The 60,855-nt window shown below is 40.2% G+C and overlaps 4 protein-coding genes across 5 annotated transcripts; 2 read left to right on the top strand and 2 right to left on the bottom strand.

Annotated features, from left to right (window-relative positions):
- Positions 1 to 7,998: 7,998 nt before the first annotated feature.
- Positions 7,999 to 8,841, bottom strand: LOC122646762 (glutathione transferase GST 23-like). The gene is made up of 2 exons (XM_043840361.1): positions 8,497 to 8,841; positions 7,999 to 8,378 (listed from the first exon to the last, which is right to left on the bottom strand). The coding sequence occupies exons 1-2, from the start codon at positions 8,803 to 8,805 to the stop codon at positions 8,013 to 8,015; spliced, it is 675 nt and encodes a 224-aa protein (XP_043696296.1). The 5' UTR covers positions 8,806 to 8,841; the 3' UTR covers positions 7,999 to 8,012.
- Positions 8,842 to 16,213: 7,372 nt separating this feature from the next.
- LOC122646162 (glutathione S-transferase U24-like) lies at positions 16,214 to 27,509 on the bottom strand. Its single transcript, XM_043839655.1, has 4 exons — positions 27,432 to 27,509; positions 27,115 to 27,264; positions 24,227 to 24,442; positions 16,214 to 16,387 (listed from the first exon to the last, which is right to left on the bottom strand). The coding sequence occupies exons 1-4, from the start codon at positions 27,507 to 27,509 to the stop codon at positions 16,214 to 16,216; spliced, it is 618 nt and encodes a 205-aa protein (XP_043695590.1).
- A 6,758-nt stretch (positions 27,510 to 34,267) lies between these two features.
- LOC122646161 (exocyst complex component EXO84B-like) lies at positions 34,268 to 39,272 on the top strand. The gene is made up of 7 exons (XM_043839653.1): positions 34,268 to 34,504; positions 35,445 to 35,542; positions 36,164 to 37,217; positions 37,552 to 38,067; positions 38,190 to 38,378; positions 38,474 to 38,610; positions 38,776 to 39,272. Exons 1-7 carry the CDS (start codon positions 34,268 to 34,270, stop codon positions 38,933 to 38,935), a joined length of 2,391 nt encoding a protein of 796 aa, XP_043695588.1. The 3' UTR covers positions 38,936 to 39,272.
- A 2,549-nt stretch (positions 39,273 to 41,821) lies between these two features.
- Positions 41,822 to 60,046, top strand: LOC122645760 (RNA polymerase sigma factor sigA). 2 transcript variants are annotated; one of them, XM_043839120.1, is made up of 10 exons: positions 41,822 to 41,833; positions 54,710 to 55,455; positions 56,164 to 56,362; positions 56,448 to 56,540; positions 57,500 to 57,628; positions 57,871 to 57,924; positions 58,020 to 58,097; positions 58,186 to 58,248; positions 58,834 to 58,946; positions 59,780 to 60,046. In XM_043839120.1, exons 2-10 carry the CDS (start codon positions 54,764 to 54,766, stop codon positions 59,886 to 59,888), a joined length of 1,530 nt encoding a protein of 509 aa, XP_043695055.1. In that variant the 5' UTR covers positions 41,822 to 41,833; positions 54,710 to 54,763; the 3' UTR covers positions 59,889 to 60,046. The 2 variants fall into 2 exon arrangements, with proteins under 2 accessions (XP_043695055.1, XP_043695054.1); XM_043839119.1 differs by lacking the exon at positions 41,822 to 41,833 and adding an exon at positions 52,675 to 52,730 and having other exon boundaries at positions 54,608 to 55,455.
- Positions 60,047 to 60,855: the final 809 nt, after the last annotated feature.

The following is a 60,855-nucleotide window of genomic DNA, read 5'->3' as shown; positions in this document are numbered from 1 at the left end:
TTCCTCAATACGCCAAAGGCTTCTTCCAGGTCGGCCAAGTGGTGCTCGGCCTTCAAGCTCTTCACTAACATGTCATCCCCGTAGTCTTCTATGTTTCTTCCAATTTGCTTGCGGAATATATAGTTCATGAGCCGCTGGTATGTCGCTCTGGTGTTTTTCAATCCGAACGGCATGACCTTGTAGCAAAAATTTTCTTGGTCAGTTCGGAATGCCGTGTATGGCTCATCCTCCTTGTGCATCATGATTTGGTTGTAGCCGAAATATGCGTCCATCAAGCTCAGCATCTCGTGGCCTGCTGTGGCGTCAATCAAGAGGTCGATCCGAGGTAGCGGGTACTCATCTTTTGGACATGCCTTGTTGAGGTCGGTGTAGTCGACACACATTCTCCACTTCCTGTTCGACTTGGGGACCATGACGATGTTAGCCAACCAGGTCGAAAATTTTTCTTCTCTGATGAACCCTGATTGGCGGAGCTTCTCCACCTCTTCCTTGATCGCGGCATGCCGATCAAGGGCGTAGTTCCTTCTCTTCTGCTGGATTGGCTTTTGGCTCGGATCCACGTGGAGTCGGTGGTCAGCTATATGCCTTGGTATGCCCGACATGTCGGCAGTCGACCAGGTAAAGACATCGGCGTTCGCCTTTAGGAAATTTCTGAGCTGATTCCTTTGATCCTCGCTCAGCAATGATCCAAGGTGGACCACCTTTGTTGGGTCTTCCTCGCTAAGGGGGAATGGGGTCAGGTCTTCCATGGGTCGTCCTCTTCTTTCGATGAGCTCATCCTGCTGATCCTCAGGGAGGTGCTCAACGCACATTGCCATTCCTCGGACATTGCCTTTGTTTTGCTTGACAAAAGTAGCATAGCACTCCCGTGCCTTCTTCTGGTCACCTCGAACTTTGCCGATACCATTCTCGATAGGGAACTTCATCTTCAAGTGCGTCGGTGAGATGATGGCTTGGAGAGCAATCAATGATGGGTGGTCGAGTATGGCGTTGAAAGCTACTACCGACTGTACAACCATAAATTTGACCTGGATCCTCGCCTGGCATGGAGCTTGTCTGATCGTGACCAGCAGGTCGATTGACCCCTTGATGGTCGCAGCATCTCCTGAGAACCAGTGGAGTGAGGTGGCCTCCGGCTTGAGCTCTTCGTCACCGAAGCCAAATTGTCGGTATGCGTCTAGCGACATAAGGTCCACGGATGCACCGGTATCAACCAATAGTCGATGGACGGGTCTCTTCGTAATTTCTACCTGTACCACTAAAGCATCGTCATGAGGTAAACTTATACCTTCGAGGTCGGCCTCGGTGAAGGAGATCGTCGCCGCTGGCTTGAGTTTCTTGGTGGGCATCTTGGCGACTCCGACGAACCACACGTTTGCCTTGGCCTTTCGAGTAGACTCTTGTCCGGGCCCTTCGAGGATAGTGTATATGGGACCTCCCTTATCACTGCTCGGCCCGGATCCGTCCTCTTTCTTCTCAGCTTGGGCTTTATCTTCGTCTCATTCGGCTCGCCTATTTTTGGGCCTTGGCTCAGCTCTCCTTTGATCGCGATCTTCAGGTCGCCAACCCCCACGCTCTTCACGTCCTCCCTTGACATATCACTTCAGGTGGCCCACTTTTATCAGCTCTTCGATTTCTCTTTTCAACTGATAGCAATCCTCGATGTCGTGACCGGTGTCCTTGTGGAATTGACAATACTTGTTGGGATTTTGAGATGACTCAGCTTGCATCGGTCAGGGCCGACGGATGTACCCGTCGTCCTGTATTTGCATCAGAATCTCCTTGTGCAAGGTATTCAGTGGGGTGTAATTGGGGCTCCGAGCTCGGTCTGATCTCTCGGCTTGGTGATCCGTCCTGAGTCACTTGTCCTCCTTATGGTCATCGATCATCGACCTTTTCTTATCAGCTCAGCCTTAGTTTCCCTTCCGGGTTTGGAGCACCTCGGCCATATTTGCAAATTCATTACACCTCTCCAAGAGCTCGACCAAGTTTCTGGTTGGCTTTCTGGCTAAGTCCTTGATGAGGTCCATGTCGGCGAGTCCGTTGCTCATCGTAGTATGGGTCGTGGCCTCATCCAAATCCTTGATGTCTAAGGATTCCTTGTTGGAGAAGGAGACGAATGCTCGAATTGACTCGTTAGACCTTTGCTTCACGCTAAGGAGGTTGACCGTCGTCTTCTTATCTTTCATACTACTCTGGAAGCGCATGACGAAAGCTCGACAGAGCTGAGCGAAGCTTGTTATGGAGTTTGGCGACAACCAGGAGAACCATGAGGTCATTGTACCCTTGAGGGAGGCAGGGAAAGCCTGACAAGAAACAATCTTGGTTCCCCCATACATGGTCATCATCGCATTAAAGTAGTTGATATGATCCGTCAGATCGATCGTCCCGTCATACCTGTCAAAGGGAGGAGGTTTGAACCCGATCGGCATTGGCGCAGTCATGATCTCAGGAGGATAAGGGTGTCGCCCGACTAGTGAATAGGCGTCCGGGGTCGCCTGCTTTTTCAATCCCTCCACCTGCTCGGCCAAGTCTCGTAGCTGGCTTTCTAGCTCGGTTTCAGGTGCTTGACCGTTTGGCTCATCCACCCGGTACAAATTGTCTTGTTCGCTCGGCCTAGGTCGGCCATTTTGTTCTTCAGCTTGAGATCTGTATGCTCGATCGTCCCGCTGTGGTCGGCCGTTCTGGTTGGCTCGGTCAGCACCATCCCTCCTTATTCTTCTTTCCACCTAGAAATTGGACCCACGGGGGCTCCTCTGTTGTTCTTCTCGGAGAGGCGGGCTTTGACGCCAGGGACTTTGGTGAGATCCTTCTCCTTGTCTCACAACACGTCTCCCATTTAACTCGTTCCCCTATTCTCGGATTCCCCTCGGCTGCCCGTCTTCTCCGAGCGGACCAAAAAATACCGACCTCCTCGCTACCGAGCCTGCTAGTTCGATTTCTTGCCCTGCCCTCGGGCTTTGGTGATGCTCTTATTCGTCCCATCAAGCTCCTCTGCTAGGGCGAGGAGGAGGAGTCTTCTGACGAGACGGTGTGATGACGCAGCTCGGCTAGGCTCGGCTCGACGCCGACCACCATTCTGCTGCAAGTTTCTCTCTACGCTCTCCGGGGCTAGAGGGGGCGCGACCAGTGGTTGGCCCATCAACCCACCCCGGGCCATCTAGTTCAAGAAAGTACGCAGCATCTCGTTGGTGTGGAGCATCTGCAGCTGCAAGCCCATAACTTGTCGGTTATTTACTGGGGCTTTGGGGTCTAAATTCTCCGATAAGGGCAGCGGCGCTAGTAGGCCCAGCTCGTTCAAGTTTGGCTCTACCTGTGCCCGGTCAGCCGCTGCTATGTCTAGCACACTACAGCCATTCCCATCCTCTGGCGGGGGAATGGGATTGACCGTGGCGCCCATACTGCGCCCCCCTGCCCGAGGGGGTCTTCCGATCGCACCCTGCCGCAAGGCTTCAGGGGGTAATGATCACCTCGCCTGTACAGCGGGCTGTAGCTCATCCCCACGGGAAGTCGAGCCTTGCTGCCCTGATCTTTTGTGCACTATTATTGTTGCTCTTGAAGTTGGTAGAAACGACGATGGCTTGTTGACGTCGTTCCCACAGACGGCGCCAAATCTGTTACGTGTGGAAACCTCCGATGCTTGGTTCGCCCACGGATGAGCCTGTAAAGACCAAGTGATGAGCACAAGAGAGCCCGTGTGGCTCCGGCCTAGGACTCTCCAATGTTAAAGTTAGATCACCAGTGCAACAGCGTAACAGCTAGTAAAAGTGAGATGAGCAATAGAGCTCCATACCTTAGTATTTATAAAGGGAGATGAGGCGGTTAAAGGAGTCCTAGTATGGTAAGAGTCCTTGTTTGGTAAGGCTCTTCCCCGCGGAGCGGAGTGGAGTAGAGTGGAGAGTTTCTTTTGGGGTCGGACTCTTGTTAAGGTAAGAGTCCTAATGGGAGTGTGATTCGGTATCGTGATGAGATTGTGACTCGATTCTTATCCTGTGATTCTTGGGTGGTGCTGATGTGGCGCCATGATCTCTGGTGGGGCGTTATGGTAGCCTTCGTGAAGAGCTCGGCCTCAGAGCTCGGCTTAGGAGCTCGGCCTCGGCTTGTATGACCTGAGGGTTATCATTAGTTATGTGAGCTTGGCCGCGCTCTGGTGCTCCAATCGAGGCCGACCTGCATAGGCTCGGACCATGGGGTTGGCGGGTGTGCAGCTCAGCCGTGATGGGGATCTTTAGGTAAGTACTGATCTGTCGTGACGTGCGGCTAGAGATCGGCCGAAGAGCTCGGCCTCATCGAACCCGTACGAGTTCGGCTCAGCATTCGGTTGACTTGGATGTGTCTGACGAGCTCGGCCAAGCAGTAAGGTTTGTTGAAGATTGGGTCGGCCTGGTCTTTCGCTGAGCTCGGTTCGGTTCTTGGAATGACCTCGGCTTGGCCATGTGGCAGCTTCTGATTGGTGGGGTGTTTTATGCCTTATTACCAACCCTTTGTTGACATCGATGCAGAAGACTTCAAACAAACCTGATTGGCCCGGACAATCCTATAATTACCAATTCCACAACACACATGCACGTCCACCTCGTAATCACTGTGTGGCCAGGTCTACTAGACAGTGCACCCCACTTTGTAGATCAAATACACTCCAATATATGCAATGAAAGTAAAGTACACAAGACACCAAATTTATGTGGTTCGGCCAAATTGTCTACGTCCACGGAGCAATACCCTACCCAGGGTTTCATATATTGCTCAATACGCTACTCAAATTTTTGATTGCAACAACAGCCCAGGAACTACAATCCCTGCTTCTGTTTGTGTAACAATACAAATGAGTACAACTCCTCCAATCTCTGTACAAGCCCCCACTTGACAGAGTTATAATAATTAATTGCAAATAACATAACCAAATCCCCCAATACAATGGCTACTATTGGCTTATAATCAAACTAGGTTTTTTTTTCAACTAAACATGCAACCTAGAAACTCACAATGGGGATTTACAATCAAGGATTACCTTTTGTAGAATAATCCAACAATCATGAAGCCTCTGACGTATAGAAATCGTGTCTATGTACGCTCCACTGCTCAAACCATCTTCAATATGAAGTCATCGAGCATAAAATAGTAATATCATCGGCTTTATGTACTCAAACGATGCTGCAACTCCTTCCAATGGCTTCCTCTCGATAAAATACCCAATTTCCAAAATTTTTTTGTCCCATTTGGACATCGGATGGCCAAGATATGACCTTCTAAAGTTGGATGCTCCAAAATTGATAACCAGTGGCAAAATCGAAAATAACTAGATTCTTCGTGACAAAACCATGTGTAACAAGGACACATGTCAAAGAAATTCACACTACCATATTCGTTAGAAATAGGATATGATGTCATGCTGATGTCTCACTCCACTACCAAATCCCTTATTTCCTTTCTCTCTTCCTTCTTTTTTAAAAAGGGTCTTGCATCAATCCACGATGTCCAAGAGGAATCTTACACTAGATGCCGATCCAACACCCGTAGTGATTCTGGAACTTTAACAAAACAATAGGAAACCTCTGTCTCCAGTAGCACTTAAAAAAAAAGACTAAAAAATTGGCTAAGTATAAAACTTTTTGTCTATTCCAGATTTGCTCTATTTTTGCACATCAACACAGAAACAGCTGTAACTTTCTCGTCCGACATTGAAATGATGCGAGACCAGTTGCGTTGGAACCATGACTCAACGAAATTCATTTCTCATGAAGACCACTTCACCCAAAAATGCCATTAAACCTTTAAAAAATGACCTTAAAGTCACTGCCATTGCATGAACCTATGAAATCACAACTTTATCAGTATGAAACTTTCACCTGCTGCTTCGCCCCTTTGCCAAACACTATATAAGGACTTAATATGCTGTTAAATAGTGTTCTTCAAGTGCGAGTACCCTTGTAACCCTGCCAAATGACCAAAATACCCTTATAGCTGTGTAGGTGACTGTTTGACCATTTCAGCTCTTCCAAACCACCAATAGCTACTACCAGAACACCACTATGACCAAATACATTGCCAACAATGACAACAACATCCACACACTCCAATGGACTAACAATTTGTCCAATTGATGCATCATTAGTTTGGGCAAAAATTTTTAAGTATAGACACCTTGTTAGAGACATCATTCATTTAAGCATTGATGATGAATGTGATACCTACTTCTGGCTTGACGATTGACATCCAAATGGTGTTCTCTGATAGGTTGGCCAAATATTTATCATCTAGATCTGAAGCTGTAATTGTTTTGGATGTTTTGAAAATTTTCTACCATTTCTTTGGGATTATTTCTGTAGGCTTTGAGATCTGCCCTATTTGGTCTTGCTGAAATCTTTTCTTTTGCCCCCTTCTTTGTTGTTTTTACTTATACATAACACCCCTTTGCGGTTCCGCTTACCTTTCTCTGCAAATCACTCAAATGGTGGCCTCCATTACGACTCATGAGATAATCCTCGTCTCTCTTCTCTTTATAATTGTGTTTTTCCTAGCTTTGGCTCAGAGAGAGAGAGAGAGAGAGAGTATCATCCCCACCCACCCTCGATCCCCACCCTATTTTATCTCATCTTCCCTATTATCCCTCTTGGTTTTTTTTTGTTTTATTTATTTATTTATTTATGTTATCCTTTGAAAAAATAGGATGGGAATTAATGATTTACCTTCACTATTTCAAGAGTGCAATCATACTATCAAATCAACTTGGATGAAGAGATTCTCTCTTCACGCGGTATAGTGTGGGAAAAAACTTTCTACTTTATAATACATGTTCATTTCTTATTATATGGGCACAAATGTAGGGAAAAGACTCCTTCGTGGATTTTGTTTCTCCCGTGTGAATGTCTAAATGAAAAATTATCCTCTCCAATTCCTTTATGCTCGGCAGTGCGGCAGTGCTAGGTGGATACATGGCAGTGCTTGGATGTCCGAGCTGCCATGTGTCGGCATCTCCACCTAGCACTGCCGCACTATTGAGTTTTAGGAATTGGAGTGGTTAATAATCCATGTCTAAATTGGAGAATGGATCATTACCACATACAAGCAGGGAAGATACATGTGAGAGGTAAACACTTGTCCTTTTTGTTTCCATTAATACCCCTCCTCATCTTGTAAATTGCAAAAATGGGGTAGATGGTTACTTCTCACTAGGGCTGCAAGTTTAGCCCCGACAACCCAAGCCCGCCCGAGCCTAGACAGGGCTTGGGTTGAGATACCCGACCTTGAGGGCGGGTCGGGGTTGGGAATTTCAGTTTGCGCTCTAAGTCGGGCCGAGCAGGGTTAGGGTTGAGGCTTCGGTGCAGAGCCCAACCTAACCCAACCATGTCTTCTTCTTCTTCCCAGCCTAGCCAACCCATGCATCTCCCCCCCCCATGGTTAGGGACAATCAGGGTCAGCCAGTTTGACCCTTTGGGCGGGTCAAGGTTGGATTTTTCTGGCCCCAACTTAGGGTCAGGCCGGGCCTAGGCCCAACTAAGGGGACTCAGGGTCGGGTTGGATTTTTAAAAGGTCCGGCCCAATTTGACCCTTACAGCCCTACCTCTCACTCGTACGTGCAGATGAACTGGACTCACTAAATTGACCATTCCAAACATTGGATTTGCCATGGAAAGCAAGACTTGAGATCAAGTCTTGGCAATAATAGGACTTAGCTAGACATTTTCTTTTGATGAATACGACTTAAGACATTACCAACTGAACTAGTTGACTCCAACTTTTCGGAATTAGACCATAACTTTTAACAATTTTGAATTGTAAATTTTGAGAATTAGAATCTGAATCTTTACAGAACCTAAAGTTAGCAAAAACTTTTTTTATTTATCAAGATCTGCCACTCTTTACTCTTGGAAATTAAATTAAACAAGCACTCGAAGTCGATCTGCTTCACATTACAAAAGTCCATTTTATTATACTTCAAAGTTATAAACAAACATAGTTAAAGGATGAAATGATAGTCAAAGCACACACAGGGGGAGAGAGAAAGAGTTCTAATGTGATGGTGGTGATGCCAAAAGCATCTCCCTGCGACTCTTGAAAAAGGGGAACATCTGATCACGATCAGGAAGGTTATCTCTAATAAGAGGGACTTGCTTGAAATTCTGTATCCAAGCATGCAAGCGAGGTAAGGTATGTGGTTCAATCAACTTAACCCCTACTACATCTTCCATCACTCCCAACCAGTGACCCAACCCTCCAAAGGCCAAGTCCACATATCCGATTGTTTCTCCACCAAAAAATTTCTTGTCTCCAAGCCCCCCATGCTCTTCAATAGTTCTCAGCATTTCCAAGCACTCTTTAGTGGCTACAGCTTGTTCTTCACCTGAAGTACTAAAGAACTTCCACAAAGTACTACCCTGTAAGTGAAATTAAGAAAAGAAAAAAAAAGGGATCATTTTAGTATCACTAATTAGTTTTTAAGATAAATAAATTTGGAATTGAAGAAGATGCATATATGCTTGCTTGGTTACTTACCTTATCTTCGGCGAATTTCGCCCAAAATCGAGCAATGGCTTTCTCATAAGGATCAGTTGGAAGCAGGGGGTTTTCCGGCCACGTCTCGTCGATGTATTCAAGGATGATCAAAGACTCTGCTATTGGTTTTCCATCATGAACAAGCACAGGGATCTTCTTGTGAATTGGGTTGTACTGCAAAAGCAACTCACTCTTGTTTGAGAGATCTTCTTCTATGTATTCATATTCTATTCCCTTCAGTTTGAGGCCCAATATGACTCTGTAGCTATATGGGCTTGGCCAAGTTCCAAACAACTTAACTTCACCCATGTTAAGAACTAATTAAGATGTGTATGGATGATTTCCTATACCCCAAAAGAAATGTTTTATAGTGATCGATGAAAAGTTATCTTCTTGGAAAAGCTTGAAACATGTCATTAATTATATAGATTAATGGACTAGTCTTGCTTGGGGAATAAGCTTCCACTTTGAATGATTTAAATTTAGTCTATTATGATACACTAATCTTTCTAGGTTGTCCTCCACTTTCTTTTTTAATATTAATTTAATTAGTTGACCAAATAAGCTTCTCGGAATCATCTATGATTAATAGATAGGTAGTGTTTTGCCTGAAAACATTGCAAGGTGGGGTCCACTCCCCCCTATTAGAGGAATTGGAGGTGCCCACAAATTGGAGGTGATAATTATTCATAGGTACTGTTTGGGTTTCAAGAAATTCATATTAGTTGGGTTAAGGTTTGTCTTCCGAAAAATGAAAGTGGATTGGTGCTCCATACAGTAAGGAAGTCAACAGTGAAGAAATCATAAAATAAATCTGAAAATTTGTGTCTAAGACAACAATGTATTCAAACTGAATGGGTATATTCAAGATATTTGAAATCAGATTCAATTTCAACTGTCACTTGTCCAAGTGATGCATCTTTAGTTTGGAGGAAAATTTTCAAGTATGGACACCTTGTTAGAGATATCGTTCGTTCAAGCATTGATGATGAATGTGATACCTACTTGTGGTTTGACAATTGGTATCCAAATGATGTTCTTATTTTTAGATATAGGGATTGAATCAAATATGATGCTGAATCTCATAGGTTGGCCGAATATTTAGCATTTAGATCTGAAGCTGTAATTATTTTGGATCTTTTGAAAATTTTCTAGAATATCTTTGGGATTATTTCTATAGTCTTTGAGATCTGCCTATTTGGTCTTGCTGAAATCTTTTCTTTTCTCCCCTTCTTTGTTGTTTTGGTCTTGCTGAAATCTTTTCTTTTGCCCCCTTCTCCGTTGTTTTTACTTATGTAGGCCAAAACTACAAACCATGGGATCAGGGTGGTTCACCTAGGTAAACCGATTATAAACCAATTAGGGTTTTACACCCCTGAAAAATCAATACACTGAAAATTAGGGTTTTGCACCCTAGGGCTAATCCATGGGAAGCCATGGGTGCCCCTATTTAAATTTTTAGGGTTTTACATGGTTGCCCATGAAACCCTGGTGCACCCTAAATTCATTATTTCATGTTCCCCATAATTATGGGATCCGAACAGAAAACAAACATCTCCGTTCCATCACATGGAGGGAGGGATCTATCCCATGCCTGAATGCGCAGAAAAAATAAATCGATTCGGGTTTCTTTTGCATCCCATGAATATTAAAAATTAATAACAATCAAAAGAAATTAACAGAATGTTGCTAACTTGGTGAGCCTCAAGTGTTGCTCCTCCAATAGACAGTGGTTCTTCTTCCAAGAAGCACTCCAAGCAAACAGATCTGAACCTCCAATGGTGCTACCAAGGTTCTCCAAGCCAATCCGAATGTATCTCCAACCAGACCTGGGTTTCTAGAACCCTAGCTCTTAAAACTAGAGAGCAAGAAGAAGAGATCACAAGAGATAGAGAGGGAGAGCCAAAACTGTGGGAGGGGATGGCAGTGAAAAAACGTGGAAGCCTTGCTCTCCTCCTGCGTTTTGGCTTCTATTTATAGATGGGTTTCCAAAACCCTGATGGGAAGAATCCCTGTGAAAGTCTAACTCTCTCTCTCCTGATTGGCTTTATCTGTTTATCTCAGAGTCCTTTACTTGGTGAAGAAGCAGAATCTAATAGGGATAATATTAATTAGGTACTTTATTTAATATTTATGGATAATTATAATTAACACCATATCCAATAATTAAATAAAGAACCAATTAAAATTGCAAATTCCAAATAACTCCCTATATGATAACAATTTATCATATACAATCCCCCCACTAGTCAACACCATCATTATGGAATCTAGGGCATGTATACATGTACTGCCAAACCCCAATCCATAGTACATGTCCATATAAGAGCGTTTGTGCATCTGATCGGGTCCCGCAAAACTCGATAAAACACTTTGTTCAAATAATTATAAATAATCTATTATTTTATGTAAAATAGATTTTTGCAAAACCATTTCCAAAACGGCACTAGATCCAAATTCCGATCCGACCATACACAGACAATCTCTATCTTGGTGTTCCCCAATTGGGCAGTGGTAACCATGTTGAGTAACTCCTTCATTCACAAAACGTTCACGCATTCCCAGAACACAGGCTTTGACTCGCTTGAGTCTCAGTCGTAGATGAACCAAAGAATGCGGTCACACTTTGCAGTGACAGGGTTCCCTCAGGCAAAAGGGTGTCAGTGACACATGTCTATCCCTTCCTACATCTGGCAGTAATACATCAGGGAATCGACAAAATAGATTTTTCGCCAATACACACATCAACATGTGAGTACTCACATTCGTACCCTGATATCACATGTCTAGGCATACCCAATGCGACGACCATATGATAAGGGTACCCAACCCAAACCCTAGTCGTGACTACCATTTTAAGTATAACTTACCGACACATAATGCTCAAGAAGTTTATATCGCATGTGATAATATTAAACTAAAATGTATAAAAGTTCAATACAAAGGTAAACCGGGTTGAACCGAACCGAACCGGGTTTGATGGACACACATATCCAACAACTTATATATAGCACCCTCTGAGGTTCCGCTTGCCTTTCTCTGCTGATCACTCAAATGGTGGCCTCCATTACGACTCAAAAGATAATCCTCTTGTCTCTCTTCTCTTTGTAATTGTGTTTTTCCTAGCTTTGGCAGTTGCAAATGAGTTCAAGACTGATGCAAGCGCGCGTGCGAGAGAGTGAGAGAGAGACACTCAAATAAACTTGGACCGAGTCTAGTCATTTAACATACTGGGCGAGTCTATATGACTCTTGACTATGTTTTGCTTTTTCTTTTATTCTGCTCGAGCAATTCACCCAAGTCAAAACTTGAATCAACTATAGCCCAAGGAAAGAAATGTACAAGAAAAGAGGGCGGATGAAGCCAGCAAAACATGAGAAGAAGAAAACCCAGAGGCATCATTTACCAAAAGTAAAAAAATGATATAAAAGTAAAAAAACTAGGCTGTGAAACTACATCATCAAAAATAGACCTCGTAGCCCTATCAAGAGAGTATTAAGAGTCATGATCATAGGTAGGCAAGCAGAAGATATAACATAGGGTTTTGATCCGAAAACTCCAAGCCAAGAGCACCACATCTCGAATTGCTTCAGCTTCCACAGAAGACGCATAAAATCCAAAACTGACCTTTATATTGGTAGCAATGAACGATCCAGTGCCATCCTTAAAGAGAACAACCATCCCACCTTTGTGTGTGGCACCAGTCCATGCACCATCAGTATAAGCAAAGATACAATTTGGGGGAAACGCACTCGAGGCGGAGAAAACTCTGGATGATAAGCTGCCTGAAGCTGAAGACATGCAATACCAATATAACTCTCTTCAACAAATACATAGAAAGAAGAAACAGTAGATGAGGGGGTGTGTTTAGGCAATTTGGTCCTAAAAAAATGGTTGGGTGAGTATTAATGTTTAAAACTAACGGCAATTATTTTGATGGACTAATTTACTTACTTTCAATAGATGAGGGGAGGGGGGTGTTTGAAAGATTTTAAAGTTGAGAGGGGTATACATAAAAACAGGTCATAGTTGAGGGGGTGTCCCTATATTTTCTCCTTTTTTAATGAAAAAAAAGATGCATTAAAACTAAAAAGAGAGGGAAACGTCACCATCGATGTCTACATTCTTTTTACTACACCTATCAGTAATGGCCAACTAATGAGCTGATTGGATATAGGATCTATCTTTTATGTCAATATGTAAAGATTACACAAAGACAATGGTTTGTGAATACGTTTACCTTCTCAAAGAAAAACTCCCAACTCCAAACGAATGCTGTGAGATCTTCAACAGGACGAATCAAACACTCGAATCCATCGCTAATGACCAAACCGATGTTTTCTGACGATTTCCTTCGCGTCTCTGCTCTCAAATCACATCGGAATGGTAGAAGACGACTTCTCCTCGATTTCCTTCTTCACTAGGGCTCCAGAGATGCATTTTCGATCCTTTAACGAGAATATATATACAATTCCAAAAGATACCCTTCGGACCAATGAGAAAGAAGCAAGAAAACGTAAATCTTTGTTGCCAAGAGCACCAACATTCTCCATTCAGTAATTTCCAAATAAAAGTTTAGAAAATTTGGATGAAGTTCGGATTTCTATAAAACTGCGCCAAACAACACTACTATTAGTATTAGGAGGTGTAACAGTACCCGGGGTTGATCACAAAATTTGTGCCGCTACATTAGTGGTAAGCTCTCCTTTGTGAGAATAACATATCAAAAAATCATCATGCGCGGTATTAGACAGTGGAATTTTAGAGATGATCTCAACTATATTGTTAGGAAATATAGAATGAAGCAGTGACATATTCCAAGTCCTATTAACAATAAGATTAGAGATTGAATGAAAAGGAGGGATTGAGTTTAATATTGTTCCCAAATAAATAAGACTCCAATGGGGGATCTATGGTTCCTCCCATAAATTTATAGACGCCCCCGTTCCAATTTTCCATCAAACCATGCTTCTGAGTGATGGAATGGTACGAGCAATACTATTCCAAGCCCAAGAATCTCTTATAGGTTTGAAATGAAGATTGAGAAGACTAGTTGTAGGAAAGTATTTTGCTTTAATCATTTTCCCCCCAAAGAGATTGATTCTTTGTCAAGAATCTCCACCCAAGTCTTATTAAAAGGAAATTGTTGTGGATGAAACTTAGTCGGAAATTCAATCCTTCTTTATGCTTAGGTTTGCACACTTGGGACCAGGGAACGAGGGAAATCTTTTTGCACTCTAAATCTCACCTCTCTAGAAGCAAGCATTGATAGAATCCAACTTTGAACAGATTGTCTGAGGAATTTGGAAGCATGACACTAGGAATGTTGGTATAGAACCAAGGACAGATTTGATGAGAGTTGGTCGTCCTTCTTGAGAGAGAAGAGACGCCTTCCATCCAATTAGTTTATTTTGAATTCTGTGGACAATATGTAAGAAAGAAGTTCGTCTTGGTCTACTAATAAACAAAGTGGCACCTAGATAGGTAGAAGTTGAAGATATTTCTTTCATACCTAGAATATGACATATTTGTTGTTTCAAAATTGATGGGGTATTTCGAATAAAGTAGAACTCATTTTTATTTGTGTTTATACACAAACCTGTAAGATCCTCAAAGAGTTGGAGGATTGCTTGGATGGTATTGATGTCTTCTAAATTAGCATGACAGAAGATGAATGTGCCATCTGCAAAGAGAAGGTGAGTAATTTCAAGAGCGGATCTCGCAATTTTGACTCCTCGGAGAGATTTAACTCATTATATTCCACTAGAAGACATGATAGTCTTCCATGGCCGATATAAATAAATATGGGCTGAGGGGGCAGCCTTGGCATATCCCCCTGGAGGGTTCAAAAAAATTGAAGTCTCCATCTCTAAGTTTAATAGATTAGTTGTCAGAAAAGATTAAGTAACTAATCATATTTTCTATATTTTTTATCAATTCGGATCTGATATGGTTCGATATGTCTCAGTATTGGCGGCAATTGATACTAATACCGATACTGTGCATTAAAACCCTATCCCCAGCTACATTATCCATGTTTACCAAAAAAAAAACCACATAATCCCTACATTAGGCACAATAACTTGAGGATCTGGCTCCTGTGCATCTGGGCATCCGGGCTGCATGTGCAGTGCTAGACTCAAGGCAGCACGCTTTGACCACCTTACCCCTGCCCAAGCGCCTTCCCGGGCAGGGGTAAGGTGGTCAAAGCGCTCCGCCTTGAGCCTAGCGCTGCACATGCAGCCCGGCTGCCCGGATGCACAGGATCTTTGTCGATAACCTGACAGCCTTTTTTTTTCTAGAAATTATTATCTAATATCAAAATTTATTCACAAATATGTAAAGGGATTTTTTTTTTGTTGACACCCTTTACGGTGTCAATAATTTTCTATCTTACTTTTTTGCCCTTTTATTATGATACATTTTTTTTCCCAATAAGGTTAAGTCTTGTCATTTCACTTGTGTATTCTAAAATGAGTAAAGAAAATGATAGTTTTTGATGATGACATAATGAAAAATCACTTTCAAATTATTTTAGAAATCATCTTTTACCCTTTTACCCCAATTGAGAATAAAACAAGAGGCAATCAAAAGAAGATTACAAGTTCTAAATACATTTATAGAGGTGTAATTTAGATTGTACCAAATTCTCGTGGTCAGCTGTTGATGATTTCAATCAAGATCAGTGATCAACTGTACAATCTCAAATTTTTAAGCCATGAAATAGAGTGACTATGATCGGAATGGTTATGTACAAGAAAATTAATAATTAAAAAAAAAGATTCTCTCTTAGGAAAGAGTATTTTAGACATTTGAAAATGGGGGCGGCAGTTATTGATTTACCTTCAATAATGTAAGAGTGTAAACATAACGTCAAATCAATTTGGATGAAGAGATTCTCTCTACAGCCGGTGCAGTGTGGCAGAAAACTTTCTTATTTGTAATATTTACTGCATTTTTTATGATATGGGCACATATGCAGGGAAAAGAGATTTTTTTTCCCTTGTGGATGACTCAATTGACCATTCTAAACATTGGATTTTTGCCATAGGAGGCAAGACTTGATCTCTAGTCTTCGCAACAATAGGAGGACTTGGATCCTCTCTGGCATGGCCGCACATACGTACGTTGTTGACTGGACAGCTTGCAGCCTAACACACGGGCAGTGTATGGCTGTGTGCCCGGGTGCTGAAGAAGTCTGATCTGCACCTAACATTCTGCCGCACCACAGAGGAGCCCTATTCACAATAAGACTTATACATTACCAACTGAACTAGTTGGCACCTTTTCAGGATTAGAATCATACTTGGGTGGGGTGGTCATAAGTTAGGTAATTCCAAATTAAAAAGTTTTTATATTATTTATCAAGATTTGCTAGTCTTTACACTTGGGAATTAAATTAAACAAGTCCCACCACCAAAGTCCATTTTATTATACTTCAAAGTTGTAAACAAGCATTTTACCAAAAAAAAAACAAAAAAGTTTTAAACAAGCATAGGTAAAGATGAAATGATACTCTGAGAGAGAGAGAGAGAGAGAGAGAGAGAGAGAGAGAGAGAGAGAGAGAGAGAGAGAGAGAGAGAGAGAGAGAGAGAGAGAGAGAGAGAGAGAGAGAGAGAGAGACTTGCTTGAAATTATGTATCCAAGCATGCAAGCGAGGTAAGGTATGTGGTTCAACCAACTTAACCTCTACTACATCTTCCATCACTCCCAACCACTAAGCCAACACTGCAAAGGCCAAGTCCGCATATCCAATCCTTTCTCCAGCAAAATATTTCTCATCTCCAATAAGGCCCTGCTCTTCAATAGTTCTCAACATTTCCAAGCTCTCTTTAGTGGCTACAACATGTTCTTCACCTGAAGTACTAAAGAAATTCCTCAAAGTACTAGCCTGTAAGTGAAATTAAGAAAAGAAAAAAGCACCAATATTAGCAATTTGGATTCTTTACTGCCGAGCTACCCGGCAGTACCATATTGCCAAGACACGATGAGGCGTGCTATGACCGCCTTACCCCCACCAGGGTAAGCTGCTCTTGCAAGGTAAGGTAGTCATTGCGTGCCTCGCCGAGCAGCTCAGCAGTCGAAGATCTGGAACTGCATCAATGATAGGATCCTCAATCGCATCCTGAATAAGAGGAATCTCATCAGGTGCTACATGAATGTCGGGGACGGTATCAATATCAGGCTCCTGAACTCCAGCAGGTGTAACCAATGGCACAGTATGCCCCACATCAGTTTGAATAGGTAGAAGAATAGGTACCGATGTACCAACCATGTGACTATCTTGAACAGTCTGAGAACAGTCATTCTTTTTTGCCACATCAAATTCCAGAAACTTCGCTGTCTGTGACTCCACAATCCTAGTGCCTCCGCAGGGATTATAAAATTTATATCCCTTCGAATGATCTGGGTAGCTGACAAAGTAGCAACGAGTAGTCTTGGGATCCAACTTGTTTAAAGTCGGATTATACAACTTCACTTCTGCAGGGTACCCCCAAACTCTAAGATGGTTTAAACTGGGTTTACGGCTAGTCCACAACTCAAAAGGTGTAAGAGGAGTGGCTTTAGTAGGTACACGGTTAAGGATATAAAGAGCAGTTTTCAAGGCTTCACCCCATAAGAACTTATGTAAATTTGTCCTACTAACCATACTCCTCACCATGTCCATAAGGGTACGGTTACGCCTTTCGGCGACCCCATTTTGTTCAGGACTTCCTGGCATAGTAAACTGACTAACTATTCCAGAGTCTTCAAGGTATTTGGCAAACGAGCCCTTAAGCTGTCCAGCATCGCCATGTCTGCCATAATACTAGAGAAGGTTGGTGGTTCTATCCCACGCCCTATGGAGATCCTGGTTTTTGGGATTTTGTCCCTATTGGGATCGATTTATTCTAACATGTGGTATCAAAGCCTCCATAGATCCGTTCTTGAACCTATATGGATTCAAAAGAATAGAACATAATAAGAGAATCGAAAATTTTTCGATTCGAATCAAGGTTTTTAGGGTTTTTTCTAATTTTCCAAAAGCCCGTACGGGCATTCTGCCGATTTTTTTAGCCGGCGAAAATAGAATCTGATCACATGGGGGCGTAGAGCTCGAAAAATCAGAATTTTCGGTGGGTGGATCACCGCCGGCGGTTGTCGGACGCGCTCTCACGCGCCGGCGGCAGCCGTGGGTGATCTTCACTCGCCGGCAGAAGTTTAAAAAAAAAAAAAGAAAGGGAATCTGGGTTTTGCTATCGTGCGCCTGATAGTATTTCTGGGCAATGCTAACGTGGGCTACCCGGGGTCGGGTCGACCCGGTTTCTAACCCGAAAACCTGACCGGTGACCCATTTTTGGGTTGATTCGAACCCGATTGGACCGGGTCTGAATCGGTTCACTCGAACCGGGGTTGAGCCAAATTGGTTTGGTTTGACTTTTCGGTCCGGTTTGACCAGTACAGTCAACCAGATTTGGACTTGAACTTTGACCGGGCTTTCTGGGGGCTACGAGACTCCGTTTGGGGTCCCTTTTTTTGCGTTGGCTCTGTTTTTCTGTGCTCTACACAGTGGTGCCCTCTGTTTTGATTAGATATGAATATTTTTGGTATTCTTTTGATGCATGCTCTTTATGTAATTTATCAGTTCGTTCTATTGGGAACCGAACCAATTTTTGAATTGCTGGAATACCTACCTTGATGAACAGAATTATTATTATTTTTGTGTTAATTTTAAGACATTTAAAGCCCCTTGTCATAAATTATAAAATAACACATTGTTTAAGAATGTAAGTAATTTTGGAAAATCCTGAAAGAGGGTTTCATGTTTTCGACAGGATGCAGCCGCCAAAGCGAACTTCCTTGTTGGATTTGTGAAACACCGGTCTTATACAGTTGTGGGATGTCCTTCAACTCTGATGTGTGGTCATACACCCAAAGGTGGTGGTCATGTATTGGTACTTGAAGGGGTACATATACAGTATGCATGTGAATAGGTTGACCCTAGAATTCTGCACACCCAAAGGTGGTGGATTTTGAAAGTTGAGCTGTATTCCCATGGCCACTGGTATGTAGGGATTTGTATAATTGCATATTGAGAATTCAACCCAAAGGTGTTTTCACAATGATGTGTGTAAAATTCTCATTAGCTTATAAAGTTTTCAAGCTATACTTGCATCATTTTAATTATTATATTGTTCATTGTTTAAATTTTCAATCACCTTCTCTGTCAATAATAACATGGTTACTATTGAGCTCCTCACTGGGTCAAACTTTAAGAAGTGGAAAGAGGACATTATGTTTGCTATGAAAATGGCAGATGTGCACACGTCCCTTATTATGGATGCACCAATGGAACTAACTGCTGATAGTACTGAGGATGAAAAGTCTGTGCATGCTGCATGGCAAAAGAGTAATCGACTCAGTATACTGTCCATAAAGAGGTCGATACCGGAACACCTAAAAAGTGGTCTGCCTGAGAAATGTACTGCCAGGGAATTGCTAGATGCAATTTCCAAGAGATACAAAGTTTCATCGAATGTTGAGATTGGGACACTTCTGCAAGGGTTATTTAATATGGACTATGATGGTTCTGGGGGTGTTAGGGATTACATTATTAGGATGGTTGATTACCAAACTAAACTCAAGGCCTTAGACATTCCTCTTCCAGATGCCCAAATTGTCCATCAAGCCTTAAATACCCTACCTTCTGAATTTAGCATCATAAAAACCAACTACATTTCCCAAGATGGAGTCTGGAGCATTAATGACCTAATTTCTAAGGTTGTGTCTGAGGAAGAGAAACTGAAGAAAGAGAAAAAGCCTACTGCCCTGTTTACTTCCAAAGCCCGTAAGAGTAAAAAATCTAAAAACCATACTCATAAGTCTGCCAATAAATAGTCCGATCAGACTAACAATTTGGGACCCAAGAAAGACTCTTTGAAGAAAGAGAGTGATCGTTGCTTCTTTTGCAAGAAGAAGGGTCACATGAAGAAGGACTACGACAAATACAAGGCTTGGTTACTCAAGCCCAAGCAGCCATCAGGTAATGACTCTTTGGCTTTTGTTTGTGAATCCAATCTATTAGAAGCCCCATCCAGTTCTTGGTGGCTAGATAGCGGTGCAACTAACCATGTTGCTTTTACCATACAGGGGTTCATAAATCGGAGGAGGCCAAACAAGGATGAATCAAGGCTGGTCGTAGGAAATGATGGACATTCTGACGTAGAGTTCGTGGGAGATGTCATTTTATTATTAGATTTTGATTTTAAATTGACTTTAAAGAACACTTTTTATGTACCATCCTTTAGGCGGAATTTAATTTCGGTTTCAGTTTTGGACATTAGTGGTTTCTATTTTGAAATAAAGAATACTATGGTTAATTTATTTTTTAATTCAACTAAAGTTGGTTCCTGCTTTATGTCCAACAGATTGTACAGATTGTGTTTGTCTCCCACTGATATCTACATCTCCTGTAATGTTGAAAGCGTTGTTTCTAAAAGACCCTTACCTAAAGAACAGTCTTTCACATTGTGGCATAAGAGGCTAGGTCATATTTCTAAGGTAAGAGTGGAAAGGCTGATAAAGTCTGACATCCTGCCTACTCTCGAAAGTGATCTAGAAACTTGTGTAGACTGTTGTAAGGGAAAGATGATCAAAATAAAGAAAAAAACTGCAGTCCGTAGTTCTGACCTGTTAGAGGTCATTCACACTGACATCAGTGGTCCCTATTCAGCCACATTGTGTACAAATTTTTATTTCATCACGTTTACAGACTACTATTCCCGATATGGATACCTGTACTTAATTAAAGAAAAGTCTGAATCTCTTGACAAGTTCAAGATTTTTAGGACTGAATTTGAGAAACAGTTAGGGAAAGTTATTATAATTGTTAGATCTGATCGTGGGGGTGAGTATTATGGTAGACATGGCGATGCTGGACAGCTTAAGGGCTCGTTTTCCAAATACCTTAAGGACTCTGGAATAGTTAGTCAGTTTACTATGCCAAGAAGTTCTGAACAAAATGGGGTTGTCGAAAGGCGTAACCATACCCTTATGGACATGGTGAGGAGTATGGTTAGTAGGACAAATTTACATAAGTTCTTATGGGGTGAAGCCTTGAAAACTGCTCTTTATATCCTTAACCGTGTACCTACTAAAGCCGCTCCTCTTACTCCTTTTGAGTTGTGGACCGGCCGTAAACCCAGTTTAAATCATCTTAGAGTTTGGGGGTGCCCTGCAGAAGTGAAGTTGTATAATCCGACTTTAAACAAGTTGGATCCCAAGACTACTCGTTGCTACTTTGTCAGCTACCCAGATCATTCGAAGGGATATAAATTTTATAATCCCTGCGGAGGCACTAGGATTGTGGAGTCACAGACAGCGAAGTTTTTGGAATTTGATGTGGTCGAAAAGAATGACTGTTCTCAGACTGTTCAAGATAGTCACATGGTTGGTACATCGGTACCTATTCTTCTATCTATTCAGACTGATGTGGGGCATACTGTGCCATTGGTTACACATGCTGGAGTTCAGGAGCCTGATATTGATACCGTCCCCGACATTCATGTAGCACCTGATGAGATTCCTCTTATTCAGGATGCGATTGAGGATCCTATCATTGATGCAGTTCCAGCTGAGATTCCTCAGATTCAGGTTGAGGCAGTAGTGGCACCATTACGGAGATCCACCAGGGAGAGAAGGTCGGCTATATCACCTATGTATGAGGTCTATCTGGGAGAACATGACTATGACATTGGTTGTGTGGTCGATCCAGTTACTTATTCAGGCGTTGCTTCTATTCCTCAGTCAGATTTGTGGATAGATGCGATGAGAGATGAAATGCAATCGATGAAACATAATGATGTTTGGGAACTTGTTGATTTACCTAAAGGTTGCAAGCTCATTGGTTGCAAATGGGTGTATAAAACCAAAAGAGATTCCAAAGGAAAAGTTGAGAGGTTTAAAGCCAGACTGGTAGCCAAGAGATTCACTCCGAGAGAGGGAGTAAACTACAATGGGACCTTTTCTCCAGTCTCCTCGAAGGATTCTTTCAGAGTGATCATGGCATTGGTAGCTCATTTTGATATGGAGCTGCATCAGATGGATGTTAAAACAGCTTTTCTCAATGGCAATCTTGATGAGGAAGTCTATATGGTTCAGCCTGAGGGTTTTACAGTGGATGATTCAGATCATCTTGTGTGTAGACTCAAGAAGTCTATCTACGGTCTCAAACAAGCTTCTAGGCAGTGGTATCTGAAATTTGACAGTGTTGTGACTTCGTTTGGTTTTATGGAAAATAAAGTGGATCAGTGTATATATCACAAGGTCAGTGGGAGCAAATTCTGTTTTCTCATTCTGTATGTGGATGACATCCTGCTTGCAAGCAATGACCTAGGGATGTTGCATAATACAAAGCAACTTTTATCTAGGGAATTTGACATGAAGGACCTTGGTGAGGCCTCTTTTATTCTTGGGATTGAGATCCATAGGGATCGTTCTCGCCGTTTATTAAGTCTTTCTCAGAGGGCTTATGTTGATCGTGTTCTGGAGAGGTTCAGTATGCTGGATTGTAAACCTGGGAATGTTCCTATTCTCAAGGGTAACAAACTGAGTTCAACACAATAGCCGAAAAATGAAGCTGAGAGGGATGAAATGAAGAAGGTACCTTATGCTAGCGCACTTGGTAGTATCATGTATGCTCAGGTCTGTACCAGACCGGATATTGCTTTTGTGACGGGACTTCTTGGCGGTATCGATCGGATCCTGGTCTTAGCCACGGGTTGCTACCAAGAAAGTATTGAGGTACTTGAAGGGGACAAGAGATTATATGCTGACTTACGACACGTTCCGAACTCTAGCTAGTGGGGTATACTGACTCGACTTTGTTGGGCGTGAGGATGACAGAAATCCACATCGAGTTATGTTTTCTTGATGGCGAAGAGCGATATCATGGAAGAGTAAAAAGCAGACATTGGTGACCACTTCGACTATGCAGGCAGAGTTTGTAGCATGCTATGGGGCTGCTACTCAGGCTATTTGGTTCAGAAATCTCATAAATGAGTTGACTATTGTAGATTTTGTGGATAGACCCATCCAGATATACTATGATAACAGCTCTGCTGTGTTGGTTATAAACAACAATAAAGGACTTAGAGGGTCTAAACACATTGAGGTCAAGTATTTGACCATAAAGGAGAGAGTAAAGGAAGGTGACATTATAGTGGAGCATATTAGTACAGATGATATGGTTGCAGATCCCCTAACCAAAGGTCTTCGCCCTTGTGTTTTTGAGAGACATGTCATGAGCATGGGCTTAGTTGCATCATGGGATGTGGCTAGTTAGTGGGAGTTTGTTTTATTTTGCTTCATTGTAATTTAAAGTTTCTTTTCATCTGTATTTTTACCTTATGGTAAACTTTGATTTATATATATATCAGGTGTCATTGCATGCAGTTTCTTTTAAACACATGAGTGTTTTATTTATTGACATGATGTATATATTTCTGATTTTAAAGTCTTAAGGAATGTGTTAACCTTAAGCAAGGCTGGGGCATTAAGTTGTTAGCCTAAATGTATGTCTTGTAACACATAAAGTATAACTTGAGTTATTTCTGATGAGACATACAGATTCATTAGAATCACAAAGTTTATTTCTCTAGTGAGCCTGTGCCACTTAAAGAAGAGAAATTTTGGACTGATAAACGGATAATACATAAGGAATCACTACGTGAGTATTATCTTGTTGCCATACTACCACATTGCATCCATGTTAGTAGAGTTGAGGGCTCTCGTGACCATGGAAGGCTCTGTGTCGCTTGATCATAGATGCAGTTACCGCCATGATTCGGTGTCTAAAACTCTATGGGATAGAATTGACTTTCTAATATGACCTCTAGACCAATTTATTTTAAAAATTATGCACATAAAGTTTTCTTAAAGAGTTGTAGCCTATGATTTGTTTTGGTCAAAACTGTTTTTAAATCCTTTTAAAAATAAAGAATTTAATGTAAGTCTAAGTGGGAGAATGTTAGAATTTTAGTTCTAATATAATTCTATATGGACATAATTAAATCCCTAAACCAGGCTAATTAGGGTTTTGGTCTAATAAAGTGGGGTCATTAAGTTATATTAGAAGTCTAATGTGGACTGGCTTAGTGTGGGCCAGATAGATTTCTATTGGGACTGTGATGAGTCAGACCCTATATGGATTACTATATAAGGAGAGCTAGGTCCCCCCTCTACCCATCACAACTTATTATTCTCAATTGCTATTGAGGAGTGCATTCTTGAAAGAGAGGGAGATATTCAGTGTTCGTCGTCCCTGCGCATTCGGTATTCTCATCAGGCCAGTTACTTTGGGAATAGAGGGGAAGCACCTAGATCTTTGTTCTTTATTTTCCGCTGCAATCATCATCACTATGGATGCGATACAAGGTTGGTGCTTCTATCCCTATTTTCTATTATTTATTTGATTGTATTCTTGAACGCCCTATGGAGATCCTGGCTTTTGGGATTTTGTCTCTATTGGGATCGATTTATTCTAACACGCCTTACCCCCACCAGGGTAAGGCGCTCTTGCAGGGTAAGGTAGTCATTGTGTGCCTCGCCGAACAGCTCAGCAGTACAAGATCTGGATCTCATCCCACTTGCAAACCAAATCATTAATTATTAGTATCATTAATTAGTTTTTAATTAAGATAAATAAATTTGAAATTGAAGAAGATGCATGGATGCATGCTTGGTTACTTACCCTATCATCGGCGAATTTTGCCCAAAATTGAGCCATGGCTTTCTCATAAGGATCAGTTGGAAGAATGGGGTTCTCCGGGGCTTTCTCATAAGGATCAGTTGGAAGAATGGGGTCCTCCGGCCAAGTCTCTTCGATGTATTCAAGGATGACCAAAGACTCTGCTATTGGTTTTCCATCATGAATAAGCACAGGGATTTTCTTGTGAATTGGGTTGTACTGCAAAAAACTCACTCTTGTTGGGGAGATTTTCTTCTATGTATTCATATTCTATTCCCTTCTGTTTGAGAGCCCATATGACTGTAGGTATATGGGCTTAGCCAAGTTCCAAACAGCTTAACTTCTGCCATGTTCCCATACACCCCCCCCTCCATGGCTCCAAGCAATGTTTTATAGTGATGGATGAAGAGTTATATTCTCGGACATGTACAAGCTTGAAACATGCATGTAATTAATTACATGGATTAATGGAGTAGTCCCAAACGCTTGGGCAATAAACTTCCATTTTGAAAGATTTAAATTTAATAGTATATTAATTTTTTTTTATGTATCAATAGTCTATTAATATGATACACTAATCTTATAGGTTGTCCTCCACTTTCTTTTTAATTAATTTAATTGTTGACCAACTTAGCATCTCAGAATCATAGACAATTAATAAATAGGTAGTGTTTGGGTCGCAAGAAATTAAACGTGACAATTATTTCAAATGAGATGCATGACACAACACAATTAATGAAGGGTAATATAGAGTTGGGAAATTTACGTCTACCATTCTTGTGTTTTTGAACAATTACGTCTATCACCTCTAAGATTTCATCTATTTCATAAACCTCCCCTGTATTTTGAAAGATTCTTACAAACGTACACTTATCGTTAGATGAGAATAGTTAAGTGATGATGTCATTGCCAAAATATTAACTAAATGCCCATAATACCCGTAATGAATGTACTTTTCCATATTCCCCTCCATTGTCGAACATGTTTCTCTCTCTCTTTCTCTCTCTCTCTCTCTCTCTCTCTCTCTCTCTCTCTCTCTCTCTCTCTCTCTTCATCATCCAACTCCACTACCTTAGTATAATGCTGAATTGCCGTCTCAAAATCTTTCTTCTTGTATGCCGCCTTGCAAGCCTCCTTCTCCTTCTATGCATGTTGTTGCATCGAGAAATCACTCAGCAATCCTTCGAGTGTCATAACCTGCAAAAGACCCTGGGTGGCAAAGAAGAACCAGTGTGGTTTCAGCCTAGGGCTCTCCGATGCTTAAGTTAGATCTTTCTGAGCAAACAGATGAGTGAATAGTAGAATTCAAGATGGGTTGATGGGGTAGAATACCTTCCCTTTTATAGTAGCGCGTGGCGGTGTGGAGAGTCCCAGTTGATGTAGTGTGGCCTTCGTGGTGGATAGAGTCCCTGGGCATCAGGGCTCATCCTTGATTGGTTGTCTTCCCACGAGACATGGTGTCCTTGATAGAGTTGGTATCCTTGATGGATAGACTGTAGATAGGTTATGGGTGTTTGAGTTCGTTGTGGGTACGTTGACTGATAGGCGGTGGCCTAGAGTCCTGGAGATAGTGTACGTCCTGTAGTTGGAGGCGGGGTGCTCTGATCTTGTTCAAGGTGTTTCAGCATGCGTCTGTCCACGTGCACAAGTTTTGCGCCAAAAAGGGGAGCTTGCTCAGGGGAGTTCGCCCAAAGGGGAGCTCGCCCAAGGGGAGTTCGCCCAAGTGGGAGTTCGCCCAGGTGGGGGTGTTCACCCTGCCTTTCCTGGTCCCGCCACGTGGCGGTCTCTAATTGGTCAGCTTTATTTGGGGTTCATCACATGTGCCTTCCTTTCCCTTGCCTCCTGCAGCAAGCACCAGTGGCTCAAGCTCCAGCTATTTCGATGGCTCAGGCTCTGGTTGCTTCTCTGTCTCCGTCTCAGGCAGCTCCATTTCTCCAGGCGATGGAGACCTCATTTTAATGTTAAGTAAAACCCCCCAAAAATAGCATCATCCTCTGATCCGCAAAATACATGCTCATATTATTAGGATTCCTTTGTAAATCTTGAATCATCTTCACAAAATCGGGTTGTTAAAGATATCCCCTGGTCGTCCTCACACCTATGACCGATCCAGCATCCAGCAATGGCTCAACTGTGGCAACAACACCTACCCATCTCCCTGCCCCCACTCATGCTCCATTCTACCTAAAACGATTGAGCACACCTCCTCTAGATTTTCCCTAATTACAAATTGGAAGAATAAAATAAGATGGGCAGAAAGTATAAGACTAGAAATATAAAAAACAAACACTAAATACAAGACTTATCTGATTGGTATGGCAGACAGTATGGCGCCGCGTACACCAATACACGTCCTCTTGTATAACCCAAACAGTAAATGGTAGAATTGAGTTGCATCAAACGATGCTCTCCTTAAGGTTTTTAGATGCTCCAATTCTGCAATCCGGGTTGAACATGCATCTATACCTCCAAGATAAAACAACTCTCTAACCACATAGGTTGCAGTTCCAAATGTGATTACAAAGGGCGTCCCAAAGGCTATATTCACTAACTCATCAACGTTGACCAACTACGGTGGGAAAGAAAACATAAACTAAAATTGTTTCTAAAGATGTTTTCAAAAATAATTATTAGAGAATGAGCAAGACCTCCTCTCTTTATATAGGAGAGGAAGAGACCACTAAGGGATGTCTCTAAAAGATGTCTTTTCCCACAAGGCATGTTTGTTAGCCACTCAAACAAGTCTTCCAATAGGCACCCATTGGCTATTTAAGTGTCTATTAGGAAAAGACTCAACCCTCTAACACACCCAGCAAAAACGTATTTTGAATCTTTAATTTAAAAAAAAAAACTAAAAGTCCAATACATTTGGATTTTCCCTAATTAATTGCTCTGCTCGACCCATTTTTCATGGTTGCAGAGAACAAAGTCTCGATATCCGATTCAACGGTGGGCACTTCTTCCTGGGCTTGACCAATGAAACTCGCAAATTGGGGAGAACCTATGGCTTTTGCAGCTGCAATCGCCGATGCAGTCTCGTCCTGTAAGTTTTCAGTGCTCCTGTTAGGAGGTAGTTTTCTTTTCCTCCCAATGTTGCCACTTCTAAGCTCTCACTGCTTGTTTAGAATAATAATTTGTTGCACAAAAGCTGGGTTCTTGAGAGCCATTCACAGGAAAGCCATCATATGTTGGTGCTTCCTCTCTGTACCTTGCAACTGTTCCTCAATGGTAACGATTTGATCCCTGGAGGACTGTTGTTGTTGTCTAGCTTCACAATTTCCAGCATGAGTAGGTTATGGTCCCTCTTTAATCTGTCTCTTTCTGCTTCGAGACCATACTTGCCCAATTCAACACAAGCTCCTAGTGGGGCGGGGAGATGGGTTGCGCCAGTAGCAGGGTGGAGGTGGAGAGATGGGTTGCCAACGATTACTCATATTCCCTCTCCAAGATCCTTGATTTTGCCATTGAATGCGACGAAAACCGCAAGTTCCTCGTCAACACCGATGCTGAAGGCCCCTGTTTGGAGATCGTTGGAATGAACCCAAATAGTCTTCATAGAGCCATTGGCCTCTCAGCCCATACAGTCTTCCAGGCACAATCCATGGCTCCGGTGTAGGGCGGCTTTGCCCGTACCTCCACCTTCATGTTCATCACCCTCGTCTTGATCACATCCACCGGATTCGATGCCACCGCAGCCATAAATCCAACAATAAAGCTCGAAGTCACGTGGCTACCAAGCTCATCCTTCTTCATCACACCATTCCTAATTAGAAAGGGCAAAATTGTCCTTTACAAATAAAAATAACATAGTTAGTACTCAAGGGTATGAATGTAATTTTTTGAAATCCTAGGGGTGATAGACATAATTGTTTCAAAATACAGGGGTTGTAGACGTAAATTTCCCTATAGAGTTTACTTTTCTGTCAACAGTGAAAATTTTATTAGGGTATGAGATCGCTACCTGGTTGAGTGGCCCTTATACTAGCATGGAACCAATGAGAATCCACGCAAGGGTGTAGGTGCAAGGGGTAGGTCACACCTCCATCCTCTTTGGCTCAAGCCATCCAGCTGAGAGAGGGACAAAAGGGTTGTTATTTTAAGGAGTCACCACCTAAATAAGGGTTTAGGACTCGTACATATCTCTTCTTTTGGGAGAGAGAATTGACTCACGATGGATAACGCAATGGTCTTCCCAGATCTTTGGATAGGCTTATGTGCTAGAAAACTTTTACACACCTAACACCGTTCAGCCGAAGGCACCAATCTATTTCAATTTAGACCATGCATACTTCTACTTAATCTTACTAGCATGCATCATAAAGTAGTAAATCTAGTCCTAATCAAGGTTATTAGGCTAAGAATTATGTGTATATAAAAAAGGGGGAAAATGAAAGGAGATGGGGGAACCGAAACTGGGCATATATGTATAGCTGCCCAGGCTGATTATGTACCCTCACTAGGGATCAAGCCAAGCGTAGTTCGTGAACATTTAAAAAAAAAAAAAAAATTATATGTTATACTACACATGGGAAGGTACTAAAAATAAATAACATAAACGTACATTTCTCGTTAGGAGTATGAAAATGTAGGGAATACCTTGATCATGAACCCATGGCAAAAGATTCCTTCTTAGCCTTTTTTGTCGGTAAATCAAAGCTTGCTGGAGGTTGGGTATAGCTTCAGACATATCATGAGTAATTTCACTTATTTTGGTAATTGGGGGAATCCGTTGATGATGACCATGTACAAAATAGGATTCCATGAAAAATATTCCTTTTGGGGCCAAGATTAATAGTAAGGGCAAGCAATTTCATTTGGGTAGTAAAACAGCATATGCAAGATAGTTATTCAAATGTTTTTGAAAATAATTTGGGGGCAGCCTCTAGGCGTAAATAGGCATATTGTCATTTTGAAAACCCTAAATTAGCATTATATTGACATAAATAGGAGATTTTAGGAAAATTGCTATTTATGGTAATTTTAGCATTATAACGACATAAATAGGGGGCTTTGAAAAACTACTGGAAATGATATCTATACTATGATATCCAAAATAATTAAATGAGAAAGGGAAGGAAACTTACCTATTTGGCCCATTTTCTGTGCTTTATCCTAGTAGTTCTCCTTTTTCCCTTCCACCACAGGTCTTTGGTTGTGTATGTTTTGTTCAGATCTTACATCCTCATGCTGATAAATTGTTTCATCGTGCTGTTAAATGTATTTTCTTGGTTATTTGAGAACTCATAAGGGCTATAAGTGCTACGATTCTATTTCTCATAGGCAATATATTAGTGCTGATGTCACATTCTTCAAGAACAAATCTTATTATTCTTTTGTTACTTTACCACTAACTTCTTCTGCAGGTTCAACTAGTCTTCCTCCTATTCCTGCTCTTATTCCTTTGGATGTCTCTCCTAGTTCTACCTCTTCTACTAAACCATTGCAGGTCTATTAGTGGCGCAAGAAGACGGTGTCTCCTGCTAGTTCGGTCCCTGCTCCTCTTGCCATGTAATCTGATCCTGGTTCTGCGATAAGAACTGATCCTCCAATTGCTATTCTCAAAGGTACACGTGTTTGTATCTCAAAATTCTTTGACTGCTTATACTATTGAGAATTGCCTCCAATTCCTTCTCAGCTGCATAATTTTAGTTTTTCATTGTCTGCTAATTATGTTCCCCACAAATATCATGGAGGTTTATCTCACCATGGTTGAAAGGTGGCTATGGACATGAAAATGGATTGTCCAAAAGAACATAGACTTTGATCGATTTACCTCCAGGTAAGCCTATATAAAGAGAGGAGGTTTCGCCTATTTCTCTAACATTGTATTGAAACAATCTTAAATTTTTGTTTTCCTCTCTATCGTATTGTGTCTGTGTCAATGAGTGAGTGAGTATAACCTTCGGATACTGCCTAATTGTAATCACACTTGGAGTGTTGCCTTTTGTGATTAGAGTTGTTTTACCTTGGAGGTGAGAATGTAAGGCCAACTCGATCTGCACATATTTGGGGCATTCAAATACCTTAAGGACAGCACGTTAGTACGACTCATCTCAAGTACGTATTTGCTGATTCAGGTGATATAAAAGTATGATATTGGTGCTATTAGGGGTGCAAGTTTGTCTGTGTCGGCTTGAACCCTCCCTGAGCCCGAACAGGGTCGAGGCTGAAATATTTGGCCCTGAAGGCAGGTCAGGGCTGGAAATTTCTGGCCCTGAGTCAGGGTCGGGTTGGGCCAAGGTTGAGGCCTCAGTCTAAGCCTGGCCCGACCTTGTTTTAAGTTATACTATAAAATATATATTGATATTATATATATAGGGGACAGTTTTCATACACAGCTGTGTAAGCCGTGCATGTGAGAGGGTGAGAGTTTCAAGGCATTAAAATAGGAGTGGGGTTTTTTGACTTTTCTAACTCCTTGTGAGAGGGGACACGACCGTGCATGCTTGCACGACCGTGTATGAAATCTTTGGCCATATATATATATTATAAACTTTAAAAGTCACCCACATTTTGTATATAATATATTATATATGAAGATAATAAGTGATATAATATATTTTATTATAATGTTATTTTATGTAAAATAACACTAAATTTCTCCCCAGCCCATTCCAGTCCATGCATTTCCTTTCCCCTCCCCATGGTTAAGGTCAACCAGGGTCAGCCCAGCCTGACCCTGAGGGCGGGTCAGGGTTGGATTTTTCAGGCTCTGAGTCAGGGTTGGGTCGAGTCTGGGCCCAGCTAAGGAGACTTAGAGTTGGACTAGGGTACTATAAAGCCCGGCCCAACCTGACCCTGTTGCAGCCTTATGTGCTATCAATCCCTTCTCCAACTTTTATGAAGATATTTCGGTGACATAAAAACTATCATACAAAACAGATAAGTCTTATACTTCTGTCCATTTTAAATTATTTTTCTAACATCTTCTTCTTGGTTGGATTCTGTCACATCACCAAGGGTGGAGCGTTCCTTTGCCTTCATATTTATTCTGCTCTTACTATCTTTATAAGCTTTAATTCCACTGCTGCTATGCTCACCCACATCGGATTTTTATCTGCTGCTGTACTGACATGCTCCATTTTGTTGTTGTACATACTCAGATGCTTGACACGTGTACTGATATAATCCAACGGTCATAAAAGAGTTAAATAAAAATTTGCTTTTTCTTGTTTTCAAATTTGCTTTTTAATTTTCAGTTCTTTTATTTTATATTTTTACCTTTGTCTCTCTTCTCTCTCCCCTTTCACGAGACCTTTCCCTCTCATTCTCTCTCCCCTTTCATGAAACCTCCTTCGTTTCTCTATGGTCTCTGGCCACTCTGAAGAATCTCCACCGGTGATGGAGCACCTGTAATGTGAAGAGCTAAAGTCTTTGCCATGAGCGTGGCAGTCTGAAGAATCTCTGGTCTGACCTCTTCTGTCTCCAAGGCAGCTTTTGTCTATCTCTTGAGAACGGCAAATCTGGTTTGCGATTGAGATCAGATCTGCTCCAACAATGGATTTTGGTTTGATCAGATCTGCTCCAGCAGATCGGGACTGCAAGAGATGCTGCGATGAAGTAGGTGCGGCAAGGGAGAGAGCAAGGATCGAAGGAGAAGTTCCAGGAACCGTGGCATGACCAGGGAGAGATGAAATTTGGTTTGATTGAGGCCTTGAATGCTTTTAGCACGTAGATATCCAAAAAGACTGTTTGATTCCATTAAATAAACACCATGAGTCATTCCATCTATCTTGTGGGCTCTCTTGAAAGATTTCATAACCATCTACCATTCCATAAGACCATCAAGATCACAAAACACTCCAAAAACAACAAACGTAATCACAATAAACCCTCTTAGCCCCAAGAGAGAAAGAGAGAGAGATAGAGAGAGAGACATGAGGATTGATAAGGTGTTCTTGAGTATTGGATCGAGACATGAAATAGAGAGAAAGAAGACAGCTGTTAAGGAGATGGAGAGAGAGAGAGAGAGAGCCATAAGGATTGATAAAGTGTTCTTGAGTATTGGATCGAGACATGAAATAGAGAGAGAGAAGACAGATGTTAAGGAGATGGAGAAAGAGAGAGAGAGAGAGAGAGGGTCAAATGGAGGTTGATGATAGGGAGCTTCCCATGACCCTCATGGTTAGGCTATTAAATTTTGTCTTCATTCTTCACTCTCCCACTGTTCGATCCCTTTCTGTTTTGAGTTTTTCTTTGCTATTCTTGGTTTTTTCTTTATCTAAAAACCCACCCTAGAAGAGCGGCAAAGCCTCACCATAAAAAGGAAGAATGGCAGAGCAGACCATTACAAGTTCTTGCCTTTTATTCTCTCAACTTGATCAAAGCAGAAAAGCTAGGTTTGTGTTTCAAAGATGCTCCATCACCAGCGGAGATTCTTCAGAGTGGTCAGAGACCAGCAAGAAACGAAGGAAGGTTTCATGAAAGGAGGAGAGAGAATGAGAGGGAAATGTGAAAATCAAAAAATGAAAAAGCAAAATAAAAAAATGTTAAAAGCAAAAGTGAAAACAAGAAAAAGCAAATTTTTACTTAGCTGTTTTATGGCCGTTGGATTATGTCATTACACGTGTCAAGCTTCTAAGTATGTACAACAGCAAAATGGAGCATGTCAGTAAAACAATAGATAAAAATCCCACCCACATCTCACCCATTGGGTACTTAGTGTACTGTTTGCCTATCTACATGAAGTTGGGATGGTGAAGGAAGTGTAACAGTATATGTAAACCTAGTTGTGCAGTAGTGTTCTTCGATCTCTAATCGGGTAGCGAATCCATCCTCAACCAAACCAAGTTTAGTCTTGTTTGTATAGGATTGTGATAGAGAAGCCATCGATGAGCAAGCACAGTACGATATGCCAAGCTATTCTCATAGATCAGTTATAGGGTTGTGGTCTCAATCTCTTGCCCCTCTAACAATGTATTAAAATCCTCTCAAGTACCGATGGGGCAGTGGTGCACATCCGGCGGCGCAACAGAGACCATGTGTGCCATGTGTGCCACCTGGACTCTGTTGTGCCATCAGATGTGCACTGCCACCCGGTTGGTACTGCAGAGGATCCTGGTCCCTCTACAATCCCACCTCCCCTAATCTCTAGTAATATGAAGAGAGGTTGGCCAGGTAGGGGAAAGTGGGTAAAAATGTCAAACAAAGTACATGGTGAAAGGGTATACACTATATTGACCAAAAAAAGAAAGGGTATACACTATACACTGTTGTTGTTTAAATGATTTTAATTAAACATAGCTTAAATCCTTAGTCGAAATGCACATTAGTCATTAGAGAGCGCGTACTTCCACGGCGCATGCGATAAGGATATCTGTTGTTTCCCCGTGTTCCGAACGGTTAAACCACGCGCGAACCCATCCCAAACAGTTGAGTTTGGAGGATTATTCAAACCTTTCAAGTCATTGAAACCCCGCTCTTTCTGCAAATCCATAAACAGCCTTCCAATGGATCAGTTACTACTCATTCCCAATCGGATCACAATTCCCAAGAAGGAGCATAGAAGGCGAACGAGATAGATAACTAATAACTAACAGAGATGATAATGGTGACTGATTGCTGGCATCGTCAACGAAGGAAACTCCTATGGTGGTGATGGATTCGAGATTCGATGGAAGAAGGAAAAGGGTTCAGTGATCTGGGTAGTTTGCTCATTGAGAATTCGAGTTTCGATGCCCGTATTTCATGATTTCTGTTGAAGAAGGAAGATGGTTCAAGGGTCTGAGTCGTGGGATATTTGAGAGTTCGAGCTTCTTCGATGGCGAAATTTCATGTTTTCTATTGAAGAAGGGAAGATGGTTCTGTGATCTCGATAGTGGGATCTTTGAGAATTCGAGCACCGATGGAGAAATTTCATGATTTCTATTAAAGAAGGAAGAGGGTTCACTTATCTGTGTTGTGGTCTCTTTAACAATTCGAGCTTCGATGCCCACATTTCATGATTTCTGTAAAAGAAGGAACAGGGTCCAGTCATATGGGTAGTGAGCAATTTGAGAGGTCTTTTGATTGAGTATATCACAGAGCTTATCGGATTGACCCACAATGGCTTCGGTGGTTAAGTCATCTCGGTCGAAAGCCCCACTCCCGCAAACTGCAGACTCTCAGGATGCCGGTAGCTTGGGCGGAAAGCAAAGCGTTAGCATCACCGGTGGCACAGGTGGCACCGGTGGCACCGGCCACAACACCGGTTCGCTTAGTGAGAAACTGAAGGTCTTCAAGTCATCTCAGTTCGATCCCCATGCTTTCGTCACATCTAAATGCGAAACCATGAGTGAGAAGGTTTTTGCTCCCTTTCTCCTCATCTAGATTCTCTTGCATAGGATGCCGGTGTTGTTAGAAGTTTGATTTTAATCTGGGTTTTGATGGGATCTTTATTGCATTCAATAATATGATGAAACCTTAAGTTCTGAAATATTTTGATTATGATCCAGGTCTAGTTAGTCATAAATCCAAGTGTTTCACTTGCTTTCTTTTTCAGATAATAGAGAATTTTTTTCTTTTGGTTGCTGCTTTCTCTTCTGGTAAGCAGGAATCAACTTTGATGTCATTAGATGCTTCAGTTCACAAAAAGGGAGGGGTAGAAATAATAACATGATCGTCATGATACATACAGAGGTTTCAGAGGAAGCAAGTTATGATGTTGAATTTCATTTGGAAAAGGTTTCTATGCAATGAAATAGGATCTGTGGCCTGGAAATAGGAAAAACAGGGGCGAAATAGCTGCTCCCAGTCGTTGGGGGCATTAGTATATTCAAACTATATTACTATTACCCTATATTGAACTTCTAAAACAGCACAAAAATGGAAGCATCTTTCTCTCTCTGAATGTGAATTTTGATTCTCTACAATTGTATGGTTTGAAGGTTTCAGATAACTTAATATAGTTTTATTTTTATTTTTATGGGTGATGTTGTCTTTGAATGTCCAGTATCTTCACATACTTTGTAACTTATACTAAGATGGCTGTTCTTTTTCTCTATCAACATTTACCTTCCTATTTCAATTTTCTCTACTGGTACTGAGTCTTTACACCATCTTTAGAGAGACTAATATTCTTAAGATGATAAGATTTAGAAAGGAAAGTTATTTGTTTGTTATTTTGTGCATAGATAAGCTTCATTTCTCTTTCTCTGCTAGCCTAAGTTCAGTGTGTGCTTATATCAGTTTTTAGATCATATGTGCACTATGTGAGGTTAAAACTTTATACACTTAATTGCAGGAAATAAGGCGCTTGTGCTCTTACCTTTTAGATTTGAAGAAGGCTTCTGCCGAGGAAATGCGTAAAAGTGTGTATGCTAACTATGCAGCCTTTATACGGTGAGTGAACTGCATGCACAATTGCAAACTAATATTTAACTACTCTAAATGAACAGTCGTGTTTCCCTCCTTTATTTAATATTAACCTCTTGACATTAATGTGAAATGGATTTAGATAACTGCCTAAGGTGCTGTGCCCATAGGATGTTTTATGATTTCATTTGCATATGATGGTATTTAGTGCACAATATATAGCCCTAAGTATATATTCTGTGAAGTTTACATTAGACTTTTTTTTTTCCGGAAAAATCATCTAATAATCTTAATTTTTCCTTTATTTTCCTTTGATAGGCAATAGATTTTGTTGAAAATAATTTTTTTAGCTGACATCATATCGTGGTCGTTCTTTTCTCATTTCCTGTTTTAATTCTTGAAAGGAAAACTGTTTTTATTTAATAGAAGGCTGTAAACAGTCAGAGAGACACAATAGGCCCTTGATTATATTGTATTTTGCATAATCCAAGATAATAACTGCAACAGAACAATATAAATTTAATCTCATGTCATTCCATCTGATCATCTCAAATCAAGTATGAATTATTTTTCTACCTTAATATAAAAGAGAAAAGTGCATTGCTCTTTTAGTCAACAAATGGTGTTACATTTCTCTTTTGATTACAGCACATCGAAGGAGATTTCAGATCTTGAAGGTGAGCTCCTTTCAATAAGAAATCTGCTATCAACTCAGTCAGCTCTCATTCATGCTTTAGCTGAAGGAGTTCGTATTGATTCCTTATCTACTGGCCCTGAAGGTTCAACAGGAAAGGAAATTTTTACTTCTGAACATAGGGAACCTTCTAAAATAGAGAAATGGTCAGTAGAATTTCCTGATACCCTTGAAGTTTTATTAGCTGAGAAGAGGGTAGATGAAGCTTTAGCTGTCCTTGATGAAGGAGAAAGTATAGCTGAAGATGCAAGTGTCAGGAAAACATTGAGCCTGGATGCACTCTTATCATTGCAGACTGCTATCGCTGAGCATAGGCAAAAATTGGCTGATCAGCTTGCAGAGGCCGCTTGCCAACCTTCTATTCATGGTGTTGAACTCCGTTCAGTAGTATTAGCTTTGAGAAAACTTGGGGATGGCCCCCGTGCCCATACTTTGCTGCTTGATGCTCATTACCGCAAGCTTCATTATAACATGCAAAGTCTTCATCCATCAAATGCTTCATATGGAGGTGCATATACTACTGCACTCTCGCAACTTGTCTTCTCTGCCATTGCTCAAGCAGCAAGTGATTCATTGGCTGTCTTTGGTGAGGAGCCTGCATATGCATCCGAGCTTGTGACTTGGTCGATCAAACAAACTGTCTCTTTTGCCCATCTAGTGAAGAGACATGCATTAGCCTCATGTGCTGCAGCAGGAGGTCTAAGAGCTGCTGCTGAGTGTGTTCAAATAGCTTTGGGTTATTGCTCTTTGCTAGAAGCTCGTGGATTGGCCCTCTGTCCTGTCTTGTTGAAACTCTTTAGACCTAGTGTGGAGCAGGCATTGTATGCCAATCTAAAAAGAATTGAAGACAGCAGTGCCGCACTAGCTGCTGCAGATGATTGGGTACTGACACATCCTCCACTTGGTACACGTCCATTAGGTAGATCTTCCACTGCATCTCTTGGTAGTGTGATTTCCTCCCAGCCAAAGCTTTCAAGCAGTGCTCACAAATTCAATTCTATGGTTCAGGTGATTAGCTTCTTTTTTTTTGGATATCAAAGCATTTCCTTCTTTTCTTTTTCTGTCCATTTTTCAATTGATCATTTGTTTTTTCCGTGAAGCATTTGGAAAATTTTGGTTATTTGATATAATGTTTTACTGTAAGTTGTACTGGATAATTCAAGACATTTTGACCGCTCCATCAAAATTTTGCTTCAGAATTGAATCAATAGCAATAGGAAAATTTTAGTTTCAAGTATTATCTGATATCATTGTCATCAAACTTCACTTTGTATTTTACGTGCCATGGCCTTTAGTTTTTCTTTTCACTAAATTCTTAATTCTATCTGGAATGTTTTCTCAGGAATTCTTTGAGGATGTGGGACCACTCCTGAGCATGCAGTTGGGTGGTCACACATTGGAAGGTTTGTTGCAAGTATTCAACTGCTATGTAAACTTGCTGATAAATGCGTTGCCAGGTTCAATGGATGATGAGGGAAACTTTGAAGGTTCTAGGAATAAAATTGTTAGGATGGCACAGACTGAAGCCCAACAGATAGCTTTGTTAGCCAATGCATCGTTGTTAGCAGATGATTTGCTTCCACGTGCAGCCATGAAGCTTTCTCCTCTGTATCAGGCTGGTGGAAAGGATGAAACCCTTAGAAGAGCTTCAGACAAGCAAAACCGTATTCCAGAGCAAAGGGAATGGAAGAGACGGCTTCAACGTTCTGTTGATAGGTTGCGAGATAGCTTCTGTCGTCAGCATGCTCTTGAACTTATTTTTACAGAAGATGGAGATAAGCATTTGAGTGCAGAAATGTACATTAGTTTGGATGATAATGCCGATGAACCTGAATGGTTTCCATCTTCAATATTTCAGGTACATTAACATGTACAAAGCATGTGTTATGCATTTTTTGTTTTTGTCACATTCATGTATGCTCAGTTTTGGAACTACTATTTTCATTATCTTTGGCTTATTGATGAGAAATTGTTGTTCAGGAACTTTTCCTGAAACTAAACAGGATGGCAATTGCGGCAGCAGACATGTTTGTTGGAAGGGAGAGGTTTGCAAATATTTTATTTATGAGACTCGCAGAGACTGTCATCTTGTGGCTTTCGGATGACCAAGCCTTCTGGGAGGAGATTGAAGCTGGTCCAAAGGCTTTGGGTCCTTTTGGGCTTCAACAAGTATATGGTTTTGATTTAATCCATTCCTTTTTTTTTTTTGAGTGCGAAAATTGATTGTAGTACAATTGAATTATTCTTGTCTGGTTCTTTCTTAGTTGTATTTGGACATGGAGTTTGTGATTCTTTTTGCATCGCAAGGACGTTACTTGTCCCGTAATCTGCATCAAGTTATAAAAGACATCATCTCTAGAGCTATTGAAGCATTTGCTACTACGGGAATGGATCCATATAGGTGAGCTTAGTTAGCCAAAAGGTAGCAGTATCTGATTAGTAGTGCCATGCTAAAATATTCAATATCAAGGTCCTTTCATGCACATTTTTTTGCTATAATTTGATTTGATTAAGAGTTCTTCAGGTCTCTTCCCTTCCACCATAAAATTTTACTTTGTTTTTGCAGTGTATTGCCAGAGGATGAATGGTTTGCTGATTTTGCTCAAGTAGCACTGAAGACATTAACCGGTAAAACTAAGTTTAGCACTGATCGAGATGTTGCAAGCCCAACTGCTTCCATTTCTGCACAATCGATATCATCAGTTATGTCTCATGGAAGCACTTAATGCTCAGAATCTTATCTGAATAACTAGAAGAATGAAGCCAGAGCTGTTAGCATCTACCTTGCTAAATGAGTTTTCATCCTGAGAACATCGCCCACAATTTTCTGCACCAACCCATTACTGCCATGCTGATATTTGTATATAAATGGTGAGCATTCAAGAGGATTATACATATAAGTAAAACTGTTCTACTTCCAGTAATTGTGATGTGCCTACACATGCCCTGTGGGTTCAGGACCCTCCCTGAAATGTGAGCTCCCATCTAAAAATTCTTTTAGTAGTATAGTCAACATAATTGAGCATTTGAGTCTCATACTGATCCACATTAAGAACTATTTTCAAAATTTTTGTCGACCAATAATATTGTCATAGATCTATTTGTTTAGATCTTCTAATTTGTTTGATTCTAGTTTCTTTTGTTTGTTTTTCCTTCCTTTTATAGTTTTACTGTGGCACTAATCTAGTGGTGGCTAAGTCCCAATGTTAACACTATTTTCTTGGTTACTAGATTGTGTACCGCCCCCTTTTCTTCAAGTTTATGATTGTTTGAGAGCTTTAGAGAAACCTGCTGGTATGTCTCTAGTTGCCCCCCCCCCCCCCCACCCCTTTTTCTCTTTTTCACCTTTGGTGCTTGGTATGTTTGTAGTTGAGATCTATATTTTTGTAACATGTTCGTTTTATATTAGTTATAGATTTATGGAGCCCTAGTGAAAGACCAACAGAAAGACATCAAGCGAAGTTTTTAGTTGGACAATTGGCATGGTGATTCATATACTGAAGAGAATGCATATGGGTAAAGGGTAGTTCAGCCTCCTGGTGAAGAACTTTAAAGCTTCTCAAACCTAGCCACCACCTTCCCAGACACCTGTGTCAGGTTAAACATAATTGCAACACAAGAAAATCTGCTGGAATAACACTCTCTATCTCTCTCCGAATCACAGAAACTCTGTAAAGAGTACATATCCCAATTAAAGAGAAGGAAAACAACTTGTAGATGTTTAAATTTGACCATCTAATACATTTTTTGACAAAGAAAGTCCAGTAATTATCTTGTATATGAAAGAGCACTACAAAAATATCAGAATAATAAACTAGATCCTAAGATAGAACCATTCCCTAATGTTCATAAACCTTCAGAAGTAGAACAACTTGGAAAAATATTCAAATTTAAATATGATGCTTCCGTAATCAAAGGAGGGAATGAGCGATATGTTGACTCATATCAATACTATTTGGAAAAATATTCAAATTTAAATTAAAATAGAAATCACATTTTTTTTTTTTTAGTTTTTTGTATATTAATGGAAATGAATGAACAACCTAACAAACTACCTTATCTAACTTCTCTTTGGATATTCAAATTTTCAAAACAACCTATTCTTGTTGGTTAGCTACTCAGTACTTAGCTTCACAAAATCACATTTAATGATAGATATATTCAGGTCTTCGATCACTTCCAACCATCTCTCTTCTCCTTATCTAATTTTGTATCTAATTTAAAGTCTTCTTGTTGCATGTGAAAACCTCCGTCGTGCGGTTCGCCCACGGATGAGCCTGTAAAAAATCGAGTGAGTGCAAGAGAGCCGGTGTAGCTCCGGCCTAGGACTCTCCGATGCTCAAGTCAGGTCTCCAGTGCAACAGCGTAACAGCTAGTAAAAAGTCAGATGAGCGTTTGAGCTCCATACCTGGGTATTTATAGGATGAGATGAGGCGGTTGGAGGAGTCCTTGTATGGTAAGAGTCCTCTATTGGGGCTCTTCCGCGCGGAGCAGAGTGGAGAGTTATTTTCAGAGTCGGTCTCTTAATGAGGTAAGAGTCCTTATGGGAGTGTGATTCGATTCCGTGCGGGATTGCGACCCGATTCGTATCCCATGATTGTCAGGACATACTGACGTGGCTCCGTGATCCCCGGTGCACCATTATTGAGGTTTCTGGAGAGGGCTCGGCCTCGGGCGGCCGTGGCCTCGGTGCTCGGCCTCAAACAGCCGTGGCCTCAGTGCTCGGCCTCGTGCTAGGCATATGTGGTGTGGGAGTTGCCCCCAGACACGTGTGTGAGCTCGGCTCAGGGCTCGGCAGGCCTGATGCTCGGTCACGGAGCCCGACCAAGTTGGAGATGGGGGAGATCACCCTCTTTGTTGGTGCCCAATTTAGTGCCGCGCACCGGGTGCTCGGCCAAGTGGGGGATACAGGTGGTGCCCTTTCCCGGGTGACCGGTTTGGTGCGGCACTAAACAGCTCGGCTCGGAGCTCTCCTTAGGCGGTCCTTGGCCGCATGGCCGATTAAGGAGGGCTCAGCTCAAAGCTCAGTGGAGTGAGTGTTCGGCCATGGCGCTCTCCTTAGGCGATCCTTGGCCGTATGGCCGATTAGGGAGGGCTCGGCTCAGAGCTCTGTGGGCCTAGTGCTTGGCCACAGTGCTCGGCCGTGTTGGTGATCAGGGTGATGGCCTTCTCCTTCGGAAGTTGGTTTGATGCCGCACCATTTGGCTCGGCTCAGATTGGGGCTTGACTAGGCATTCGTGCTTAGCGACGATTGCCCTTTCGACCGAGCTTGGTGCGCTCGGCTCAGTGCTCGGTGACTGCGATGCTCGCCCCCGGTGCTCGGTTGTGTCTAGTGGGGCGATTGCCCCCTGGTGTTCGGTTTGGAGTCCTTTGGCTCGGTTCGGCCAGGTCGGCTCGGTCCTCGAGTTTGGCTCGGTTCCATCCATGTGTCATCCTCCGAATGGCGGGCTATTCTATGGTTTATCACTTCTAATGTCTTTAATTATTTTCTTTTGATGAACCTCGTCGATAATGGAATATGTGTCGCGATGCTCGCCTTTCAGCCGTTGATTCGAACATTTTTAAATCACCACCTTCCATTGTCTACATGCGCAATTCCAAAAGTGGTTTTCACAGAACTTGAGGTCCTCCCATGAGGAACTCTGCTCTTCACCACCATTAGGAGTTTCTTTTATAAATGAAGGGAAAAGGAAGTACAAGTTATCAGTGTTTACAATGCAATAGGAAACTTATGGTCCTTGGCCAACCCAACATCATCGATGAAAGTAATTACCTCTTTCGATGCAGATGGACATAAAATCATATTAAAACTAGTAATATTTGGAAAAGCTTTGTATCCCAGTCCCTCTAAAGTTTTGTAGCATCAGCCCCCTCCTCCCAAAGAATGTTTTCTGGGATTTGCTAATCTCACAAAATCTGTGACTAGTGCCAATCACAATTTCAATACAAACATGTTTGATAGGATTTTTTTTTTAAAAAAAATTGCGTCGAACCCATGATATAGGGAGGATAGAAAATAAAAAAATTATCTTCCTAATAATTGATTTTTTAAATGAAATTTCGTAGATGTTGTTTGAATGTGACCATTGGCAACTTTGTGAAGTTAGCATTTTCACTTTTGTGGGAAAGTATGCTAATAGCTTGGTTAAGTATTTATCAATAACATATGAAAGTGTTTCCACGGCGACGTAACCTCATCAGACTTCAGAGCATCTGGGTTAATTGTGTCAAATCAGTCCATGCTTCTATGGATTCACAACCCAATAGCAGTGTTCCTTTGATCCCTTAAGAAGTTCCTCGGGCCTCTACCTCAACTTCCTTAGAAATAGGATTAAAGTTGCCATCAGATATGATAATGGGATGATTTGTGGTAGGCAAGTCAATGTAGTTTATAATAGAGAAAGAAGTTGTAAACGATGGGGAACAAGGGGGGATAGGGGAGGCAAGAGAGATAACTGAAGATCTGAAATCCATTTGGAGATATTGTGCAGTACCATAACAAGATTATAAGTAGAATTTTGAAAGGCAACTTTAAGTTCTCAAACGTAGAACCTTCAAAGGTACAAAGATTCTTTCCCGTGCATTTCAGTTTTTATGGGGTTTCACACCTTCTCCTCAAGATCAGGCCTGAGTCGTCCTGACCCTTCAAAAAGTGTGATTGGTATGTTTTCTCCTCTCTTTATTACTTACACCAACCCTTTTACTTATTCCATAATAAATACTTAACAGTGTGCCAGGCTGGTAATAACTTAACACTGATATGTATTGGTATTTTATCAGAATCTGATACTGATGATGTTTATACCTGATATATACAGAATATAATCTCCAATAGCACGAGGACACGCGTAACAGGGTCGAACCAGAGAACGGTTCAGTAAATCAGAACCCACAACCCGGTTGGGCTCTCAGCCCTAGCCTCACATCAGAACCATGCGGAAGAAACTTTACATGTGGCCTGCCAAGAGCACAATCACTGACAAATTCGGTTAATGTTTCCCTCTCGGATCTCCTGCCTAACTTGAGGAATACACAACCCTAAGGAGAAGAAGGACATTTGAGACAACATCATATAGATGAGAAGAGAGAAGGGAAAGAAGTAAAACTCCTACACTTGTTCCATTGGTTTGAACCCTGAAGCTCTGGAACCAAGCTTTCCGTCTTTGGCCCTTTTAATTGTTGTTTTGCTCTAAGATCTAACTTAAGCATCAGAGAGACCTCCCCTATAACCCATTTTAGATGCTCACTGCTCTGTCTTCTGATTTTAGTATGTGTACGACGGAACCAGACCATGAGAGGAAGATCTTGACAGCAACAATACCAACATCCGTTACTAATATGGACGAGTGTATGCTTGAGTGAATGTTGTATGGATAAAAGTGGATTATATCTTAAACTATGATCTTATTCCAATTCATCTGTAATTATATCGACACCACTGATACCAATAATGTTAACCGATACAGACACCACCTATGCCATACCTATAACCTTGGGTTCCTCCCCCACCCCCCAATTGAAACCCAAATCTGGAATTGTGAGTTGTGACCGATATCTAACGCTAGATTTGGTTTGATTTCTATTTTAATTTTGGAATGATTTTATGAAATAGTCAACAAATAGATTTTTAGATAAGAAATTGAAAATTTTTTGGTTGTATTTATATGAAGTATTTCAAAAATAAAAAAAGCCATTTGATAGTTCAATTTTGAGAATAGATTCTCTATATTTATTTAGGAAGGGTGGTGGTGGTGGGGGCAGGGTAGGACAAAACAAGGTTGGGAAAGGGGTGGTGATGGTGGGGAAGTGGCAGTGTTCATGGTGGTGACGGCGGCATGGAAGTGGTGGCAGTGGCATGGAAGTGGTGGCCGATGGGTTCGTGGCGGTGGTGGGGTAGTGGTGGTGGCGATGGGGTGATGGTGAGACCATTAGGAGAAGAAGAAGATGTGTGGTGTTTTATATTCCAATATTAATCATATGATCGACTTTAAATTATATAGGGTATATCTCTACTTTGTTAGTAATTGGATTTAATTAAGGAAACATATTGACTACCAATCTAGGGATTAGATTATCAATCTTCGATGGGAGGAGTGCATCATAGTATCTATATAAAGGATTCAAATCTCCCTTTGTCTATGTTAAGTTTCATATCAGTCAATCACTTGAAGGAGATCAAGAGGGAGAAACTTAGAAGTTCCATTGTTCGTTCTTGCAGTGATTCGAAGATGAACGTCGCCATGACTTGTGGGAGTCAAGGAATCGTCACACAAGATACGTCGATGAATGATATACGTCTTCTCTCTTTTATTTGTGATTCAGAACCCAATGGCAAGATCCTTATCAATTTGTGAATGGGATAATAATCCTACAAGAGATTCTTTTAATAATTTGGGGGGATGAGATCGGGTAAGAGTGTGGAGTATTGTGTACAAGTTTTTTCTCAGTTGATCGGTGATTTATCAATAGAGTACATATCCATAGGAGGTCTCCATTGTCATATTTGTGCCATAACTTATAAGGCACCCCTTCCCCAGGAGGTCACTCCTAAAACTAAACAGGTTTTTTCTTGCTTCCTCTAAATTCCAAATCAAAACTGAACCAACAAAGAGTTCAATCAATTTGATTTCAGTTTTTAAGTTTGGTTCAGTTGGTCTTTTTCATTTGATCTCCAATAATTGTATTACTAGTTACTACCACCATTTACACAACCAAATAATTGGAAGTACGTGAATTTGGGACCTTGGATGCTTTCAAAAACTAATTCGGCCTCTCCACCTAATAGCTTAAATTATAACACAATGAAGATTTGATTTCTAATAATCTAACTGAGCTGCAGGAAGGGTTTTATATTGATTATATGATAAAACAAATAGGAGATGGTAAAATATTTACAAGTATAGTTGGATATGTGTCCATTACAATATGAAATTTAATATTTGATATTAATTTAATTAAATTAAATTGCATGATCTAAAACAGTCTATAGTTGTTCTTAGGTTTTCATTCAAAATGTACTCGAGTAGGAACGTGACAGAACATCTTGTTCACATGGTCGTTACATCATGTGTTCTTCAGAATGTTGATTTCAAGACACAGATGTGAGTGCACATATAGGGTGAGCATTGTACAGGATAATTGCTTAAGATTCTTGCATGTGTTACTGCTATTTGATAAGTATCAAGATCCTTATTTATTGAATTCAATCGGTCCCTTGACCTAAAAGGTCCTTATCATTGCGGTTGCGCATCATGGATTTTGACGCATTAATGGTTGATGTCTTTCCGATTATAAATTGATGTACTGGATTTATGGTGTTTGAATGTGAACGAAAGAGTCACTTGACATAGAGTTTATTGTCCTTCTAGGGAATATTGAGGAGAGAAAAAGCATATGTATGATTGGACATAAATCGGGATCCAGTGTCGTCTTTGTAAAGTGTTTGAAATTTTTTTTTAAATAATTTAATAATATTATTAAAAGACTGGGGTTTGATAGTAATACAATTACATGCCTTATAGTCCATTATGTGATATTATTTTAGTGGAGGGACTAATATCCAATTAGTAAGATTAAATTGCAAATTGATTATTATTTTGGGGAAAATAATGGTGTTAACTTATCTATTAGTATCTTTCTCATAAAATAAAAAAAAAAAACTTATCTATTAGTATCTTATAATTATCATTAATTAGATTAATAATAAATTTAAAGTATTTGGATTAGGTAAGATTTTCATTGGGATCCTACCTCTTCCACTAATGTAGCAACAAGGACATTAGCTATTGACAAAAGGACACTTGTCATCGTAGGGCCGGGATTGACAAGAACACTTGTCTCTTGTCTTGAGGGATTAACCGGTCAGACTCAGTCATTCAGATAGGGATTGTGAATCTCAAATTAACTCTGACAAGATTGCCCACTTAGTGGGTGACCTAGGCTATAAAAGGAAAGGGGGAGGCGATTCCAATGCGGTGATTTCTGACAAATGCAAGTACCTTTGATTGCTCAAGTGTGGAAGAACTAAGTTCGTGTAGAGGAACTTCGATTGTGGTTCAAAAGTTAACCTGTATCTTCCCATTAATTTTTGTTCGATAAATTTCGTATGCAAGAGGAACTTATCCATTCCTCCACTTGGATGAGCATTATCTGCCTTCCAATGCCATAAAAAGCCTGCAGCTAGCAAGGCCATCTCAGTTTATTTGAAACCCTATGACCTGAACAAAATGAAACTGTACTGCTGAATCTTAACTTTGTTTAGGTAGAGAAGTATGAGGTGGTTCAGTGAGAACAAAAATGGATTCAGGAAGTCGTAAAGCCAAGTTAGTTGGCTTAGAAAATATGCCAAATAGTAACTTGCAAAGTTTGCAAAAAATCGATCGCACGATAAACCATAACCGTGAATCTGAATCCAAAGCCGATTGCACAAAAACCAGAATAGTGATTCCGAACACCAAAGCTGATTGTACAAAAACCAGAATCGTGATTCCGAACACCAAAGCTGATCGCAAAGAGAAGAAAATAAATATTGCTTTAAGATTGTTAGGGTTTATGGTTTAAGCACAATGTTGCTTAAAGCAATACACCCTACATATCAAGTTTGGAATAAACAGGTTGTTGCCTCCAACTAGTATTTATAGGAAAGACTAAGGTTTTAGGTTAGAATGGTTCTATCCAGTGGGGCACACCATAGCCTGATTCCTTATCCAAGTAGACTTATATTAGAACATATATTAGGGTTATAGAATATACCCAACACAAAGGTACAAATATTCTTTTCCGTGCATTTCAGCTTTTATGGGGTTTCACATCTTCTCCTCAAGATCAGGCCTGAGTCGTTCAAACCCTTCAAAAAGTGTGATTGGTATGTTTTCTCCTCTCTTTATTACTTACACCAGCCTTTTTACTTATTCCATAATAAATACTTAACAGTGTACCAGGCTAGTAATAACTTAACACTGATATGTATTGGTATTTTATCAGAATCTGCTACTGATGATGTGTATACCTGATATATAGAATCTAATCTCCAATAGCATGAGGAAACACGTAACAGGGTCAAATCAGAGAACGGTTCAAGAAATAAGAACCCACAACCCAGTCGGGCTCTCAACCCTAGCCTCACGTCAGAACCATGTGTAAGGAACTTTACACGTGGCCTACCAAGAGCACAATCACTGACAAATTCGGTTAACGGTTCCCTCTTAGATCTCCCGCCTAACTTGAGGAATACACACAACCCTAAGGAGAAGAAGGACATTTGAGACAACTTCCTATAAATGAGAAGAGAGAAGGGAAAGAAGTAAAACTCCTACAATTGTTCCATTGGCTTGAACCCTGAAGCTCTGGAACCAAGCTTTCCGTCTTCGACCCTTTTAATTGTTGCTTTGCTTTGAGATCTAACTTAGGCATCAGAGAGACCTCCCCCGTAACCCATTCCAGACGCTCACCCGCTCTATCTTCTGATTTTAGTATGTGCAAGATGGAACCAGACCATGAGAGGAAGATCTTGACAGCAACAATACCAATATCCGTTACTAATATGGACGAGTGTATGTTGTATGGATAAAAGTGGATTATATCTTAAACTATGATCTAATTCCAATTCATTTGTAATTATATCGACACCACTGATACCAATAATGTTAACCGATACAGACACCACCTATGCCATGCCTATAACCTTGGGTCCCTCCCTCACCCCCCAATTGAAACCCAAATCTGGAATTGTGAGTTGTGACCGATATTTAACGCCAGATTTGGTTTGATTTCTATTTCAATTTCGGAATGATTTTATGAAATAGTCAACAAATAGATTTTTAGATAAGCAATTGAAATTTTTTTGGTTGTATTTATATGAAATATTTCAAAAATAAAAAAGCCATATTTGATAGTTCAATTTTGAGAATAGATTCTCTATATTTATTTAGGAGGGTGGTGGTGGGGGCAGGGCAGGGCAGGACAAAGCAAGGTTGGGAAAGGGGTGGTGGTGGTGGGGAAGTGGCAGTGTTAGTGGTGGCGGCAGTGGAATGGAAGTGGTGGCCGATGCATTCGTGGCGGTAGTGGGGTAGTGGTGGTGGCGATGGGGTGACGGTGAGACCATTAGGAGAAGAAGAAGAAGTGTGGTGTTTTATATTCCAATATTAATCATATGATCGACTTTAAATTATATAGGGAATATCTCTACTTTGTTAGTAATTGGATTTAATTAAGGAAACATATTGACTACCAATCTAGGGATTAGATTATCAATCTTTGATGGGAGGAGTGCATCATAGTATCTATATAAAGGATTCAAATCTCCCTTTGTCTATGTTAAGTTTCATATCAGTCAATCACTTGTAGGAGATCAAGAGGGAGAAACTTAGAAGTTCCATTGTTCGTTCTTGCAGTGATTCGAAGATGAATGTCGCCATGACTTGTGGGAGTCAAGGAATCGTCACACAAGATACGTCGATGAATGATATGCGTCTTCTCTCTTTTATTTGTGATTCATGAACCCAATGGCAAGATCCTTATCAATTTATGAATGGGATAATAATCCTACAAGAGATTCTTTTAATAATTTGGGGGGATGAGATCGGGTAAGAGTGTGGAGTATTGTGTACAAGTTTTTTCTCAGTTGATCGGTGATTTATCAATAAAGTACATATCCATAGGAGGTCTCCATTGTCATATTTGTGCCATAACTTATAAGGCACCCCTTCCCCAGGAGGTCACTCCTAAAACTAAATAGGTTTTTTCTTGCTTCCTCTAATTCCAAATCAAAACTGAACCAACAAAGAGTTCAATCAATTTGATTTCAGTTTTTAAGTTTGGTTTAGTTGTTCTTTTTCATTTGACCTCCAATAATTGTATTACTAGTTACTACCACCATTTACACAATCAAATAATTGGAAGTATGTGAATTTGGGACCTTAGATGCTTTCAAAAACTAATCGGCCTCTCCACCTAGTAGCTTAAATTATAACACAATGAAGATTTGATTTCTAATAATCTAACTGAGTTGTAGGAAGGGTTTTAAATTGATTACATGATAAAAACAAATAGAAGATGTTAACATGTTTACAAGTATAGTTGGATATGTGTCCATTACAATATGAAATTTTATATTTGATATTAATTTGATTAAATTAAATCGCATGATCTAAAACAGTCTATGGTTGTCCTTAGGTTTTCATTTAAAAAGTACTCGACTAGGGACGTGACAGGACATCTTGTTCATATGGTCATTACATCATGTGTTCTTCAGAATGCTGATTTCAAGACACAGATGTAAGTGCACATATAGGGTGAGCATTGTACACGATAATTGCATAAGATTCTTGCATATGTTACTGCTACTTGATAAGTATCAAGGTCTTTATTAATTGAATTCAATCGGTCCTTGGACCTAAAAGTTCCTTATCGTTGCGGTTGCGCATCATGGATTTTGACGCATTAATGGTTGATATCTTTCCGACTATAAATTGTTGTACTGAATTTATGGTGTTTGATCGTGAACGAAAGAGTCACTTGACATGGAATTTATTGCCCTTCTACGGAATATTGAGGAGAGAAAAAGTTTCTGTATGATTGGACATAAATCTGGCTCCAATGTCATCTTTATAAAGTGTTCGCAAATTTTTTTTAAAAATTAATTTAATAATATTATTAAAAGACTAGGGGTTGACCGTAATACAATTACATGCCTTATAGACCATTATATGATATTATTTTAGTAGAGGGATTACTATGCAATTAATAAGATTAAATTATAAATTGATTATTATTTTGGGGAAAATAATGGTATTAACTTATGTATTAGTATCTTATAATTATCATTAATTAGATTAATGATAAATATAAAGTATTTGTATTAGGTAATATTTCCAATGGGATCCTATATCTTCCCACTAATGTAGCAAAAGGACACTGGCTATTGACAAAAGGTCATTTGTCATCGTAGGGACGGAATTGGCAATAACACTTGTCACTGAAGGGACTACCCGGTTAGACTGAGTCATTCATATAGGGATTGTGAATCCCAAATTGAGTCAGACAAGGTTGCCCACTTAGTGGGCGACCAAGGCTATAAAAGGGAAGGGGGAGGGGATTCTAATGGAGTGATTCCTGACGAATGCAAACATGGTGTGCAAGTACCTTTGATTGCACGAGTATGGAAGAATTAAGTTCGTGTAGAGGAACTTCGATTGTGGTTCAAAAGTTAACCTGTATCTTCCCATTAATTTTTGTTTGATAAATTTCGTATGCAAGAGGAACCGATCCATTCCTCCACTTAGATGAGCATTATCTGCCTTCCAATGTCATAACAAGCCTGCAGCTAGCAAGGCCATCTCAGTTTATTGGAAGCCCTATGATCTGACCAACATGAAACTGTACTGCTGAATCTTAACTTTGTTTGGGTAGAGAAGTATGAGGTGGTTCAGTGAGAACAAAGATTGATTCAAGAAGTCGTAAAGCCAAGTTAGTTGACTTAGAAAATATGCCAAACAGTAACTTGCAAAGTATGAAAAAAAAGAAAGCAAAAAGGAGATCCAATTATAGAAAACTGATGGCGGGAAAGGAATTATGTTACTTAATAAGGAGTACAAACAGAAAGGAAACCAGAATAGAATCTTGTAATTTGGATTCCATGACTGAACAAATGCCTAACACATGTCCCCTCCAATTCGCTGTCCCTTTTAATTTCTCCAATTCCTCACATGAGGGCAAAAATGACCACCCTACCCCCTGCCCAAAAACACTGCCCAAGGTGGGGTCCACTCTCCCTTATTAGAGGAATTGGAGGTGCCCCGCGAATTGGAGGTGATAATTATTCATGTGGTGTGTAAAAGCTCACCTTAACAGAAGGTCTTGGGTTTTTCCAAAAAAAATAAAAAAGGTCTTGGGTTCAAGCCTTCTGGTTATCGGCTTGCCTCCCTCCCCTGCTCCCCATAGAATTAGGTACCTATTAAAAAATAAAAGTACTGGAAACCATGTCATGCGCTTTTACCTAAAATTGAACCACCTACCAATCTTGATTTTGATTAGGTGGATCCAAATTTGATCAAACACACCCGGTTACCTGTTAAGGAAGACTTTACATAACAATCTGCCCTTTTGAGCCAAATGGAGGGCATTTCTGGTCAAACATGACATTGGATGGCAAGCTCCCAATTTGTATCATAACCATACATATCAAGTTTAGGTTTGAACTTTGGCCAACATTGGATGGCTTTTGCCAAAGTTGGAATTTTCAACCAAATTTCAAAGCTTCGTGGACTGAAAAATCTGAGCACCAAATAAATCTGAAGTGCCATATGTGGCAAATATTTGGGATAGGACACATAGGAAACATTATAAGCAGCGCACCCCGAGCAGATGTCGATACGGGGCCAGGGTGCCGTTCGAACGACGAGAATGGTTGAAGCACATCTGAGCATGGTGCACATGCAATGGAGAGAAAGATTTCTTAAATTTGAAATCCTCATTTCCAGCTTGGTGGATGCCATTCAAATGGCACCCTAGCCACGTGTTGACATCTACTGACATGTCGGATGATGTAGAGCTCGAGGGTGCACTGTAGAGAAGCCAGACCCTCTCTCAGTGCACAAGAAGCGCATAGTACATAGTAAGAACCTCAATACAACAATTAAATAACTAAATAAGGAGCTCCATATGATGCACAATTGCATTGGGTAAGGATCCTGCTCCTCTCCAACGAGCCCATCGCCTAGGGAGTGAGTGCCCAATGAGGCATTCAATGGCTGGGTTGGCTGGATGCACGTCGAGCCCCATGCAGGCACAAATCCCGACATGTCCCCAACAGCCTAGCCGTAGGATGTCTCATTGGGTGGGCGGCTCACTGGAGAGGAGCATGATACCTACCTGGTCTACGGTTATAGTAGTGAGTGTGCATATCTATCACGCAATCGTGCCAATAAAAATTTATGTCAGTTTCTATTTTTATTTTGGGAGAAAGAACACTAACTAGTGCTGTGCCTGAGCGTGTAACTGCGCTCAGGGCCCAGACACAGCCCTATACCAAAAGACCAGTGCTGTCCTCTGGAAAGATGGAAAGGACCAAGGGCAGTACCGGTCTTTTAGCGACGGGCTGTGTCTCGGAGCAGGTACACGCCCAGCACACACCGGTTAACGTTTTCCCTTTTTGAATTTTTTGGCTACGAAAATGTTCCGTCAAGAGTCGACTGTCAGGACGTGATGAGATTATATTATACGTATGGAGCGCTGTGCACCACACGAGGTGGGCCCCAATATCTCATCTCACCAATGGCCTTCCTCCTTCCGATATCCTCAAAAAATAAAAATAAAAAAACTAAATAATAATAGAGAAAGATTTTTCTACATAACAGAGAAAGCGAGAATTCAGTCTTCTAAAAGCTTTCACTCTTCCACTTTGTACCGCCTTTGCTCTGCTCTACTCTCTACCAACGTCTCTCTCTCTATATATCTGTGGTAAGCCATTTAGGCATCTTGGGACAGATTGGTTCTTATTTCTGCTGTTGTATTGGAAGATTGGTATGTTTTTCTTTGATCTTGGTGACTGATATTTTTTCTAGTTTTGATCTGTTTTGTTTTCTCCTCTTTTTTGGGTTTGAATTTGTGGTTGGATTGGTATTTCCTGAAGATCCTTTTGTTGTTAGAATGGTTGCTGATGCTAGATGATGCTTCATTTCTCGTTGGGTTTTCTTTAGGAGTGAGATTGATACAGATGGCTTCTGCCTTCTGGTTTGATGAAATGTTTCAGGAAGAGAATTCTGTATCCAATTGTCACTTTCTTAACAAGTTAATACTTAGAATGAATTCTATTAGACGTCTGGTTATGAGTTTACTGCATCCAAATAAGTGTTTGTATCTATTCTACCGAGTGATTTTAAGAATGTTCAAATTGAAAGCCAAACTCGAAGACATATCTTGTGGAAGAGTTGTCTGTGTCTTTCATTGTTATGCCTCATAGTAGGCATCAGTTCAACCATTACATGAGGTAGGGCACCCTGGAAATTTACCTTTTCCTAGGGGAGGGGGGGGGGGGTGGGGTGGGTGGGAGAAGAGGAAGAGACCGAGAAAGACGATTGGTGGTACTGAAGGGATTGTGTGTATTACAATCATTAGTGCACTAGATTGTGATTCTGAGTTCCTTCTCGAACCTTCTCTAGCTCTATAGATGTGCAACACAGTAGAGAAAATTGTCCCCAATTTATAGCTTGAACTCAACTTCAGCCTTTACTAATATGGGCTGTGGCAAGTGACACATTCTGCTAAAGACCTTCTAGATTGATCAACTAGATGTATGTTCTAGACATGATTTGAGAACAGAACGCTTTCCTATCTCTGAGATTTCATTTCCTTCTTTCATTGAAGTTTGTTTAGTATACATTAAATTCCAGGTTTCCTTTAGGCTATAGACTTTTATGGATTGTGTCTAGTTGGTGGAATCTGTTTCATGAATGTGAATTTTCTAGGCAGTCCTTTTTAGATATTATATGTTTCTCAATAAACTAAGAAATTTAGGGCTGAAAATAGTCTAAATTGCTGGATATGGGATGTATACACTTCATTTATTTGTTATTATTGATACTCAAATTTGGGGCATTAGTTTTAGAAGCATTAACTTTTGTTATTGCAACATTAGTATCAATTGAAGGAAAATCCAAAAATAGAAAGCAGAGAAGAATGAACATATAAGCCAAGCAAAATAACTCTTAATAAATAGACTAACATATCAGAAAGTTTTGGTGGACAAAAGCTTATGTAACAAATGTGGGGTTCAAGTATTAATATGATTACGTTGCTTTGATAAAAAGAATTTACCTATGGACAAGGGCACCAAGTCTATAACTCAACTAAGCCTTACCTAGCCATTTGGGTAGCTACATGAATCACCTTCCAGTTTGCTCTACTGGTGCAGTCTCTGATGTCCTTCTATGACTCTTAAGCAATATGTCATGATTCATGTTTCAATTCATTTGGAAAACATTCTAGATTGTCTATAACATCACACAACACCATCCCTTGTTTGTGGATGGGGATTGGGACTGTGAGATGAAAAAGCCCAGAAGCTACAGAGTCATCTCTTTTATGAACAATTGGGACTGTCCTGCAATTGGTTGAATTTTACCCTATGAGTTCTTGATGGAACCGGTGGGATGGCGACTGCATCTTCTGCATGTCCTGATGTCATTTTGTAAAGGCTAATCAAGGTAAAATAAATGATTTTACATTATAATTTTCATTGAGGAAATAAAATGGGACCGAAAAAGATTCATACTGCAATTTCAACTTTCAAAGAGAACACTGATTTTATTCAGGTCAGGCATTATTTGAAACGTCAAATTCTCAAACAATTTTGTGACTGTATCCAAGGCGGTTTCTTATTATCATGTCTTTTTTATCAGAAGTTTGGCAGAAGGCACCAACAGAGCTCCCGGAGCAGCATACCACCTTTTCATACCAGATTATAGACACTCATATAGTACACTTATATGACATGGTTTAAGTTTGGAAAGCTTCTTAAACTGTGATGGTAATTAATTTCAGTGAGAGGAGGCCGTATGATGGCTACAGCTGCAATAATTGGGCTAAGTGCAGGAAAGAGACTGTTGAGTTCCACATTCTATTATTCTGACCTCACAGACAAACTCTTCTGTGTCCATGACTATGGATTAATACAGCATCACGCAGCTTCCACAAAAAATGTGATAATCGCGAAAAAAGATTCCAATTTTGGCTCCAATTTTCCATGTAATCGACAAACACTATCTATAAAAGCTTTGAAAGAATATGTGGATACTTTTTCATCTCCTTCAACTGCAGATGTGTGGCTTCAGAAGTCTAACATCTTGGAGGAGGGAACCTCTGATCTTGATGAATCTTCAATGGAGGCACTCCTCTTGTTGCAAAAGTCCATGCTAGAAAAGCAGTGGAATCTTTCTTTTGAGAGAAATGGGAAAAATGATACACCAGAAGAAGAATGCCTTAAGAATATACTGGTCACTCGTTCAGGTGTGTCTGCTCGGCAACGAAGAACTAGTGTAAGGAGGAAATTTATGAAGCAAGATTCTGTTTTGGTTCCACTAAGTAAGAGGAAGCAGCCTGGCTCTTTTGTCAGTCCAGAACTGTTGCAAAGTCGCTTGAAAGGTTATGCGAAGGGTGTAGTTAGTGAAGAATTACTCACCCATGCTGAAGTTGTGAACTTGTCAGAGAAAATCAAAGCAGGTCTCTCCTTAGATGGCCACAAATCAAGGTGAGGATGGAATTGTTCTCATCTATTACACTGCTTTGTAATTGGAAAATTCTTTTTTAAGATATGTACTGAATGATCCTATTAGAACATTTTGATTATTCTGGAACTCCGTGATATTTTGCTCTGCTTTTGAATAAAGGATAGAAAATTTTACAGACAAAGTTTATAATTATCAAGAAATCATTTTTTTATTTTCTTTACGAAAAATTAAACAGTGATAGATTTTCATGAAATTTTGGTGTTTATGTCATTGAGTTTTTTTTTAATCTAAATCTATAATTTTATCCAATAAATATAGGCAACATAAAAAAATAATGATCACAGAAGAATTGATCAAAATTGTGATTTTGGATATCTTCGATATGTCATTAACCAAGGATATAAAGTTTTTTTTTTTAAATCATTTTATGTGCATGAGTGTCTAAACTTGTTATCTCTAGTTTTTCTTCTAATCAATGCCTCATTAATTATGGAAAAAAGAATCCAATCTTGTTGAATGTACTAAAGAATTAGACTCCTCACCATAAAATTTTATTAATTAAGAAAATAGAATCCAACCGATTGAGATGTGAGGATTAGATTCCTGAGCATACTTTACTCCAGATCTCAATGAAACGACTCTTTTGTTTGTATTCTATGGCAAAGGAGCTTTATTTGATCAATTGTTTTCTCATAAGTTTGTGTCTTAACTCTAATTATGGAATCCAGATTGAAGGAACGATTAGGGTTTGAGCCCTCAGATGAGCAGCTTGCTACTTCCTTGAGGATATCCCGTACTGAATTGAAATCAAAACTGATTGAATGTGTTTTAGCAAGAGAGAAGCTGGCAATGAGTAATGTTCGCCTAGTCATGTCTATAGCTCAAAAATATGACAACATGGGTGCTGAAATGGCTGACCTTGTTCAGGTGATTCTTGTTTCCTTTCTTTGGTTTTCCTGGGGTCAAATTTTGGAGTTCCTCTGTCTGATCAGCATCTTCTTTCTATATGTAGGGTGGTTTGATTGGATTATTACGTGGCATTGAGAAGTTTGATTCTTCAAAAGGATGCAAAATTTCAACTTATGTCTATTGGTGGATACGTCAGGTAAGGTAGAACATTTCCTTTTCAAACCACAGATGGGAGAGAAGAATTACATATTACCTCTTACACAGTCTGCCTTCCTTTTCTGGTAGAAGGTATATGGCTACAGTAAATTTTGTTGATCAAAACAACTTATCACATAAGAGAGGAACATAAATATTAGCCCCAAAACCCTAAGCAATGTTTTTGCTTGTCACCTCTTTAGTAAAACTAAAACTAAGTACCTTAAAGCAACCACCTCAGTTTTATAAAGAAAAGAGAAATCCTTGATTTCACCCATAATTGTGTACTTTCACTTGATTGCCATTGTTACCTACTACATGGTTGAAAACGTGGATTACAATTGTGTCAACACTGAAACAGCAAGTTGTGCAGTTAATTGAATAACTTCATGACAACCTGCGAACAAAAGCACTTGTAGCAGAGCATAAAAGGATAATAATCTTCTTCATGATTTTCTAGTAATCCATAGTTTTTGTAGCTTTTTCAAGACTGTACCTAAAGTTCATATACCATAGTGTGACCATGTTACCTTCAAAACTAGAAGCAGATTCTAGTGGAAGTGCTTCCGTTTCCAAAGCTATTGTGATGTAAGACATTGAGTCCAGTCACCAGTGCATACTTTTATGGTTATCAGTCCACCTGTTTGTTGATCATGCATATAAGGTTTACTAGAATATTGTCATTGTTTAAAAATACAAATGTGAAAAGAATGTTCTCTTCCAGATTTCTTGTGGGTTCAAATTGTTCTAGATATTTTCGAGACTTTCTCTGTTATTCTTTCACTTTTAAATAATTTAAGCACTTTATGGTAGATATGCAAAGTAAGAATTTGCTCCATCAGTATTATTTTGCAGTTAATGCTTTGGTTAAGAATTTGCTCCAACAGTATTATTTGGCAATTAATTCTTTGCTTTGTTCTTTTCTAATCAGACAGCAATATATGCTTTTGCTTTTGACAGGGTGTTTCAAAAGCACTGATTGAGAATTCCAGAACTCTTAGGTTGCCTACACATATACATGAAAGATTGAGCTTAATTCGAAATGCAAAGATTAGGTTGGAAGGGAGAGGGGTAACCCCATCAGTAGCTGTAAGTCAGCATTCTTCTGTTTTTGATTTGTTTTTTAGGGGGGGGGGGGGTGTTCTTCTGCAATGATGTTAATGCATTTGTACCTTTGTCTTTCTCCTTCTTCAGTATATGTGCCAATTACATATTAATTCTTAATTTTCAAAGTAAAAAATTGTATGATTATTATTCTTTTTTTTAACTTCTTTTCTCCTTGACTGATCTCCTCTTTGCTTTAATTTGATGTGAGCTACTTTTGTTTTCAGAGAATTGCAGAATGCCTGAATATGTCGAAGAAGAAAGTTAGGAATGCTACAGAGGTATAAAATTTTAAGTTTTATTCATGTTACGATATAATAAACAAGATGCCTATAATCCATACATTCTTTTCTTACAATAGAAGGTCATTTTGCAGGCAGTAAGCAAGGTCTTCTCACTTGATAGGGAAGCCTTTCCCTCTCTGAATGGCCTTCCAGGGGAAACTCTTCATAGTGTAAGTTTAATTATGGAAACTCTTCCTTTTAAAACAGAAGATTCAGATTAAATGTTTAATACTTATCCCATTGTTTTTGAAATTGCAGTATATTGCAGATAATCGCCTTGAGAACAACCCATGGCATGCAGTAGATGAATGGTCACTCAAGGTAAAAGAGGGGCAAAATTGAATTAAATGAATAAAAAAATATAATAATAATAAAAATAAGAAGTTGTTGGAATAGGATCTGGATGTTGAATTTCATTGTGCCACTAAAGGTATAAAAGGCAATTTTTTCCTCTTACATAAGAATGGTGTTGGAATCCGCCCTTTTTATGGGACCTGCTAATCTTAACCATCTTATCTATTACATTCTTTTGAATGTTCGGGTGGTTTCCTTCTTTCTATTCCCCCCTTTCTTTTTCCTGTGATACCTTTGGAAGACTCATATTGTATCCTTTCCATGAATGCTTTGCAAGGGCTTATGTGCCATTGTAGACTTCCCTTAGATCTAGATAGCATGTATCTAAGCTCTGATCTTCAGGTGATGGCTTAAATATCCCTTCAACCTGACTTGCGTAAACTATATCCCAAAAAAAAAAAAAATGACTACATTAAATATTGAGATAGTTCTTCTACACTGATATTCCTTGGTGTCCACTGACTCTTAGCTCTGTACTGGTCCCTGGATTATTTCACAGTTACATCCTATTTGCTGGAAGCGTTATTAAAGTCTTATATAATTTATTTTCAGGATGAAGTTAACAATTTAATCAATTCTACACTACGGGAAAGAGAGAGACATATAATTCGGCTTTACTATGGTCTGGATAAAGAATGCCTTTCATGGGAGGACATCAGCAGAAGGTAAGTACCGACTAGATACTAGTGCTTGGTCTTGGAATCTGAAGACCCGTTGTTTCTTGACATTCTCTATTTCTGATTATGTGAATACTGTTCTGTTTTTCTGTTCCAATTGCGAAATAGATCATCAATGTTAATATTTGACCAATTCATTGAATCATGTATGCCAGAAGTTCAGTTGGTTAAAACGTTGTCCTTAAAGATTAGTATGCTGAGTGTGGTTGATTTCCTTCGGCGGGGGGGAGGGGGGAGGGGGAATTCTCTGAACCATTTTAGTTAGGCCCAAGTCTGGCGGGAATAATATTCTACGACAACTAGATTTATTTTCAAACCTTACTTTATTATATTATATTACAAATATCAACAATATCTCTATTCTCCGCTCAAAAATGAAGGCTAAGACTGGAGTTTTGTTGAAAGAGCCCCTTATCAGATTTGAACCGATCATTCATACTCACCCTGGTCAGGCAATGCATTTGTTCTGCATTAATCAACTCAACGGTCAAAATGATTGTCATTAAGTGTTTCATGGCTCGATCAAATCAGCATGATTATCTTAAATCAATCAAGTCAGCATGATGATCTTAACTGTCAACCTGTTCAGAAGGCATTCAGTCAAATGTCCAATATCCTGGTTGGATAAAATTTAAACTGGATTCAATTAGGTATGCGAGTGTCAGTAGTCGTAGTACACTCATGCAAATATGTAGTTTTCCTATCCCTTGCCAGTACATCGAGCCATAAATTGAATCTAATGTCACTAAAAGTAAGCATTTTCTCTCAAGTCATCATGTGCTTCCAGTTATGTTGACAACGATGTACTCTTGTGTCTTCAGGATTGGTTTATCAAGAGAAAGAGTTAGGCAAGTTGGGCTCGTTGCATTGGAGAAATTAAAACATGCTGCAAGGAAGAGAAATCTGGAGGCAATGCTGGTGAAACATTGATTTGGTCTGTCGTAGACATTATTAAATGACTATGTATATTTCTGTATAAAAATCCAAAAGAAAACAAAACTGTCTCCATTTTTATTTCATCATACGGAATAAACACAGAAGAAATTTTGATAGGGATTAAGACTGCAAACATTCTGTAATATGAGATTTAAAAAAACACAGTGACTATGACTTTGTAAGATGGATTGAAAATTCTGTACCATATGTGGAGCAACTTTTCATCTCTTAAAAGAATTTTGTTTCCTTAATCTCCCATAATGGTTGAGTAAGTACTCCCCATGGTGGCATAAGTGAAAATGCATCACAGAACATGTAAGGTATTTTTCATTTCTTCTGATTAATATTGTACTATGGATCATTCTGCGCATCTCATGGACTGTAGAATGTGAAATTGTGAATTCACTAATGCAGTACATAATCATTATTTCATTTCTACAGATGGTAAAGTTTATGTCAATTTATTGCAAACCTGGAGTACTGTTGATCCTTTAGATTTTGTTCACTGGTGATTCTTTCACACTTGTTACACCAATTGAATGGTACCCACCCATTAGGGGTATAGATCATTAGGGACACGGGGATTTTACATATGGCACTGGTGATCTTGATTATGGATGATGGGGATCGAAGCGCTAAAGAGGAAAGGAGAAACTAATAAAAAACAGAAGTGATGCTTGATTTGTGTCTGTAAGAGCTGGTTTCTTTTCAGTTTATACTTTAAAGTTGTTTGTAAGAGACATCTGTAGGAGATGGTTGCTTATAAGCAGTGGTGCAATCTATTTGAGAGATTTTAAATTTTTCCCAGCATAGTTGTTGCATTAACTTCAGGCCTTTTAAGTAACCAGTCTTTGATTCATGAGTGAGCAAGATTTCAGTGAGAATTTCTGAGCAGGAGTTGCTCGAAGTAATAGTAGATTAGTAGGATCTCAAGTAATAAAGATGTACATCGAAGCATACA

The sequence above is a fragment of the Telopea speciosissima genome, chromosome 11, assembly GCF_018873765.1.
Source record: "Telopea speciosissima isolate NSW1024214 ecotype Mountain lineage chromosome 11, Tspe_v1, whole genome shotgun sequence".
NCBI classification, from domain to species: Eukaryota; Viridiplantae; Streptophyta; class Magnoliopsida; order Proteales; family Proteaceae; genus Telopea; species Telopea speciosissima.
The sequence above is the reverse complement of the archived record's forward strand: the minus strand, read 5'-3'. Positions and strand labels throughout refer to the sequence as shown.

Bases quoted from the DNA above. Each gene is read 5' to 3' on its own strand.
- LOC122646762 (XM_043840361.1), bottom strand. From the start codon at position 8,805: ATGGGTGAAGTTAAGTTGTTTGGAACTTGGCCAAGCCCATATAGCTAC. The intron at 8,379-8,496 runs GTAAGTAACCAA...TTTCACTTACAG, and splicing joins CGAAATTCGCCGAAGATAAG to GGTAGTACTTTGTGGAAGTT.
- LOC122646162 (XM_043839655.1), bottom strand. From the start codon at position 27,509: ATGCTGGAAATTGTGAAGCTAGACAACAACAACAGTCCTCCAGGGATC. The intron at 27,265-27,431 runs GTACAGAGAGGA...GAAAACTTACAG, and splicing joins CATTGAGGAACAGTTGCAAG to GACGAGACTGCATCGGCGAT. The intron at 16,388-24,226 runs GTAAGTAACCAA...TTTCACTTACAG, and splicing joins CAAAATTCGCCGATGATAGG to GCTAGTACTTTGAGGAATTT.
- LOC122646161 (XM_043839653.1), top strand. From the start codon at position 34,268: ATGGCTTCGGTGGTTAAGTCATCTCGGTCGAAAGCCCCACTCCCGCAA. The intron at 34,505-35,444 runs GTTTTTGCTCCC...ACTTAATTGCAG, and splicing joins GCGAAACCATGAGTGAGAAG to GAAATAAGGCGCTTGTGCTC. The intron at 35,543-36,163 runs GTGAGTGAACTG...TTTTGATTACAG, and splicing joins AACTATGCAGCCTTTATACG to CACATCGAAGGAGATTTCAG.
- LOC122645760 (XM_043839120.1), top strand. From the start codon at position 54,764: ATGATGGCTACAGCTGCAATAATTGGGCTAAGTGCAGGAAAGAGACTG. The intron at 55,456-56,163 runs GTGAGGATGGAA...TATGGAATCCAG, and splicing joins TTAGATGGCCACAAATCAAG to ATTGAAGGAACGATTAGGGT. The intron at 58,098-58,185 runs GTAAGTTTAATT...TTGAAATTGCAG, and splicing joins CAGGGGAAACTCTTCATAGT to TATATTGCAGATAATCGCCT.